General features: G+C 37.0%; 1 protein-coding gene across 3 annotated transcripts; it reads right to left on the bottom strand.

The window, feature by feature from the left end:
• Positions 1–288: 288 nt before the first annotated feature.
• On the bottom strand, positions 289–43,007 carry TMEM200A (transmembrane protein 200A). 3 transcript variants are annotated; one of them, XM_034418792.3, is made up of 4 exons: positions 41,430–43,007; positions 39,378–39,467; positions 6,625–6,744; positions 289–1,928 (listed from the first exon to the last, which is right to left on the bottom strand). In XM_034418792.3, exon 4 carries the CDS (start codon positions 1,910–1,912, stop codon positions 434–436), a length of 1,479 nt encoding a protein of 492 aa, XP_034274683.2. In that variant the 5' UTR covers positions 1,913–1,928; positions 6,625–6,744; positions 39,378–39,467; positions 41,430–43,007; the 3' UTR covers positions 289–433. The 3 variants fall into 3 exon arrangements, with proteins under 3 accessions (XP_034274683.2, XP_034274682.2, XP_034274681.2); XM_034418791.3 differs by having other exon boundaries at positions 42,255–42,718; XM_034418790.3 differs by having other exon boundaries at positions 42,242–42,707.
• Positions 43,008–60,646: the final 17,639 nt, after the last annotated feature.

The following is a 60,646-nucleotide window of genomic DNA, read 5'->3' as shown; positions in this document are numbered from 1 at the left end:
GCTACAACTGTACCTTTATCTATGAAAAACAAAGCAAATCGAAACATCCTTATGTTGAAACAAAGAAGAAATGACTAGAAAGCAATCTAGATTTAGACCACTCAAATATGCTGAACAATGATAAGTGGCATAGTAGCTGTAAATTAAGACATTCTCATTTCTTAATTCACCATACAATTACCACCTAATACAATCACTAACCAAATAACATTATGTCAGGGCCATGTTTTCATGAACAAGCCACTTAACATTAAACTTTTGGCATGGCGGTGATGAAAAAAAGTAGTATTTGCAAACACAACTGTCAATTTTAATCAGAGAGAAATATTCAATAAAAACAAGGTTGCACTGAAAAGGAATGAAAGGGAGGGTTTAAAGTGTTTATTTTATAAAATAAATACTGTCAAATATATTAACCGTAGTCATCTGACCATCAAAATCTTGTTTCTGAAGTGCCACGCTTTAAATTGTTACTCAAAAATTCATCATGCTCAAAACTCAAATTATTGTGAGATCTGGAAATCATCAACAGTTTTTCTTTATTAGTAAAGTCCTTCTTCGCTGTAGCTGGTGGTACGAGAAGCCTGTCCATAGGATCTTCCTTATTTTCTAGCTTCATATAACCTTTGCTGTTACTCCGGTCCAGTCGTGGCCAGCTTGGATGTTTTCTTTGTTCAGCTTGGACAGTGAGAGTAGAAGGACCCCTATCCAAGTCTAGGGACTTTGAATGTGAAGACAAGAGATGCAAAGAGGTGTTGGACCCAAACTGTTTTCTGGCTGCACCAGGTGATAAGAGCTGTCCAGTGCTGGCTCCGAGAGTCATTGAAGACTTGAACTGACTGAAGGAAGAGTCTCCATATAAATTGTTGCGTGGTAACAAAGCATTGGCAGATTTGTAGCTATCGCTGGTATTCATTAATGGGAGAGCTAAAGAATCCATGGACAAATTTCTAGGTCTGTCTCTACTCCTTGATGAATCCTCAGTGATGCTGTCAATACTTGGCTCATCAATAACACAGTTATTCAGTTTGATTACAGGTAATGTGAAAGCATTAATGGAAGATGACACAATTGATTTTGTTTCACACTTCAGAGAGCCACTGCTTCTTTCATCCCTGGCTTTCCCAGAGTGAGGGTAAAGGCCAAAGACTGAACCAGAGTGTTCCATCAGCAAAGGTGACATAAGATTTGGGATTGATTTCTTGGTCTCATTTCCAGCAAATTCATCTTCTTCATCATTGCTAACCATGTGGAAGTTGCTTGCAAAGCTTGAGAAAGGAGCAATTGTATTTGCAGCCAGCCGTGATGCACAAGAGCTTCCACCATGCTTGATTTCATTCTCTCCTGCTAAACCGGTAAAGGCACCGTTCAGCTGCCTTTGCTCACTGATTCTCAGAGCATGGATGTCAATTACAGTGGAATAGATGTCCCTCATGTGTATAATTTTTGTCTCCTTGTCCCGGTTTTCATGGAGCATGGCATTTGCACAAATAAAAATAAATATTCCAATCCCCATAGTGAAAGGCCCCAGCATTTTCATTTTATCGGAATGTAAATGCCGCTCAACGAAGCGCATAATAAATCCATCTCCTTTTCCTATTAACCGAGTCTCATTTAGTGACAAGCTGTCTTCAGGCTCTAGGAATGAGTCTTTTGGGGGCCAGTAACCAAGAATAGCCATAGCAATTCCCAGGAAGGAAATCATAACTCCCAGGACAAGGAAGAACCCTGATGGGGAATATAGCCGGATTTTGCCTCGGACTACAACCACATCTGTCCTTGGCCGACGCTTGACTGGCTTCTGTTCCTCAGGAGCTGGTGATGTTGCGCGATTCAGATGGTGTTGGGACCTGGAAGAATCTTGCCTTTTTAAGGCAGCCAGTCCTGTTATGACTCCCCCGGTAGCTATCATGATTTTCTATTTTGATCTGAAATTGAAAGCAAAAACAAAAGACTTCAAAAAAGTTACCACAGGCACTAAATATGAAGCATTCAGTACTTCTAACCCTTCAAAACTGTGTAACTCTAACCTGTAATTTAGTACACTCAGAACTCTTCATAATACAAAGGCTGAGTGTTTCACATAATATATGCTGAATATATATTACGAAACTGCCTTATGTAATTATAAAAAAATATTTTAGTTGTAAATCAATACAGGTAGTTCTCAATTTACCACCACAATTGAGCTCAAAATTTATGTTGCCAAGTGAGAAATTTGTTAAGTGAATTTTGCCCCATTTTACTACTTTTCTTGCCATATTTGTTAAGTGACTAACTGCAATTGTTGCATGGTTGTTAAATGAATCTGGTTTTCCCATTGACTTTGCTGGTCAAAAGGTCACAAAAAGGGATCATATGACTCTGGGACACCGCAACCATCATAAATGTGAGTCAGTTGTCAAGCATCCGAATGTAAATCATCATGTGACCATGGGGATGCTACACTGGGCATAAGTGTGAAAAATAGTCAATAGGTAACTTTTTTCAGACCCATTATAACTTTGAATCATCGCTAAATGTTGCAAGTCGAGGACTACCTGTACATAGACTTCCAGCAGAACAAAGAAGCAACAAGAATGTACTTAATAAATGAAATGCCATGTCAGTAGTAAAATATCTTATCTAGCAAAATCAGTAACAAAGAAGAATATGGACTTTAGATGCCAGTCCAGAAAAGAGTTGTAATACTATTTCTTGGTTATTTTGTAAGATCCAAGTTATTAAAATACTCAAGACATTAACTGTAGGATCATATAGTGCAGGCATTGCTTCATACAAGTTCCTGATTTACCTAACAGATGGATGAAACTGTGACTTCACCAATGCCTGAGATGGAAAAAGTGGCATCTAGATTCAAGATTGCCTTTGAGACATCAGAATAAATTTATTTTAGAACAAAATCATTTTTTTTATCTTTCAATTTGTATTTTACAATAGCATTTTCATGGTAGATTTCATGAATCTAGGCATTGTGCTATTTAAAGTTAGGAAATAGGTTTTTATGAGCATTGGAAAATCACTAGGAAGTCTCTATTTCATTCGAGATGAGACTACATAGGTATAGCAGTAGTACAAAATCAGTTGATGTTCTTTTCTCTTCAGGGATTATTTGCACAAGTAATTTAAGCCTATCCTTCTCACCCAGCAAGGAACAGAAACTTATTAAGAATTGACTTAGGACTGCCAAGCCATTCCAGTAAACAGTGGCTAATTAATCCAATTAAGAAGCAGAACCAAGAAGCAGAAGCTGCTTTAAAGAAAAAAGCAACACAATATCTCTAACTAAAGAGCTACTTGGAAAAAGTGGCATCTACATTGGAAGAAAAAGCATAATAGCATTTCAGAAATTCATGTCGGATAACTTGATATTGCATGAGGTTTAAGACCGATACAAATCAAGACTGAAGGAAGCAAAAACAACACTCCAGAATATGAAGCTATCTGGGTTCTTTGTAAAAATTTTCACCGTGATGAAAGGAGTAGGGGGAAACTAACCATTTTAAATTACACAACAGTCCAAGCCCAAACTTTATCCTTTTAAAAAGCAAAGAAGATTTAGCCACTGAAGCTATAAGCATGTCAGATGGCATGGGGCTGATATAATAGACTGAAATGAAAGCACGCTTCAATGATTTATACTGAAGTGAGTGAAAAATGAAAATAGGAACTACCCAATTTGCAAGGGAATGTAAAAATAGAAAAAGACAGTGAGCAGTTGGCATGTTTGGGAAAAGATTTCTATGCTGAAACAACTTTTCCAAAACTTGAAACTCTTATCTCTTTGCATAGACATTTATTATATGAAGTACAAAGAGCAGATGAGCTGTGAATTCATAAGATGGGCTGGGTTCTATGAAGTAAATAGCAGGTTGCGGCTCAAAGGACTTTAAAGAAAACACTAATGCTGCCTGGAGCAAGCACTGCAGATGCTTAGCAACAAGAGAACACCAACACAGAGCCTACAGGCCTCTTGGTAGGCCTGGTGGTACAGCAGGTTGCCATGACAGCAGTAGCACAAGAAGAAGAGGTAGGTATACTACTGTTGGCCAGCCTCACAGCAGGGGCACAGAATCAGAACTTGGCATATCTGCTACAGATTTACTGAGACTAAAAACAGAGCTAAGAGTGACACAAATAATCCTAGCACTGCATGGATTCAGGCCAATTCACACTTTAAGTGTGTCACTATACATCAGGACTGATTACAATCCACACACATATATATGTAAGGATGGTGATAAATGATTTGAACCTTTGAAAAGGCAAAGACTTTCCTGACAGGCCACACATTTTACACAGAGAAGACTTGGCAGCTCCAGATGACAGTGGAAAATCCTGTCTCAAAGCTGAGGGAGATGCCACCAGCCAGTGTTTATAACACTGGGTTAGATAGATCAGTAATCTGACACACTGTTCCTAAATTCTGAAGACATTTGATGGGTCCTTTCTTTGGTCAAGTCATTCCCACATCTAGTCTGCAGAACCCTCGATGGCCAATAGATGGGAGCAAAGAGTTAAGACTTTTCTATGTCTTTGCTGCCATTTCATGGTCATCTGGGATTACTTCACCCAAGATATGGCCTTGTCACGCCAAAACATAAACCCAAAAACCTAAATGTGCATCTCTGACTGAATTCTCCTATGACAAAATCTCATGCTAATCCAGTATTGAATTACTGGATGAAAGATGTCTAATTGAGTCATTCAAAGTAGATTCTTAATTTGCTCTGTCTACAACCAGCCACAATGAATAAGACCATGTGTACATACCAAACACACAGGAAGCATTGACACAGGTTAAATTTGTGTGGTATCAGTTCAATGATTACAATACAGGGAAAATCTAAATGCAAGCTATAAGTAAGTCTTGATCCCAATGTATCCAGACCAAGGGCTGCAAGGGAGGCTAAATCCTATATATATATGTTTAGTTTAAAAAAGACAAGGCTAAAGGGAGATGTGATATCAGTTTTTTAATACATGACGAGATGTCACAGGGGAAATAGTATGGATTTGTTTTACAAAGCAACTGATAAATGGAAGCTCTACAGTAAGAGATTCAAAACTTGAAATAAGAAAGAATTTCCTGTCTGTGAAAGCTGCTAAGCAATGGAACAACTTGCCTCCTAAAGTTATAGATGCTCCATTAGTTAATGTTTTCAAGGAAAGATTGGATAGCCATTTGTCCAGGATGATATGAGCATCCTGCATTGGGCAATGTAGTCAATGAAATGCAACAGAAAAAAGAAGAACGTTATGATGCCATGACCTACTGTTCTTTGTATTACGTAGTGACACCAAGGAAGGAAAGAAGGAAGAAAGGAAAGAGATGGTGAAATTATGGTTTTTAATTGGAGGACAGTAATTTGAGGAAAGCTATTACAATGATAGTCTTATTTCACATCTATGCTAATACTGGAGGGATCATACTTGGTTCATTGGAGACCAATTTTTATGGGGCAGCCTTGACCCGCAGCATGAGGGCATCCCATCTCTTTTCAGTCCAATGAGATCACATTATTTCAACTCCAATTTATCTATGCCCAATATAGAAATTCTTATTCCCATAGCTGAATAAGATGAAAAGGAAATGATTGCCAAAATTCATTAGCAGAAAGGTGTTCCTGAAAAGAAACAACTTTCTCCTCCCCTTCCCTCTTTCTTGTATCTAACTGAAAAAGATGAATCTCAGGATAAACAAATCTCAAGAAAACCATTTTCTCTGTGGGAAAACACATTTGAATTGAAAAACTGTGTAATATTATTTTACCCTCTCTTTTCTCTGCATGTTAGACTATCACACAGGGTCAGGAGAAGTTGTGGCTCTATATTTCCCTTGGGCCCAGCCAGCACAGTCAATTGCCCAGAATTATTCTAATATATTCTATATCCCATGTATATAAACATTAGCAATTTCTCCTCATTTTCTTTTATTTTGATAATTTTAATTTTAGAGTGAAAGAGGGAGACCATGAGTTGTATTCATTCTTTGAGCACAAACTACCTTGTGTGAATTGGGGCGAATCACACTTTCAGTCCTAGGAAGAAGGCAGTGTCAAATCACTTTTGAACATCTTGCCAAGAAAATTGAAGGGACTAGTCCAGGCAGTTATCTAGAGCCAATGCTGACTTGAAGGTACTCACAAAGAGCAAAAACTATAATATTCCATCAAAAATACTTTAAGAGCAGGTTAGGAAAGTAAGAAATGTGTGACTATGTGCATGCTCAGCACAAGCATTGTTATAATAAGGAATCTTAATATGAATGCCTGCCCTGAAAAAATAATCCTTCCTTGCTAGCTAAAGTATTGGATAACTAAAAGGCTTGGGCACCTGTAATTGGTTGACAGATGATACATCAGATGAGCAAACTTGAGCTGAACATTCTGCTAAGAAGTCCTTCCCTGGCTGCCACTGATGATAGCCAACTGCTGGTGACATTCTATTGTTAGGGCTGATTGAAAATATATTGAAGGAGACCAAACTATATAAGCTTGACCCATGACACCTTCTCCTTTTCAACTGTGGCATGTACAATATTACCCTTTTGAAATCATACAAGCCATTGTTGTTCATTTTCTACTTCCTAACTCCTGCCACCCTCATTCTTGATGTACTTACCAAAACACAGGAACTATTAAAAGACTGTCCTTTCAAACATCATTTCTCTTCAGAACCATCTGTGGTGGCAACTGCATCTTGTTGCCTGTAGACAGTTGCTCATCTCTATCCAGCAGTTATCTGTAAATGGAACACAAATACATATATAAAAAGGACAACCATTTGTAAGAAGCACAAGCTCTACTGTGGATTGCCCTAAGCTCCTTAAATCATGACACTTCTTTCTATTTTGAGATAAATCTCTCCCCCCCTCCTGATTTCCACATCCCAATCTAGTACATATGCTTTTACTGCAATAAAAATCACAACAATAAATTAAAAAGGGAAGTGGGGGTAGGAAATAGTACTCAAAGGCTGAGAACACATTTTCATCCATCATGCCTTTATAAACTAGTTAGATTAATCAGAACACCACATTTATCTTCCTTAAATAAGATTAGCAGAAGAATATTCCTTAAAACCCACCTGCCTTTTAATTTTCTAAGAGTATAATTACTTTTTTCTTATTCTAAAAAGCATTTCAAGTTTCAAGAGGTACAGCATTCACAGCAAATCAGCTGAGGAGAAGCAAAGAGGCAAAGAGAATAACACAATACAGTAGCTTAAAGGCAATTATAATTGCTCTTTTCCCAAGCAGGAACGCCAGTGCCAAAAGATATGAACAGTGTACAATACCAAGCTTTTTAGGAATATGGATGTGAATATTATTACAGCAGTTTAACAAAATTAAAGGTCAAATGTACTTCTAAGCATAAATTCCCTATTTGGGTGCTCTTTAACACTTCCCATCTCAAGATTCCCCCCTCCCCCTTTTCTTTCTTCTACATAACAGATTTGCTAAGACTGATGTACAATTGAAATCAGAGTCTTTCCTTTTGGGACTGATGAATAAACAGCTGAGGAAAAAAAATCATGGAACTTTGTTTTATATATATGATAACTGCAGTGAGATTATTAAATGCTCAAAAGTGGAAAGGTCCAGTACTGCCCAAAATGGAGGAATGGCTGATGAAGATGATGGGACACGCAGAGATGACTAAATTGACTTCTTTGATTAAAGAAAAGACAACTTCTTCATTTGCTGCTGACCGGAAACGCCTTAAGGACTTTTGTATGAAAGAGGGGGGGAAATGAGCTTTTGGTTTGTCGTTTGATGATTAGAAGACATAAATAATAGAAAAAGGAAGAGGTTTTTTTTGTAACCACAGAGTAAGAAATAATTTTGTAATCATACTTATAGTACATTTGCTACAAAGGAAATCAGAAAGCTTTTCTGTTTCTTTTTATCTTGTCTTTTTTGCCCTTTTTCTTTTCTCCCTTTCCCTTTAATTTCTTTACTTCGCATTAGTTTTTGTTAGTTTTTAACCTTCTTTTAAATTTTTTTAATAAAATGTGTAAAAATAAACAACACATTTGCAAAGACAAATAAATCCTTTGCCTTTGTTAGATAGGCATACCTTTAGAGCAATACAAATACTTTTAGATGGTAGGTTGAAGTCAGATCTAGCCCAAGGAAACTATGTGTTATATATGGTTATCAAAATCAAATGATGCTGTGTACCTCAGCAATCATTAACTATTCTTTTTCTAATTCTACTGTTATTCACTAAATCCCATTGAATGATTAGTCTGCATAATTAAAACTCATCATTTACATTGTTCAGGGCTTCCCCTCTCTTTTATTGTCTTCTTTCAACCTCAATTGTTAATCCCACGATAATCTATCATCTACTGTATAATAAACTTGTCATCACCGGCTCAACATTTGTATGGAGGAGACATATCTAATGCTAATACCCTAATGCATGTATCATGTTTGCTAGATAGAGACAGAAATTTCAGCCTTTCCAATGTAATATCTTACAGATGCTTTGGACAATAGCTACTTTCATTCTGAATGCGAGGACTGCCAAATTATGGATTTATAATATGACACACTTGTAAATTGGAAAAAAAATTGTGTACGTTTCCAACTATTAGGAAATACAGATGTTCAGGGAGGCAAAAAGGTAAAATGGAAAAATGTAGAAAGAGTGCCATAATTACATATAAAATTACATATATTCCTTTTTCTAAGGATTGAACATGTCACACACGATTCCTATTTTTGTTTTTATTATTCTCAGATTAATTTTAACATGTGGTTTATGTTGAAAGCTGATGATTCTTTAAGGTTAGAGTATGGGTGAATTGAGATTTGAGTGGATACTCAAGATTGCAAATATACCAGTACTTGTTCCTTTTAAATTAAACAAATAATCCATGAATTTAAATAGTAAAAGCACATTGGTCAAACTGTGCATTATTACATTCTATTGTTCATTATCTATCATGAAATGAAAAGTTTATTTAATCCAACTTTCTGTTGCCACATAAGTGACCAGTGGATGCTAGTAGAAATACACACTTCTACTAGTATTTCTATGCAAGCAGTGCTAAAGGACATTATCTAATGCCATCAAGACAACTAAATGATAGCCTTTTCCTCTGTGTTTATCTTAATCCCTATCAGTTTCAGCAAAATCTACACTCTGAGTGATATGCTGTGTGAAAGTCTTCTTTTTCTTTGTCTCTAATCATTTTTCCAATCAACTTAATTAGAAGATGGCTATGGGAATCAAGGGCATCACTGTGATTCCCCAATTACAGGTAGTCCTCAACTTACAACCACAATTGAGACTAAAATTTATGTTGCTAAGCAAGACAGTTAAGTCAATTTTGTCCCATTTTATGACTTTTCATGACACAGTTATTTAGCAAATCCCTGCAATTCTTAAATTAGTAACTCGGTTGTTAAGTGAATCTGGCTTCCCCACTGATTTTGCTTTGTTGGAAGGTTGCAAAAGGGGATCACATGACCCCGAGACACCTCAACGGTAATAAATACATGCCAGTTGCCAAGCATCCCAATTTTGATAACGTGACCATAGGGATACTGCAAAGGTCGTTAAGTGTGAAAAATGGTGATAAGTCATTTTTTTCAGTGCCGTTGTAACTTTCAATGGTTGCTAAATAAGCTCTTGTAAGACTGTCTATACTTTTTCAAGGTTCTCTTTTGCTATCCAAGATGTGAAGCATGCAAAACTTGTAGTGTAACCTTTGATACAGGCTTATGGCTTTAAAAACTCTCCAGAAAAAACTAAGAAAAAAAGAGCAATCCTGCTCCCCCACTACTCATGTGGCCCTTAAGTCTTCCAAGATGTATTACATGTAACTGTTGGAAGGTTTTACTCTTGAGTTTGAAAACTTCAGTTTGACAGTTTCATTTTCAACAGATCAAGAAGGCTCAAATGATTACAACATCAAGGAAAATCCAGGAGAAAATTTTGCTTTAATAAATCCCTCCGTAAGGATTCTGCTTTATTCCATAAGGAGAAATTATTTCAACTTTGAGGGCTGCAAATAAATGCCAAACTAGATATCAGGGAATGCTGATACTTACATAAACTATCTGGAGATTGTCAAGAGTGGTAAGGGAACAAAACACTTACTCCCAGGCTACAAAGAAGCCCTTGAAGAGCTACAGATGACTTTTGTGATACAAATTATCGATTTCTAATCTAAATTATTTTAAGTTGTTCTAGGGGTCTCTTTTGGTAGATGATGGGGCCTGGACAATGAACTAAAATTAATTTAATTTCACTTATTAAATATCATAAAAAAAGAAATAAAATTAACCTAATTACTTTCTAGTCAGGTTTGTGTGTGTGCATGTGTAATTTATTTATTTATATCCTGCCTTATTATTTTTACAAATAACTCAAGGCAGCAAGCATATCCTTCCTTCTCCTATTTTTTCCTACAACAACAACAACCTTGTGAGGTGGCTTGAGTTGAGAGAGAATGACTGGCTCATGGTCACCCAGCTGGCTTTCATGACCAAGGTGGGACTAGAACTCATGGCTTCCCACTTTCTAGCCTGCCTTAACCACTAAACAATTTATCCTCTTTCCTATTAATTACAACAAATTAAAAGCCAATATTCAAAAAGTACCAGTCCCCTAAGTTATCTAGGAGAGTATTCAAATTTTTTTGACTATTTTATGCAATCCTGGGCTTCAGGTTTTATATATCTAATCTGTCCTTTAAATTCACCACTTAAACTTTCCCTCACAGAAGAGTATGAGGCTTACAGAATCAACCCTTTCCCCCCCTACAAGCTTCAAGGCATGCAATCAGAAATAAATCAGCAGATTTGAAATCATGGTTTAAAATGGATCTAAGTGTAAATATTAAGGCCGCATGCAAGTTGAAATGAGTTGGATTTTCTTCAAGTAAAACTTTCATTGGACAGAACTGCACAACTAATTTTATTTATAAGTAAGTCCTGTTGTACATTTATTTCCATTGGTTTTCACAAACCACTAAGAAAAGCCTCAAGCCAAATTGATTTGTTCAGGGAAGAAACATTGAAACACTACTGTGAAATACCAATTGTCTCTTACCCTGCACACCATCAGGTCACAGATTCATTTTCAAATGTCCAAAACTGTAATATGCATCAAACAAACAACCCCTCAAAAAAAAATTATATTTCTGCAAAGAGCAATATGGTGCTCTGTTTCTTTTTTATTTTCAAAGCAATTTTCTGAGGCAATATTTTCAATAACGTAACTTATGTTTACAGTGGTGATTTTGACTGACTTCAAAGTCACGAATTGATTTTGGCAAGCAGTGCTCATAAGAAAAATGTTGTGGCCAAATCAGACATGCTTTTGCTGATATCATAGATGTTAAACTATATTGCCTGTGCTGTCTGAATAAGCAAGTCCTGTTTCTGGAAATGTAACCAGACAAGAGAAAAGCTTTCCTGCTGGTTGCTTTGAATACATTCCTCTACTGCTTTTTGCTCTTGAAGAAGTTCTAAGTGAGAAGCACTGAAGCAGGCATGCACTTTCACATCTCTTTAATCTTCCCTCCCTGCAAATAAGTGAAACTCTTCTCAAAAGGCAGAAAAATAGATCCTTTCAGCTCTTAAACCTTTTTCTCCATCAAGAGTTCCAAAGTAAAGCATATTGAACTGGATATTGAAAGGATTATACATAAACCCTGCACTCCCCATCTATATGTTAAATTATATCCATTTTTTAAAACGTAAAGTGTCCTCATAGAACCTACTGTCCTAGTAGCTTCAGTATTTTAGTATTATTCAGTATTATACTGTATTTTCCAAAGAAAAATAAATATACTAGAAGTAAAAGAGTGGAAAACTGTGTCAAGAAATGCAGAAATAGAATGCAACTTTCTGTTGTATTACTACTTTAAAGTTGCAGGATTGATTTAATCGAAGCCAATTGAGACATTAGAATAGTGTTTCTCGACCTTGGCAAATTTTAAGATGCATGGACTTTAACTCCCAGAATTTTGGGAGAATGCTGGTTCTGGAATTCTGGCTCTGGAAATCCACACTTCTTAAGATTTGAAAAAACATTGCATTATAAGAAACTCATTCCCCCACTCTCTCTCCCTGCCATTTCTACATCTGCATACACTGCATGTTTCTGTAGCAATATTTGAATGTGGGAGACTTTAAAATGTTGCCCATTGTGAAATTAGCAGCTTCAGAAGTGTTATCAGTTCAGAAGCTTGTAGTAAGAACAATCTGAAAATGTAAACTTATGCTATTTTATGTAAGGACAAGGTAGCCTGAGGAAAAGCAAGTATTTTGAAAAAGATTTTGCTCTGTAACTAACTGCTTTGATGATACCACTGTTAAGTCTTGAAACATGTAGTTGAATTATCACTGGGCAGCTATTTGCCTACCACAAGTCTGATACAGTACCCATTTTTAGAAGCTTTTGCAACAGCCCTTTTCCAACTTCATGCTCTAAATAAATTAATTGGCATGTGTGGTCTAGGTATCTTTTTTATAGATACATACTATGATATTCTTGTCTTTTTTGGCACACGATATAAGCAGAACTATTATGTGTGTGTGTGTGTGTGTGTGTGTGTGTGTGTGTGTGTGTGTGTGTGTATCTCTACCTTCCACCCACAAGTTCTCTAATATGTAACAAATATATCTAATGTATAAAGAATTGCCTCAAACTGCAAGAAGGGCTGCATATAAATTTAATAAATAAATAAACAAATAATAAAAAACAGTCAAATGAAGCTTTATTTTACTATTTAATGAAAATAATCTAGAGCATGGCCAGGTGACAGAAAGGTAGCTTTTTCCCCGTCTCTTCACTGCAATCTAGTGGTTGTCCGGATTTTGGAAGCTTAAAACTAGTAACCATAACTATATAAACAGGACAGAGCCTAGCTTTATTATGCACCCTTTACAAAAACAACAGCTGAGATAATATGGCAGATCTTTTAATAAGCCTTGTAACCACAGGCCCTTGCTGGATTATTATGGAACATTAATGCTTTAAAACTGTCAGCCAACTGATGCATTTTCCACCAGGCAAAGGTTAATGTTTGCCATGTATAAATTAGATCTATATGTATTATTAATTTTGATGATCTCTACATTTTCAAGAAAAGTTGTCAGCAGGGCAGGAGGGACGATGAAACATACTGTAACATGGCAGCATAGCATGTCCCCCAATCAACCTTCTGAATATTATTTATCTCTTTATTAAAATGTAATGGCATTCAAGGATGAATTTAAACTGAGCACATCTGCAAATAGTTTGGCATGAAATCCACTGCCTTGTTAAGGGCCATATCTTCTGTCTGAACATCTGCTGTGGTGGGAAGAAGAATAGCACACCAAATATGGAGCCAAATATTTTCTTATGAAACACTTGCCACAATAAAGATTTTAATAACAGATAAAAAAAAGTAATATGTGCAGCTGCACTGCTTTTCTGCAACAGTTGTCAAATAACAATTTTCATCTTGTTTACAGGGATGGCAATACCAGTTTGTGCCAAGGACCCTTTGTGTTTATTCCCTTTTGGAGTAAGCAATGATATGCAAAGCATAGAGAATAGGCCAGGGAAATTAAATACATGAGATAAGAAAAGAGCTGAAGAAGCTTCTTGGATGAGAAGCGAAAGGTCTTCAAAGAAAAACCAGAAAGTCAAGTTGCTTCTTGGAAAAGCATCTTTGATACATTTCTTTAAGTATCCTCTGCTCACTCCATTTACTTGCATATTTCTCCTGATATACCAACCACTCACTTCCATCTAATAAGGTAGGGGCAAAATTTATTTATTGCGATGGCCACTTCTCTTGACAAACATTAATTCCACACAACTGACCACTAGGACATAAGAATGTCTTAAGAATAAATGAGAACAATATTTTTAAGAACCATAACTTATTTATACTATTTGGTATTACATATTTTAAAACAGGTAGCACCTAAAAGCCATTCAGAACAAGACAAATGGGTATACATGATACCCATCTCCCACCAACACCAATCAACTAAATTGCTCAGTGACACACCTCTAAAAAGTTTGATGATTCAACGTAATGCAAACCGGCCATGTTAAGATATGGGTACATATATGGAATAAAGTGCATCCCTGGATTATTTGCATTTTATAACATTGGTCCATTGTAGTTTATAGGAAACTGAATAAATTGATAAAAACTGACAAAACAAATAAAACAAAACAGATGAATTTGAATGGTTTTATTATCGTGAATAATGAAGCTGCAAGCAGTTTTTGATCATATAAATTCTTGCAGAATAGATGGGATTCTACTGAAATAAATAGTAGAAACCTACCTGTTATAAATTATTATAAAGTAATGGGTGGAAACTTATCAAAGAGAGATCCAACCTAGAACTAAGGAGAAATTTCCTGACAGCAAGAACAATTAATCAGTGGGACTTGACTCCAGAAATTGTGTGAACTCCATCACTGGAGGTTTTTAAGAAGAGATTGAATAGATGTTTGTCCAGAATGGTATAAGGCAGTGGTGGCTAACCTTTTTGCCATTGCGTGCCAGGAGGGGGGGCAGGGGAGGTTCACATGCATGTGTGCCCACACCCATAATTCTATGCGTCCTCTCTAGGAGTCTCTGGAGGCTGGGGACAGCAAAAAATGTCACTTCCTGTTCCACCGGGAGTTGGAAAATGGGCCCTTTCAGGCCTCCGGAGGGCCTCCGAGGGAGTGGGGAAGGATGTTTTCACCCTCCGCAGATGCATAGAGAGGATCTGCCAGGTAAGAAAGACAAACGGCTCTTCCCCACCCCACCCCACCCCACCCAGGCTCTACGGAGGCAGGAAACAGCCCATTTCCCTACTTCTGGTGGGCCCAGAAGGCCCAAAAATCAGCTGGCCAGCGCACACATGTGCACCAGAGCTGAGCTGGCTTGCCCACTGATATGGCTATGTGTGCCACCTGTGGCACGCATGCCATAGGTTCGCCATTACGGGTATAAGGTCTCCTGCTTGGGCAGAAGGGTTGAACTAGAAGACTTCAAGACTTCCAAGGTCCCTTCCTGTTGTGGCCCGCCAGCGGCCTGCGCGGATCGTGGCTGATCCCGACGAAGAGGAGGCTGGTGTGGTATCGCGCCAGCAGTCTGTGCAGCCAGCGCTCGTGTCGGACAACAAGGAGGCTGAAGAGGATGTGGTGCCAGAGGCAGAGACTCAGCCAGGGCCTTCAGAACCTCCAGAGGTTCCTTCAAGTGGAGAGAGCAAAGTGGAGGAGCCTCTCCTCAATGCTCGAGCACGCAGGGCTGCCAAAAGGCAGGAGTGGCTACTCAGGAGGAGAAGGTCTACTCGAGAGTAGGGCTTGAGGATAATTGGCCACTCCCTTAGCCTATTTAATTTGCACGCAGCTAGTGCTTTCTTGCTGGAAACAACTCGTATTTATTATCAGAGTATTTTGGTTTATCGTATCTTGTTTTCTGGGCTGGTTGCCAACCTTTGCCAGTCTTGTTTATTCTTGCTACTTAATAAATTTGATAAGGACCGTTGGTGTGTGTCAATATCCTCAGAAATCCGGAGCTGGGGCAGAACACTTCCCTGTTATCCTGTATTCTGTAAACAAGGATTTTATGCAAGTTTGGTAACTTCTGAAGTTCTTATAGTCCTACATTAGAGTTTAGTTACTTTGGCTGCCTGCAGTTAAGTGTTCTAAACAGAGTGCTACATGGTTAATGAAAATATAATATTGTTCTTACTTATCTCTTAACACTTGCAACACTGTTATTTTTTTTAGCACCCATTGCGCTCTCTCCATTATGATCCCTGAGGAATCATTTTCTCCATATTCATGATTTTTTTGCCTTTTCTCTCTGCTTCTCAAGAATGTCAAGTCTTGCACAATCTTTCATTAAACAAGACAGTATCTATTTTGCTGTAGGCAGGGCTCTGAACATAGGCAGGCAATTTTTGCTCGGAGGAAGATGCACAGCAACAAAATCTAATCATTAATCTTTTCACTGGCCTTTGTGCTCTGCACCGAATACATCCCTAAAAATAAATGCTAAGTAAACCAACTGTAAAGAAGCAGTAATTCTGGTCCTTTAAATTTCAGCAAACGGGATTTTCTTCCATTTATGTTTAACATACTCTTGAGTAGAGATTATTGGGTAGTAAAAATAATAAAAGAATTAGTGTGTGCACAAAATCAAAATAAATAATTAGGTGCTCTTTCACATTAAGCATGTAGAGCCTTATGCATTTAGCTGTTTGCATTTGTGAAATGTGGTTTCCAAAATTGCCAACAACTGGGCAGCTGTGGTAGCAGGGATGGTACAGAAGGTATGTTATAGAGGCAGGCTGATTTAACATGGCAGAAGGTTTCTAATTCATGGCAGCTACCCATCCTTACATCACTACCATCATTTCATTCCTAAAGCTGCCAACCAGATGCTTCTGAAACTCTTGTGAACATATTCCTGTTTGCCCTCAATGCAGGCTTGTCATTAAGGGGTTGCCTGGTTACCACAAGTGAGTAGAAAATGCCCCTAGGGTATCCTGGTTTAAAGCTAATTGCCCAGCTGTAAAATTAACCCTTTTTATTATAAACATTAACAACATCATAATTTTAAAATTGTCAGTTCAGTGTTGTTAGATTTTCAGCAGTTACTCAACTATGAACTATGATGCTAGTATCAGCCCTCTCGGATTATTGCTGACTATTAATCTGATACCCTTTCTTTCCCTTCTGGACCAATAAATTAAGGCAATAATAACCAAAGAATGCAAGTTTTTTTCCCTTTGGGAGGAGCGATTGTACCCTTCTAGTTACCTTTTCCTTGTCCTAAGGCTGCCACAAAGAAAGTAATTAGAGTGAACACTAATAGCTATTCCCTTTGCTGCACCTATCTTAAGAGAAAATAACCTGGAAACAGCTTGGACATGTTTTCTTAGGTTTACTGAAGCCTGAATATTGTTCTTTGTTGAATTAACTGATGTACAGAGAATAAGTTTTTTCATCTGGTGAGCAGATTATGAAATCTGCCCAAGTCTAATTTAAATGAAATCTCATAGTTACATGCTGAAAAGCAACAAAACCATTAACTGAATCACAAAACAAAAGCCTGCAAGTCTAAAGGACTGACATCTGCGCTTGTATGTTTTGCAGGTTCTTTCTGAAATAAATTTTTACTCTGCCTGTGGCACATTCTGGTCTACAGTAAACAGAAACACAAACGGAACTTTTAGTCATTTTGGAAAAATAAATTACGGTTCTTGTATTTTTCCAGAATCCTTGCCAAGTCTAAGCAAATGGCCAGACCAACATTTAAGCAGACAAAAGCTTTGAGAAAGCACAAAAAGAATGGCTCCTAGAATTTTCTCTTTCACAAAAGGAAACTTAATTAAAAGGAAACTTAAAGGTTATCTAGTAGTTCAACTACTGGTTGATACAAGAAATCCGCTCTCTAAGAGATAAACCATACACGGACTCCTTGATTCTTCTACTTTATCCTAAAGAAGGTGTTTGCTGTTATAAACTGCCCACAATCACTCAGGTGAGATGGTGGTATATAAATGTAATTTAATTAATTAATCAATGCCTCCTCTCAAAATATAAAACATATAACATGCAATATATAACATTTTTGTTGATACATCTTTTTCTTACGTTTTTTGAAAATGTCTACAACAGGTTGCTCCAGACCAAATTTTGTAGAAGACCATAATTACAGTCAGAAGAAGAAAGATAGGAGAAGATAATTGGAACAGAATTGGAATGATACAGTACAGTTGGCTGATGACGAGCGGGGGCTTTCAAATGCCAAATTCCAGAAGGACGTGAATGAGTTACAAAAGACTAGGGCTGAAACATCCCCAGTGCACTCAGCCACCTGCTCCATTCACAATGCTTGTCCATCATTGGCAGAAATGTGAAGTGAATGGCTATTATCTGAAGATGTAAATAGTTCATCTCAAGGATTATTTTCCTGTTTCATTTATTAAAGCATCTTTAAAGTTCCATTAAAGTCACTCTATGTTTTCTCTCCTTTTAATGTAGTCTTTTCTTGCTCTGCTTGAGCACTGTCTGGTCTGTGGAAAGCCTACGGAAGATTAAAGAAACAATTTGGAAAACATCACCCACATGCTAATTTTTTAGTTACTGGGGAAAAACACTCAACTCTTTTTGCATAAAAACATCATCAACAAAAAGAAACCTCTGATTTATGGTTTTGATGATTAGACAAAATAGATTATAGAAAGAAGAGTACCATAATGTAACTTTAGAGAGAGAGGTCAAATATATTTGTACTTATAACTGCTGTGGAGAATATCCAAAGCCACTTCTTTGCATCTTCCTTTTCTATTTTTATCTTTTTTTATTTCCTTGCACTTTTTCCCTTTTGAGTACTTTGTTTTTCTTTTCCTTCCTTACTGTTTACTAGTTTGTGTTAGCTTTTATCTTATTTAAAAGTTTTAATAAAAATTACAACTTAAAAAAAACAGAAGCAGTTGTCCTGTTCAGGATGTAGTCATGAAGAGACTCAAAAGTTTTCACCTAACAATCTGAATGGTAAGATGGACTGCAGGGATAAAAGTAAAATGGTTACTAAAATGTCTGTAAGTTTATCTCTTTCAACAAATCTTGTAAAAGTCAACACTGTGGGAATCTTGTCTTTGACAAGTGGGCAAAAATAGCCTAACAGCTACATTCTCTGCAAGTGTCTTTATCAATACGTCATATCATGTCTTTCAATTATCTTCATTTTTCGGAGCAATTGTTCCTTTATACATATTTCTTTTCATCTACAGCCCTTTTCAACTAAACAGTCCAGCAAATGTCCGTTTTCACACTTCCTGTTGCTGTAACCCCTTATGCTTCTGTGGCACTCTTATAATTTAATTCTTTTCACTCTGGAAAGCTAAGCCATTCTGTTTGGAATCCATTGTATTCATATATATATATTATCTGAATATATATGCACACACACACACACACATGGGTATTTTACACAAAAAATTATTATAGATTGCCTTTGTTTAGCAGCTGTCTCATTTTGTGACCAGTGCATGGTGGTCACAAATGGTGGTTATGATGATGATGAAAAAGAAACTTTATAACCAATCCTTCCATTTACAACCTTCCCAGGTCTGTAAAGCAAAGGAAAGCTGACATAAGAGCATAAACACAATCTCAGTTTCACTTATCAATCACTTCACTTAATGACCGAATTGCTAATCCCAATTGTGATCACTTAATAATAACAACAACAACAACAACAACAATTTTATTTCTATACCGCCCTTCTCCCAATGGACTCAGGCGGTGTACAGCCTATTAAAAACACAAAAATATACAGAAATCAATTAAAAATAATTAAAATTATTAAATAATTTCGGCCCAAATTAAAACCCAAAAATTTAAAACACCCAATTTAAAATCATTTACATTGATAGCCCGGCCTGACGGAACAGCAGGGTCTTGAGGGCACAGCGAAATACACGGAGGCCGGAGATCTTGTGCAATTCCGGGGGCAGTTCATTCCACAGGGCAGGAGCTCCTACAGAGAAGGCCCTCCCGCTGGGTGTCGCCAGTTGACATACCTTGGCTGATGATACCCTGAGGAGCTCCTCTACTGGTGGCAGAACTAACTGTATTGCTAATTCTTCTGTATCTCCAAAAACAATATAAGACCAATGGTTAGGCCTACCAGAAAGGTAAATGACCGATCTGTGATGGGATGTAGGAAGGATTGTGTCGGACCCAATGAAGCAGGAAGCAAACCCAAGGTCGGTGGGGACACGGTGGGGTAGGATTGGGGGTTTATAGATGGAGAGGCAGTATAGCATCCCTGTGATCATAAGTACAGGTGGATTGCCAAATGCTCAGATTTTGTTCAAGTCCCTGCAGAGACTCTGCAGGGACTATAACTTTGGGCAAGTTCAGCATTGTCATAATTTCAAACAGTCGCTGAGTAAGTGGTCATTAATCAAGGACTACCTATATGTTATCTTCACCCTGTGGTTACAGTCTTTACAAATGGGTTTGCTTTTCAACTCATCAAGCTGCATTGTGGCACCTGGCAAGGATGACCTTTGTCTTCTTTAATCTTTCATTGAATTCTTGAGCCCTTGACTTCATTATTTTAATTGCATGCTGGCATTTGATACTAAATATAAATTATTGCTATATACAGAAATCATCTGTGTGAGTGAGCATGGGGTTTGTTCCCTGTGTCTATGCAGCAGCATGCCATGCCAGTTTTGATGGGGTGTTATTTGCTCCTTGGTGGTTCCTTGAATAATGCTTTCTGCCTGATGGTTTGTCTGGTGTTTGTCCCTGCTTATCTGTATATGGGCTGCTGGAGGGAATGAGATAAAGCATAATTGCACGCCATTCAAAAGAGACAATAAAAAACCTAGGAAGGAAACAAAAAGACTACAACAGGTCCTCATTCACACTGATGATGTTGCCTAGTTGAGTAATGAAATGTCTGGAAACAAACATCCAACCTCAGAGAGCACCAAACATAATCAGATGCACTTTGGGCCAGTCTTCCCCTCTTGCAAGCAAGGAGTATGTGATCCCCTTTCTGTGCTTGAATAAAGAAATTTTAAGCAATGGCAGTTTCTAAGTTCCAGCTATAAATGACTGTTTGATTCTCTCTGTATTCCCCAGATATTCCTGGGCCCTATTTACCTTTATGAATAACATACATACATACCCTTCATCAAGCCAAGTAACATTGTGAGAGCACAACCTGAAAACAGTGTTCAAAATGCTTCTGGAATATGTTAAAACTTTTGGAAGACATACTGCCCTGCTTCACAAAAACTGCACCAATTCCCCCTTAAGCATTTTAAGATAATATAACCATTGTGAACACTCTGCCAGGAAAGAGAGATGTGCTCCATTTAGAAATCTGCACAATTCGAACAAGATAGAGTGAAAAGAGATGAGACCCCAATTATTTCCCTGAAGAAAGTCTGGATGTATGCACCTCACGCTTTCATGCCCTGGAATAATGAAGGCAACGGTTATCATCGCAATACTGTAATGTATCACTTTCTTCCCATCTTTAAATGCTTCCTGCTGAGATTTTTTTTAGAAGTATTTTTTTCTGAGATTAGTCCCATCTTAATTTATCACCTTATCCTCATTTTTCCCCATTTACTTTTCTTTTGCCAAGTTTCTGAATGGTGGGGGCAGCTGAGTCGCATGAAGGCATTCTCAAGCATGTTACCTCCAGATGTGTTGAACATCAGCTCCAATAATTCCCAGTCAAAATGATTAAAACCTATGCAGGAATCATAGCATTTTAAGTTCAAAGCCAGCATGGAAAGAGTAACTTAAAACTTTTGCTTGAAGAACATCTTTTAAATGTAGGATGGGGGCGGGGGGCATAGTTTACTGGTGTCCTATTTTTTAATTTTCCTTTGTTTCAATGAAGGGCTGTAAAGCACTGTAAAGCCCTATATAAGTCTAAGTGATATTGCTATGGTGCCTTGAAATTATATAAGGGAAAAAATGCAATATACTTTTGAATTGTTCTTTCTTCTCATATATTGAATTATCATTTCTTTCTCCACCAGTTTTACCAACAGTTTGCATCTGCATATGTACAGACTTACAGAGAAATGGCTGATACGGTGAAGCCTAACACAGGTTATATCTTTCCTTCCTTCCATAGGCAGTTATTTATCCCACCATAGTACCAGGCAGCATTATGGGAATGAATGCCATTTTTTTTTCTTTTAAAGATTCTTTTTCATAAGTATCTGTAAAATAAATGAGCAGAAGCAGCGAATCGAAATCAAAATTTTGTTTTATTGATCTTTCCTACCTGAAACTCTTATGAAAGCATGAACATTTTCTACCATATTTTCTCATGTTCATCTATGTGTGCCTAACCCACCCACGATTGCCGTTATGAGGAAAATAGGAGAAGGAGGGAGTATTAAGTATATTGTTTATAAAAATAAATAATAATAATAAAGTCAGGATAAACAAACGAACAAACAAATCCAGCCCAGAATTAGTATAGCAGCTAATTCCAATGTTCCCACTAGTTTCACTGGGAATAAAATTCTGTCCTATTTTGTGAAGATCAAGTGGGCTACAGAATCTGACTCAACAGCTATATCCTGTATCCAATGAGTGGAATAATGCTGCTTTCTCCCCATTCAGTTACAATTGCTTAGAGGATTTCATTTTTTCCCCTGAACACATGAATGGTTTTGAAGGTCTTTGTCAATATAATGTGAAATTGAGTCATTTGTTTTACCTATACCATATACAAACATACAAACACATACAGGGATGAATATGCACAATCAATGAACATTATCAATAACTCAACTGTGAAAAGAAAATCACATTTATTCAGCAACAGGAGCAATCAAATAGTTATTCTACTGCTACCTGAAAATTGTACTGCTATCTGAAAATTGTTTAGCAAAAAAAAAAAAGCTATACAATCTTTCCATATCACCAAAAAGGGAGATAATGGAGTGATGTTTAGTGAGAATTGAATTTGTATCATTGTAAAGACCGTTCTATTGTAAAATGTCTTAGAAATAAATAATTCAATCAAAATAAATTTAATATTTTAATTACCTTCTATATTATTTTACTGAATTCAAAATTGATGATCTAAGATATGCTTAGCTTGAATTGGTTTAGCTCTTTTTCTCAACTTCTATATTTTCTCCAGCATTATTTAATATTGGGGAGGGGGTAAATAAAATCATTTTTGTTGGCTGGTGCATTCAAACAATTAAAATAATTATAAACAAATGCATTATTCAATCATATGTATAATCCAGCATGGTCTCCCATGAATTATGATAATTTTTAAGGTTTTTTTTAATCCACACTATTTGAAGGAAGGGGGCAAGTAGAACCTGGAGTCACCTATATATCAAGGCTACCAATTCTATATTTGCCCTCTCAAAAAAAATTTCCACTGTGTTCATCTCTAAATAACCTTAAAAAATTATGGTTAAAACCTAAAAACACAAAGGGAAAAGAGGAGGATTACAGATGATGGAGGATAAGTCTTATCCTCCATCATAATACATAATTATATTTCTTTGGATTTGAAAAGTAAGTTTCTGGCCCTAAAGAATGTTAACTAAAATCTAAGCATAGTTGCATGGCATAAATGTCTAATCTAGGGAAGGTGGAGTCTAACAAATAAAAGGACTAAAGGTGACATGATAGTCTTCCAATATTTGAGGGACTGTCACAAAGAGAAGGGGTTAATCTATTTTCCAAAGCACCTGAGACAAGACAAGTAGTGGATGGAAGCTTAACAAAGATAGATTCAATGTAGAATTGAGAAATTTCCTATCAGTGAAAACAATTAATCAGTGGAATGGCCTGCCTTCAGAAGTTGTGGATGCTCCATCACTGGAGGTTTTTAAGAAGATATTGAACAGCCATTTGTCTGGAATGGTATAGGGTAGTGATGGCTAACCTTTCTGCCATCACGTGCCAGGAAGGGGGGGCAGGGGAGGTTTGCGTGCACACAGGCTGCCCACACCCATAATTCTATTCACCCCGCGCATACGCGCGCGACCCCCCCCCCTCTTGGCATGTTTTTCTTTCTCACCTGGCTCCAGATCCTCTCTATGCATCTGGGGAGGGCGAAAACAGTCTTCCCCACCCCCTTGGAGGCCCTCCAGAGGCCCAAAACAATCCATTTCCCAACTTCCAGTTGGATAGGAAGTGATGTTTTTTGCTGTCCCCATCCTCCTCGGAGCTAAGCTGGCGTGCCAGGCGACATGGCTCCATGTGCCAACTGTGGCACGCGTGCCATAGGTTTGCCATCACGGATATAGGGTCTCCTGCTTGATCAGGGAGTTGGACTTGAAGACCTCCAAGATCCCTTCCAACTGTGTTATTCTATATTCTGTAAATGAGACCACATCTGGGAATATTTTAATGAAACTCATGCATTTGTAAAATATACCAGTAGCAGTATTCGAAAGGTGCATCAAAGAAATAAAACCACTTGGTTCTCATATAAAGTCAAGATTATGTGAACTATTCCTGGTTTAAAAGCTCAGAGCCATTGTGGGGCAGTGGTTAGAATGTAGTACTGCAGAGCTAACTCACTGCTCACTCCAGGAGTTTGATTCTGAATGGCTCAAGATTGATTCAGCCTTTCATCATTCTAAAGTCGGTAAAATGAGGACCCAGATTGTTGCGGGCTATATGTTAACTCTGTAAACCGCTTAGAGAGGGCTGTAAAGCACTACAAAGTGGTATATAAGTCAATATGCTATTGCTATTATGCCATCATGCTGACTTTTTTTTTTTTTTTACCTTCAGGTCTTCTCTACTTTTGAACAAGCTGTTCAAGTTACTAGAAAAAAGTGTCATATAAAGGTGGCTCAAGCACTTATAATTATTAACAAACCATGTTTCTGGGACAAAAGCAACCATGTTGCTTCTGTATATTACACTGAACCGATTACATTGCTGCCTGAAACAAAATTCAAATAATGCAATTACTAATAGAAAAAATGCCTTTCCATGAGAATAATAGCTACGATTAAGTGGAAGTTGAAAATTTGGATTCTACAATCTATGACTAACTAATGAATTTCCTTATTTGAATAATGGATCAACTCCCACAATTAATATAGTGAGGATTGACATTATAAGAGAACTGATCGCTTTCTCTAATTCGTTTGCGTTGACACACATGAATATAAAACTTACATTAAGTTTGCTTGTATTGAAACTTTTAAAGAACTATGATATAAACAAGCAAGGAAAATTGGTTCTTTAATTAATCTAAATCTTAACAGAGTTGTTGAGGAACTGGTAAAACTGCAATGCTTTACAGTTTGAAGGGGAATGGTTCGATTTGAAAGCAAATATATATCTGTCAAGGCCAGGAATAGTGGAAACTCTGAAGGGGAAAAAAAATTAAAAGATCCCATTCTTCTGGTAACCCTAACCAACTTCAGACGGAATGTGATTTCTCTAGGAATCATTAAATTATGATAATCTTTTTTTTTTTAGCTAACCCAATATTAATTCAAGGAATTATTTGCCACACACCATGAAATATTCTTGCAGAATATTCTGGCTCTTTGACAAACTTTCTTTTCCTTGCATTATTCAAATTAGCTCTGGATCATTAGTTTCTGGTTAGAAGTCCATGGCTCCTGGCAATTTAAACCATGAAACTTGAAAAATTACTGAATTTAAAAAGTAATAACATTTCCACCTTGTGTTTCTCAGTTATTTGGAGCTATAGTTACTGAATCTCACCAGATCTGGCCACTAAAATTTCAGGGCAAATGAATAATAGACATGAATCCTAATACCACTAGATTAAACATGAATACAACCAATGATTTCATTCTCTGTATTTTTCCCCTAATATTTTAGTTATACCAAATGCCTTAAAAATAATACAATTTAAACAATATTAGAATGTACCAAAGAATAAAATAGAATAGTCTACTGAATAAACTCACTTGCTTATTAAATATATTTCTTTTGTTCTGATCATTCATTTTGTTATTCAATACATATTCACTCAGTATCAAATTATGCTTGAAGCTATTGCTTCTTCGTTTAGTACAGTATACATAATTTTAAGTAACTTATTCACTGTGCATTCAACATTTTTACATTTCCTTGGACATACCAAGTTATCTTTTCCATATAAAAAAGAAGACAAGGATTGTTTGCTTACAACAGACTTCATACCACCAATCACTTTTCTACTAACATTTGCTTATCTTGGAATTTCTCCAATCATTTTCCGTATTTAATCAATACTCTACCAAAATACTTAAGTTGATCTATCTGCTCTTTTTTCCCCCCTACATACATAACTTACGCACCTTCCGTCGGGCCCTCAAGACTCTTTTATTCCAACAAGCCGGGCTGGCCTAATTTTTAAATTTTTTAATCATTAACTCTTAATTTTTAAATGTTCAAAACAGGTAGTTTTATTTTAATTAGATATGGGCCAAATTATTTAATATTTCTTAAATTGTTTTTTAAATTTTATATCTGTGTGTTTTATTCTGGCTGTACACCGTCCTGAGTCCTTCTGGGAGAAGGGCGGTATATAAATTAAATTAATAAATAAATAATAAATAAATAAATAACTTGCAATTCAACTCTATTTTCCAGATCCATACTCAAGGCACCATTCTGCAACTGATTCACATTCTCAGGTAACAAAGCATCATATGCAAACAACCATCCATACATTTAGATCCCCAACCAATGTACCTCTAATATCACAATTTCTGTAAATATATTTTGAAAAACCAGTGAGGCATCATACATCTATGTCTCACTTCCTGGGCAACGTTAAACCATTCATTAAACACACCACATTTTCTCAAAAATATTTTGTTCCCATTATATTCCACTTTTATTGCATTTGATAATCAAGTTCCAACTCTACAATTATGAAAATATTCCATAATACAACCTTATTCACTTTATTGTATACTTTTCTTTTAAGTTATTAAATTTTCTTTTTCATACTCAGTAATTTCTGTTACTTCTTGAAGTACAGAACGCTGGTCTATATAGCTCCGATCTGATATAAAGCTGCAAAATACTTCCTAAATTATTAATAATTGTAATTCAGGCAAATATTTCAATACAGTCCATCAAATTCATTGGGAAGTCTTTTTGCATTAGAATTGTGATGCAGAACTGCCAATGAAGTAGGACAAATATTTGGTGCATGAAAAATTAATGAGCTCTATCTACCACAGCTTCGGGAAATTCCTGGTTCTTGTGCAAGGATTTCTCCAGGTCCAAGAACTCAAGAAAAAGATCTACTCATGTACAAATAAACATGAATAGAACTCTTTCCAGATTATCCTACTCACAGTGAGGATATCAAAAATGACTAGTCAGTGTATATGTTGAAATGATATAAAAATAAGGCTACTTTATACAAATTCTGTAATTTCTTAAAATTATTGCTATTATTGATTAAGCATGCCTGTGATTCGGTTTGTTGCACAATGATCAAAGCTGCCTTTAAATATTTTATTGTTGTGGGTTCACTGGAATTAGTTCTTCTTGAAGAAAGCAGAACAAAAGCAATATCTAAGTGTGTTTTGCTGATAGTAGAAAAGACACTTATTTTAACAAGTTTAACCTCCTCATTATAAAATATTTTGTTTTCAAGTAACTGGTTCTTTGTATTATTACTGGGTAGAGAAACAGATACACTTAATAGTACTTGGCTGTAACCAATGGTGTGCTGGAGCCAGCTCATGAGAACTGACTGTTAAATTTGGGGGGATTCTATGAAAGAATTAAGAGTAGAACTGGGCTATGACATCTATTGCACTGAGCAGCTAATTCTGTGGCCACAGTGTAATACCAGCAATGGAGCTGGCAGAACTGGTTCTTACATATTTACCATCGCATGACTGACTGTAAGCTTCTAGAAACCTGTCCTCCCTTGGCTCCATCCAACAAGTTATATCATGGGCATGCAAGCAAAGGCAGAACATCTGATCAAATGGCTGCCAGATACTATTGATGATACTAGCCATTTGAGTTTCCCGCGGAATCATAAAGATCTAAGAAATCCTCACTGGCTTGTTTTCTTTGGCAGGTTTACATCCATCTGTTGCCACAAGGCAAAAGAAGTTAAATGGAGCTGCTTCTACCTAAAATGGGCATTTCTTCTCTTATGCCACACTGGAAATATAAGCTTCTGAGAACTCCAGAAACCCTTACAATAGTGAATTATGTAATGCATTTTTTAAATAAAACCTACTTTTACTTATTATAAAATTATGATTAGAGGCTTTGGATTATGCTTCTTGGTTTTATTCATGGTCTAGTTATCATCTTTTATTTTAATTAACATAGCAACCAATAGTGATACACATTTATTCTAGAGACATGTGAACTAGAACATTAGAATCTGTCCTGAAATCCATTAATAAATCATTCTAAATTAAATCATTCCAATATCAGCACTCTGAAATTATATTATGTCTGGAATACTGTTTCAGGCTGGCCTTTAACTTTGCTCCTGTAGAGCATGAAATACTCTACAGGAGCAAATACCTCTATACGCGGTATTTCATGCTTTTGCCTTGGAAACCTGACAATCTACACCACCTTTTTTGTGGCACCTAGACTCCTCTATAAAACACTGTTGCCATTTTGACAAAACAAAACACACAAACTGTAGCAAAAACCTAACATAGGTTTCATGTATTTAAACATCTCCTCTTCAAAATCACAAAACTGGTGGGGGAAAAAGTCACTCATTTTATAGTACTACCCACTACAACCATCATCATGCCACAAAATATGACATGCTGTCCCAATTACTAAAAGACAATATGAGTTATTCAAGAACCACACTATTGTACATTATTCATCAAACCATGGTTTGAAAATTCTGGCTTGCATTGAGAATGAACACCATTTCTGACTCTATAGCAGCCTTCAATTTGTGATTCATCAACCCAAATACCTCCTACTCATCATATACTGTAGTTGGCTGATTCTTGATAGATGAGATTTTTGCAGTTCTAGTCAGGCAGAAAATTAGAGGTCACTGTTCACTATACATCCAAAAATACATCTCTCCTTGAAAGGGCTACTGATAACTTCCTGTTTTGCTCAGAGTTGGAAATCGCACATGATAAGATCATAACTGGACAACTTAAACAGATTCAGATTTCTTCTTGGCTATTAATAAGACATTAATGTGGCCAAGAGTAATATCATCAGTGAAAAAGACAGATTCTCATCTTTTCTCTGTTCATTCCTAGAACCTAATCAGCATATAGAGAATTCATCAATGTAGTAGCATGTCCCAATTGATTCAACACACAAAGGATTCTCAAAGAGTCTCAGAAATAGACCAGAGCCAAAACTTGCTTAGTTTCAGTTAATATATATTAAGATAAACTAGATAAGCTGTTTTATACTTTGTGTACAACTCTTTAAAGGCTAACTGTTAAATATGCTCTAAGCAAATTTAGATGAATTCTTAAAAAATAGACTGCTTGCTAATTCAGTTCTATTACTTATAGGGCTAGTATAAGCAAAATTCTGAACAAACAGTAGATTGCAGCAAAGAATTACTTTTCTTGTATCTTTTTGTGCCTAGATTCTTGCATCCCAGATATGGTAGTTTTTAATTACAAGATCAAAGCCTAAATGAGAAAATGGAAGATCAGTATTCGGGTCCAAGAATACAGTATATATCAATGCTCTTTGGTGGCTTTCACAAATGAAGCCAAATATACGTGTCCCAGGATAATGTTGCAGGATCCAGTCTGGGACAGTCACCAGAACCAGAGGTTTAGTCTTCTGAGCTTTGCTGGAGTCCATCCTCATGGAACTTCTCTCTCACCAGAATGTGTCTTTGTTTTATCTCTAAGTGTAGTGGATGTCCAACTGCTCAACTTATTGTAAAAGTTGTTCTGGCTACGCCATCTGCTCTAAAAGATTTATTTCTCTAAAGAAATCCTTGAGAAATCGTTTGCAGTTCCCTAGCTTCAGAAAAATTATTTATTCCCTCACTTCTGTGCACAATTCCCTACTTTCCATCTTGAACAAATTCTGTGTGCTTCCTACATTTCTTTCCAATGAGGTCAAACTTTAAGAAAAAATTCTGCTGCTGTCTAGGATGACATTCCTTTGCACTTGCATAGCAGTCAAGTAATAACTGCTTTTATAAACTGACAAACAAGAAAAATACATCCTTCTTCAGTACAAGACTTAAAAAAGTAGAGTTGGAAGATAAAAGGACAGACTGCCAATAAACAAGAAAGTGCAAATCTGTTTTCAAAACAGGGAAGTTCTACTTTAACAGAAAAATACCTTGAGTTTTCACAACAACATATACAAACTAGACAAGCCCTAGTTTGTCTAGTCACCACAGAGTATCTTAAATCAGGCACTCTTAAATCATGGGATCTTACATTAAGATCAGGCTGAAAATGGTTTCTATGCAGCATCTGCATCTGTGATAATACAGATGTTTTGTTGCCTAATTAAACTGAAAAGTATATCTCTTTCTCTTCTCAAAACCAGTGGCAAGAGCAACCAGCTATCTTCAGGAATACAGTGCTTTGTCATTTGTTTTACACCCTCTAGTATACACTATTTGATATGACAGTTAATTTAGTCCAATGGCAGGAGTGACTTGGTACATACATCAAGTGTCCCAGCCTCAACCAGTCTGAAAAAAGCCAGTGTGGTATAGTGGTTAAAGTGATGGCCTAAAAACCAGGAAGATGTGACTTCAAGTCCCACCTTAGGCACAAATGCCAGCTGTGTGACTTTGGGCCAGTCACTCTCTCATTTAGCTCAACTTACCTCCCAGGGTTATTGTTGCGGGAAAAATAGGAGAAGGAAGGAGTATTATGTAAGTTTGCCACCTTGAGTTACTTAAAACAAAATAAAGGTGAAAATGAAATTTTAATAAATAAATAAACCGTAACTGTAACGCAGACTTGTTGAAAAATGGACAAGATTTGCTGAGGTATAATATGATAGCTGAATTTGATTGGTAGCTTCACCTAAATTTAACTGGACCATGCTTTTCTGAATTAAACTAATTTAGTAGTGGTGGGGGCTAGGGGAGTATGACAGGGAACTGACTACAAGAGCCAGGTCCAAACAGTACACAGGCAAAAGATGTGGTTGATGAACACTAGGTCTTAGTGTAGCACGAGAATAGAATAGAATAGAATAGAATAGAATAGAATAGAATAGAATAGAATAGAATAGAATAGAATAGAATAGAATAGAATTCTTTATAGAATAGAATAGAATAGAATAGAATAGAATAGAATAGAATTCTTTATAGAATAGAATAGAATAGAATAGAATAGAATAGAATAGAATAGAATAGAATAGAATAGAATAGAATAGAATAGAATAGAATTCTTTATTGGCCAAGTGTGATTGGATACACTTGTCCTTGGTGCATAAGCTCTCAGTGTACATAAAAATACATTCATCAAGAATCATAAGATACAACACTTTGTGATAGTCATAGGATAATAAACAAGGATCCGGGACTAGCCCTCCCAAAAGGAAGAGTGAACTTTCTGCTTTGCAGAGCGGCTCTTTTGAGACTACTCAATGGCATATTCCTTGCCTGACTGCTGCAGAGTGCAATCTGATGTGTCATATGGAAAATGAGGCAGCAGGTGGTTGATTGCTCAGCCAAGCAGGCACCCTGGAAAATTGTGGAAGCAGCTGGCATCTCTGGAGAGCTTCCCACTTTCTTATCTCCTTTAAAGCATAATCACCAGGTCCAAATACTTCGCTCTGAGGGCTCCTTCCTCAGAGTACAGTATTATTAGCAAGGTGGACACACAGGTAGTCTCACAGCGTAAGTTGTTTCCACAGACACTTGAGCTACAACTCTCTTTCCGAAAGCAGTGGGTGGGGGAGGTAAACATATGAACCAGGCACTGGAATACAATCTTTATATTTAACTTTCTCTTCTGCTTATTACTAAGCAGTTGGCACACAATGATTATTTTTAAAATAAAAGCGCCCTTCAGTACCTTGTTTCTCTTTTTAAACAGTACCTCATGTCAGTTCTCATTATTAGTTCATAGAAAAAGAGAATTTATAAACCGAAAGGAACTGAAATTATTAGTGCAAGTAGAATTTTATAAGAATAAATTTGAATAAACTTGAATTAAATTTCATATAGAAGTAAGATTTGTCACTGTATTTTACTTTTGTATGTTAATTTTCCCTCACACACAAAAGGGAAAACAGAATGTGGATTCATGTCTTTAGAGAACAACTAAGAATCTCTCATCTAATTAAAGTATGATATACATGATCAGAGCTTTTCCTGTAATTTAATCATCATGTCTCAAATGAATCAGGGATGTTCAGATGTGATGCTAAACCATGGCCTAGCTCTACATTTAGAAACTGTGCCAGTCCAGTTTGTACCCCCCTCTCCTCAATTCCACCTTCCTAAAGAAATAGATGAAGGAATAAACCAGGATTCAGTTTAAGTTTCCAGCTTGCAATGGCAAATGAACCAAGAGCTGTTGTTTAAAATAAGTGATATTTTCTGAAATAAACCTGCAAACCTGGCTTCTATAACAATTCATTGGAATTTATTTATTTATTTATTTATTTATTTATTTATTTATTTGTTTAAATTTCTATACCGCCTTTCTCCAAATAGGACTCAGGGCGGTGCACAGCCTAAGTAAAAACAAAGCATACAAAATTTAAAAAACAGTATTAAAATAATTAGATATTCTGGCCGTAAATTAAAACAACCCAATTTAAAACCAATTTAAAATTTAGCTCAAGCCAGCCCAGCTAGTTGAAATAAATAAGTTTTCAGGGCCCGACGAAAAATCCGGAGGTCTGTTATTATACGTAACTCCGGGGGAAGGTTATTCCAGAGGGTGGGCGCCGTCACAGAGAAGGCTCTCCCCCTGGGGGTCGCCAGCCGACATTGTCTGGCGGACGGCACCCTGAGGAGGCCCACTCTGTGCGAGCGTACTGGCCGGTGGGAGGCTATTGGTGGCAGTAGGCGGTCTCGTAAGTACCCCGGCCCTAAGCCATGGAGCGCTTTAAAGGTGGTCACCAACACCTTGAAGCGGACCCGGAAGACTACCAGGAGCCAGTGCAGCTCGCGCAGGAGAGGTGTCACATGGGAGCGCCTCGTCGCCCCCATAATCCCCTGCGCGGCCGCATTCTGGACCAGCTGGAGCCTCCGGGTGCACCCCAGGGGGAGCCCCATGTAGAGAGCGTTGCAGTAGTCCAGGCGGGAAGTGACTAGTGCCTGAGTGACTGTGCGTAGAGAGTCCCGATCTAGAAAGGGGCGCAACTGGCGTATCAGGCGAACCTGATAAAAAGCCCCCCTGGCCACGGCCGTCAAATGGTCTTCTAAAGACAGCCGTGCGTCCAGGAGGACGCCCAAGTTGCGAGCCCTCTCCGTGGGGGCGAGTGATTCGCCCCCAATAGCCAGCGATGGCGTCAGCTGGCTATATCGGGACGCTGGAAGCCATAGCCACTCGGTTTATTTTAAAATAAATAAATAAATAAATATTAAAAACCTGTAATAAACCAGAAAATAAGAAGAAATATAGTTTTACTAATCAAGGTTCAGACAAGCTTTAAAACAAGTTAAGAAGTAAAATTACAGTTCAAAGTTGATTTAAAATACTCTGGTTCGTTCTGTAAGTAGGGACTTAATTAATCCCTAATTAGGGATTTATGTATTGATATAAGAATTTCTAATTCTTATATCAATATACATAACAATGTATGTCTACAATACATACATCACTTAATGACCACAGATTTGCTTAAGAACCACAGTGTTTCAATTAACAATTGCCACAAAAAAAATGTCATAAAATTGGATCTGGTCACATGGATGCCTCGATTTAAGACCAAAATGACTTACAACCAAAAATCCAGTTCCAACTGCAGTCATAAATTGATCTGTATGTTTTGACAAGTGGTTATAAAATATCTCAGCTTAATAAGATGAAATATGTTCAGTTGAATATGGTCACTAAATCTTATTGAATTACACATTGAATACATGCTGAATAGGATTATAGGATTCACATTTTAAAAATGATTAGGGAGAAGTACTTTAGACTTTGCATGACACTTCAATAAAGCAACTCATCTCTTTACTAGCTTCCTCATAAGCTTGAAAAAAAGGACGAACTGATTTAATGGTAGAGAGTTGCTGTGCTTATATGTTGCCCAAAGCATTTCTTCCAAATCATTTTTTGAATTATGAACCATCTTAATATTAGGGTTCTCAAACACTGGTGTATCTACAGTAGTGACTGGACAAAAAATATCAAGTTACTTTTAACTCAAGAAACAGGATTTGCATCAAGGAAATTTTATATTTTATGCTGCAATGAAGTTTGCCTCAAGTAAAGCAAAAATAATACCATTATGAGGGGTCCTTGGTGCTCTCTGAGCTTGCTTGTTTTCTTGTAGATATTTCATTACCCAAACTATGTAATATCATCAGTTACATATGTGACTAGACATATGTAATGGGAATTTGAAAATAAAATACCTCTTTTTCCTACTGATACCCATATATCTGTGAGATACCTGTACAGGCAAGAGAGAGAGAGATGGAGGGAGGGAGGGAGAGGGAGGGAGAGAGAGAGGGAGACAGACAGAAATAGAAACAGAAATAGAGATATACATACACACAGTGTGTGTGTGTGTGTGTGTGTGTGTGTGTGTGTGTGTGTGTGTGTATCTGTTTATCCTGCTATGTCCACCTTCAGGTGCTACTATTGTGCTTCATAAAGGAAGAGTAGGGATGTCCCTGGGATGAGCAAAGAATGCAGGTACTATACATCAAGAATATTTTCCCCCCTGTATTATTTTTTTTACCTTGATTTTTTTACCCTGATTATATGTGTGTATATTTTTACTGTTACATGTCTCTTTCTTGTGTTTTTGTTAGCTGTCTAGTCTCATGAATTTGAGATGGATGATCATATACATAAAAGAAAATAATAAAAAATAAAACACTCCCTGTAGGTTTCATCTTTCCAGTTAAAGCAAATCGGCACTTATATTGGGCAGAAGCAATTCTGGAGGTGGATGTTCATTTTAATGACAACAGTATAAATAAAGAAAAACTCAACTCGGCAAAAGATAAAGTTAATCAGCTACATATGGATATCTGCAAGTTAAAATTGACTGGAATTGGACATTGCTATTCTGCTATTCAAGAACCCAAAACAAAGCAAAAAATGATGTTGCTTTCATTGTCAGACAGGATATACCAAAAATAGTACTTGGGTACAATGCAATCAATGACTGAATAATATCAATGTATAACAACTGACTTTTCAGACAATCCTTTAATCTAATGGCTACCCAAATTTATGTTCCAACTACTGATGCAGAATAAGTTGTTGAGCTTTACAATAAAATTCACTCTGAAACTAACAGAACATTAAGTGAAGACCTAAATCTTTTGAGAAGTGTAGAGCTAGGAAAGAAGTAAGGAAAGAGAAAAAGAAAACAACTATAGTTAGTCCTTGACTTATTTATACTTAACTACAGCTCAAATTAACAGTGGCTTTGGAAAGCGTGTTTTATGGCCTCTAAAGGACATCTGACCATCACAAAACATTGCACCACCTTTCACAGTTAGATTATTGTGATCTGGATGTTTGGCAAACTGTTCGCTCTTATGATCGGTTACCAAGTGTCCCATGATCATTTACAATCTTCCTTGCCAGCTACTCAAAATATTTCCATGGATAGACAATATAAAGTAATTGGCAATATAATGGTAGAGGATGGACCCCTCAGATTAGATGGAATTTAATAACATGCTATTGGGGAAGAGCTGAGCAACTTTCAGAGTGCTTATGATATGGCTAGATTGAAATGTTGTTAACGCTTTCTGCTTGGACTTCAGCAATGGAATTTTTAAGCTGCCCCTGTGGAAGTCAGAATGCTGCCCTAGAGAGGCCTTTGCTCTGCTCCAACTTGGTGCAGCCAACTTGCCATGGCCAACTCACCATGGGAAAATTCAACAATTCAATTTAAGTATTTAAAATAATTTTTAAAATATTTTAATTTTTGTCATTCAGATCTCATTATGTCCTTCTTTTTGAAATGTTTTCTTTAATGATTCTATTCCACCATTTCTTTGATATTAGTATAACTTATCCTGCAGTGAGTTTTCTATAGAGAGTTGGCCATGGCAAGCTGGCCACAGAAAGTTGGTCATGGTGATTTGGCTGCGCCAAGTTCTCCTAGACCCGCACGAGACTGCCTCCATTTTGCTGCCTTTGCACTCCCTCTGCCACTTTTTTGGACAGTTTCTGTGGTGAATTTACATGTGTCTAAGGCAGCTTTTTTAGCCACATGTCTCAGAAACGTCCGCCAGAGATGTTGGGTCCAAAAATGATGCAAAGGAGAACTGAATATCCTGCTTGGGATATCAGTGAGTGAAGAGACACTTGTGTGTGATCTCCACTCTCTAGGATTTCCCTCATCTCTCCAAATGCACCCCATGCTCCTTACCTGGGGATATCAGTTTAATGACCACAACTGGGAGTGCTAGGATTGTAGTCATTGAGCGAAGCAGTCACATGATTTCTCACTTAACTAAAGCTTTACTCAATGACCAAGATTCTGGTCCAATTGTAGTTGTAAATCAAAGACTATCTGGTAATGCAAGGTGGATGGACTTAATTACAGCAGTGTTGGGAGTCTTGAAGGACAAGGTCAGCACTAGATCATCCTTCTATTTGTCTTGAAGAGCCAACATCAACTTGATGTTACATAATGAATCAATTAATCTTACTCTGAGTCTTTACAGCCAGATGACATCAAAAACTACCGCATGTAGTCATGGATAAGCGCATCCACAGATAAGCTAACCCTCACATTTTTAACCAACACACCATGAAAAATATACCAACTAATAAGCCCGACCCTCAAAATTTTCTTATGTTTCTTCAATATATTCTGAAGGACTTTTTTTTCCCTTATTTTGTATCAATACATGTTGTTTTCCAGAACAGATTCTGATTTAAATTTGAACAATTGACTTATCTACAGGAGGCACATTTTAATGGTATTTTGGTTAAAAATTTGAGGGTTGGCTTACTGGCAAGCATATACTTTAGAAATGTATAACAGATTCACGATTCAGCCCATCTGCAGACAAGCCGAACCCAAATTTTTGGCTTTATATTAGAACCTAAAATTCTTGGTGTATCCATGATTTGAAAAGATAAAGTTGCCCATAGCACTTCACTTAAACAAGAAGTTAACAAAAGCTAAGGAGAAGGAGTCATTGAAACACTTGGCTACTGTATATGATGTTCACATTGCAACATAATTATGTTATTCTAATGATATTAGAACATGGCTGTTGCTTATGATAAGGTTCTTATGGTAAGATGCTTATGATAAGGTTCTCTATTAATATTATGCTTGTCTCTAACTATTCCATTGATTACTGTGGGAGTTGCTCCCATGAATTGCTCCCATGTAAAGATTGTACCTCTTATGCAACAATCCAACCATATAATTAGTAATGGGATTCAAGGGGAGTTATATTATTTAACGTGGATTTCTTCACCAAGCATGGTGGGGTCACCATCCTTTTTAGGAACTGATTAACTAATGCAAAGATTAATTGTCTGTCAGTTTTTATTTCCTTACTCAGATAATTTCTTAATTAATTCTTCAAAAGTTGCCACAAATTTAATTAAAAAGTTTTGATTGTAGGAAACATATTGAAAAATTATCATACTCCTCATCATATGATATTAATTGTTAAAGTTAATTGTGGTACAAAACAGAACATTGTTAAAGGAATGTGCTCAAGTTCCCATCTCTTCTGCATACATTTTAACTATGAAATAAAAGCAAAACTTTCAAAACTTTTGAGTATTAACAGAATATTCACTCAGCTATCTTTTGAATAATGCAACATATGCTTTGCAACTGTTTCTTATGAGACCTTGACCATTTTTCAGAAAATTATAATGATGTCTTTTCGTCAATTATTTCCAGGTTTTTATGGAGAAAAAAGACTTCTGACATTGATTGTGAAGCGGCACTTGGGAATGGTTCTACAATTAAGGTGTCTTTCCATCACAATTATATGATTCACTCTTTATGTAAAAGCTGAAGTACATCTTTCCTTTTACACAAGAAATGATATAAACCTTAATTATTATGCTTGCTACATATCATGGCAATATTAAAACACTGATGAATTAGAATCACATACAAAAACAACTACCTGACAAAGCTGTATTGTATTATATAAGTTATTTGGACTAGTGGGTCCCTTTTAAAGACCCTGTAGTTAAATAATACAAAAAGAAGTACAAAACCTGTTCTGTAAATAGCATGAGTCATTTTTTATTCTATGATAAGAGATACTTTTGAATTAATAGAAGTTGAACATTTTGTCTTCATAAGTATATATTTCATATTTCTTTTTGTATCTTTTAACTACAACGCTTTGAAAAAGAAACCACATTTTCAAAATGTGCTGGTTAATACAATAAAACTTCCTTCTGCTCCGTGCCTTACTACACCACACAACTTAGTGCATCCTAATCTACAAAATGTAACATTGCACATTATTTATATACAAGAAATTAAGTGTTATAAATGTATTCATGAGATAAGAGCTCTGTGAATTACATTGGGCCAAGACAGACAAGAGTGATTGGTCCAGAATCATCCAGTAGGTTTCCATATTTTAAGGTAGACAAGAACTTAGTTTTCCACAGTAATACTGTGGAAACTGTACAACTCTATCATACTGTTTATTAAATGCATTTTGTTCCAGAAAAATTTTGGATCAGATTTTGTTTCCTTTAGTCTGTCATTTAAAAGTATTTTAAATTAAAAACCAGTAATTTTATAATATACTCGAAATTGCTACTTATAATTCTATGTATTAGAGTGTTTCCTGATGAAAAATTCTAGAGGAAAATACCGAGCACATCAGTTACTTAATTCAAATGACAGAGCAGTTACACAATGTCTTAGACCATATCCGACAATCTAAAGACAGGTTAAAGGAACCAATCTGAGTTGGTAACTGGGACCAGAGGTTTAGTCTTCTAAGCTTTCAGACTCATGCTATAGGGAGACAAGTTATCTGAGGATGGGCTCCAGTACAAGTTCAAAAACTCAGAAGACTAAACCTCTGGTTCCAGTGATCAACTCAGATTGAATCCTGCAATATTATCCTGGGATTAATATGTATATTAGTGTTCATTCAATGGGTTAAAGGCTATAAGGTAACATTGTGACGTGACATAGTCTAAAAACATGCTGTGCTTCCACATTTCAGGATACAAAATTATAGCATCATCAAAAGTCAAGGTAACATGCTAAACCAAATTCAGATGGAGATGCTGGGAGTCAGCATCATAAATTTAATAAATTATTATTGCAATGTTGTTGATAATAATAAGCATGTATATTGTCATCATAACCTTCATTGGCTTAACAATCCTGGTTACAGACAAATTTTTAAGGTTGTCTTCATAAAACTCCTCACACTGAATTATGTTCTTGTATATGTATTTACTTCTATCAAGAATTTAAGATAAGGAGGATGAGACACTTTTGCCAAAGTAGACATGACATTCAGCCATATGCAGAAAAAAAGATAGTACTAATTTACTGATTTTTATGTTGCATGCAGAGTCTTATTTTAATTCCTGATGGTTTCACATTGAAACATGCAATACATATATACTACTAACTGATCTTGTATTCTTCTATGTTTCAATCCATATCTATAATGGAAAAAGTTCTTTCATAAGAATATCCTTTTTTCTCTTCCAATGCACACGTAACAAGAATCATAGATTAATATGCATATCAATGCAAGGTACTGTTCATACTTACAGAGTCCAACATTTTTCCAACAAGAGATTCATATCCACATCAGAAAAAGTCACTCATGAAGTATCCAATTCCTAATGTCAGCTCTCTCGGCTTAGTTCATACAAAGAGAAAAAGTGACAAGATGACAAAAGAGAATACATCAGTGAGGCAGTGAGTAGAATTATATAGACATCTCAGTTTTAAAATCTATAGATAAACCACTGTCTTCTGCATGGTCCAGTAGAGCTAGTGGACATCAGAACAAATAGACTAATAAAGAGTGAAAAATAGAATTGCACATACAAAGAAAAGGCTCACATAGGGGAACTGTTGATGTGAATCAGCAATATGCAAGGATGTTCTTATCCATGTAATTTAAACTGACTTTTTAAGATTTAAAACTGCATTCTTATTTCTGATACACTCCAGAAGTCAAAAACCTGTTTATGGAAATGATGAACTGTTTACGTGACCCACACTTTCCATAACTGAAAGCGTAAGTCAATTAATGCTAATTTTATCATATTTTTCCATCAGGATTGCACAAATAATCCAACCATGAGCAACAAGTAATATATATTTCAGTGTCAGATACCAAAATGTAATGATTTCTTCTCCAAATTGCTGCATATCTACATTTTATTTTCTTCTATATGAACACTGCTTTTTATTCAGAACAAAAAACTAATTGTTATTTGTGCATTAAATTACCCAAATTGCCTCTTAATTATACTTTTACAGGTATTTTGCTGGAAAAGAGTGGCAATATAGACATTAAAATGCTTCTATTTAGGAATAAAATAAAGAAGTATTGTGAAATTATTCAACTATTCATGCTTCTATTTAATTACAATGTAGCTTTTCTCTCCCTTTTTTTAAGTAGAGCTTCTTCAATTATCAAAGTGGAAACACTTCTATTATTCAATACATTTTACATGTTGTCTGCCAAAGCTGGAATATGAGAGCATGTTCCAGTTTCAATGTACAAAATAACATATCAAGTAATAAAATTTTAAGAAGCTTCAAGAAAATTCCAAGCTACTTGAAGTTTTTTTCCTTTGTTTTATACAGAACGGAATTCTACAACATTGGCTATGGCCATAAATAGTAAAATAATTGTGATTTCCATAGCCCTAAGGAGGCAATGGAAAACCACTTCTGAAAAACCTTGCCAAAAAAACTGCAGGAACTTGTTTAGGCAATCTTAAAGAATTGGACAGGATTTAACAGGGGAAAAAAACTGTGCAACACTCAAGCTATTATGACTAAAACACATGTCTTCAGTACTATATTTGAGTTGAGAATTTTTTTAAAAAAAACTAGTACTACAGACTAGCACTAAATAGTAAGGATAAGATCCTGACGTTTCCCTAATTAGGCACAGAATGTCTGAAGTCTTCAATTTATTCAGAATTTTACCATCCAAGGTTTCATATTTAGTTTTCCAGGGACTTCAATTTGCAAAGACATATGTCTCTTATCTTCTCCAACTGAGTATCGACCCCTTTGGAAACATTGGATACAACTTCCATCATCTTTAGCCATAGAGGTGCTCCTTGACTTACAACCACAATTGGGACTGAAACTTCTGGCTCTAAGCGATTTAATTTTTAAATGAGTCATCACATGGCCGTGACCAATTTTATGACTTTTCTGCCATAACTATTAAGCGAATCGCATGGTTGTTAAGTGAATCCAGCTTCTCCCATTGTCTTTCCTTATCTGAAGCTCACTGAGAAGGTTACGGATGACAATCACATGGCCCGAGGACCATTATAAATACTGGATGCCAAGTACCCAAATTTGGATCATGTGATTTGCAGGGATCCTGAGATAGCTTTAAGTGTGAGGAGCGGTCATAAGTCACTTGTGTCAGCACTCATCGTAACTCTGAATAGTTGCTGAACGAATGGTCATAAGTCAAGGACTGTCTTGGTGGATGACAGAAGTTCAGATTAACATATGTAGGAGGTACTATATTTTAGACAACTGTTTCTACAACTTCACACAAATCAGAAAATTCTGTCACCTCCCCCATATACTACACTTAAGAAACTTGTTTTATATGCTCACCTTTACTCCTACAGAACAACTGTGCTCAAATTTACGGTCCATTTAAACTCTTAGCAGGTCAACTCTTAGCAGCATGAACAATCTGGGCTGGTTGTAAAAATCCGTTGAGACCACAACCCCTAGTGCCATTTAGGACGAACTGAAACGCCAAACACCACCTCTGGCAACCAAATACAACGGCGTTCTTACTCCGATCGTCTCTGGCTGTTAAGAAAGCCGGAGCCGAACAAACTGTTGGTTGTGTGCATATGCGCACAAATCACCCCAGCGTCAAAGCTAAACGCAAAGAGCAAAAAAAGCCTTTTTAAACGCCCAGAGAGAGAGAAATGTTGAAACTACCCATAAGGAGCCATCCCAGCGCCTCTTCTCATTTCCGTGCCTTTTAAGCGGCTTGGCTAAGAATGGACGGTGAAGGGAAGAATTCGCGAACGTTGCCAGTCAAACAAAAGAGGGTGTAGCAGCTGCAGAAGACGGGCGGACCCGAAAGGAGACCAAGCGGCTCCCCCCGAAAAGGCGGGAGCGCCCTATTTTATTTTGGGAAACGCAGCCTTCGATCCTTCAAGCCCCGCCCATCCCTCTTCCGCGAACCTTTCGGCTCTTCCCCAGACACGGATCCCTGTGGAAGAACAAAGAGTTTAATTCCTCCACGCCGCGGGAATCCCTAGGACGCCGCGGCGGCGCCTGCTTTACTTCTCTTTCCCGAGGCTTGGGCATTTATTTCCTCAGCCACGCACGGGAGTAGCCAGAAAGACAGAGGACCGAAGAGAGAGAGGCGTCCTTCGTCTGCGCCCCCCTCCCCCCATTCGTCTCACCTGGCATTTTTACCTGGCGGGAGACCTCCGCTGCTTCTGCCCTTTGGGGGAGGGGGCTCTTCGAAGGCTCCTCCGCCCGCCTCGGCTTCACGCAAGCGACGGCTGCGAGGCAGCCAGACCCGCAGCGGTTCTCTTGCTTCCTCCCTTCCCCCTCCTCATCCTCGGAATTGCTCAGGCGGGAAGCGAAGGAAGGGGAAGGAAAGAAGAAGAAGAAGAAGAAAAAGCAAGAAAAAGGCGCGCGTGGCGCGACAGGGGGCCGAAACGGCCCCGTTAGGTTCGGCCAGAGGCGACGAACCGGAGCGCTTGTTCCGGACTTCCTTTTGAAAGTCCTGCCACGCCGGCCGCCCTGGCTCCTCTCTCACCTCAGCCTGGCCAGATGTGGCGGTCGCCTGCTCCTCGGTGGGAGAGGCAGAGGTGGCCTTGGTGGGAGTCTCTCTCTTTCCGAGGGGCGGGGCCAGCCGGTCCCTCCTCGGTGGCGGCGGGCGATGGGAGGCGTCATTCAAAAGGAGCGGCGAGAAAGAGCAGGGAGACCGAAGCGGTTCCGAAAGTTTTCGGCGCTCCGGTTTGACCGAGGGAAAGCGCGGGCTGACCTGCGCCGCTCCCGCACTCTGAGCGCGGGAGAACCTTTTCCTTTCCCCAGCCCAGGCTAAGCCGGCTCGTGAGGTAGTCTGGATGCCGGGAGCAGCCCAGGTGTGCAACAACCGAGTCTCGCCGTCTCCTGGCTGAAGGAGCCACACGGGTCACCTGTGCGCTTAGCCAGGTGTCTGAACTGGGATGCCGAAAAAGGAATTTGCCTCCAAATAGTAAACTTCACCTGCTGCCAACATGCACTCGTGTGTGTGTGTGAGTGTGAGTGATATGTTGTTGGCAGCAACACAGAACTTCCGATTGGTACACACGAACTTTTCCTTGTCGTGCTCATTATTGCGGATTAACGCCTACAGTCGATAGCGAATGCTTAACCCGATCCTCGCTTTTCCTCTCCAGCATTTGTGTGTGTGTGTGTGTATGAATTACCTGGTAGGGAGGAGTGTACTCGGGAGACGGACAGGCGAATGCGTGTAGGAGATGCTCGCTTGATCTCCGTTAATCGGATGGGAGATGCATCAGAGTCAAGCTTAAGCTCTGTATCTTTAACGTAGCCCCAGGGAGGGGAGAACAAAGTAGGAGAATCTAGTTAGTAATGCAAGAAGGGGCAGGATTAGGAAGAGAAAAAGCAGGTCAGCTCCTCCTCCCGGGGCAAAATATATTTACGATTGTGGCCAGCTGGTACTTCCAGAAGAACAAAATGACATCTAAGTGGAAGGAAGGAAATTCAATTTTGAAAACTTGGTTTTTACACTCTGCTTCATAGTGTGGTCTTTTTGCCCTATCCTGGGGGCTCAAACTAGAACAATTAGTGATAGCTTAATGGCTAAAAAGGGACTAAAAAGGGGAGGCTAAAAAGGGACGTGGTGGCTCAGTGGCTAAGAAACTGAGCTTGTTGATTGAAAGGTCAGCAAGTTCAGCGGTTCCAGTCTCTAGTGCCACATAATGGGGTGAGCTCCTGTTACTTGTCCCAGCTTCTGCCAACCTAGCAGTTCGAAAGCACATAAAAAATGCAAGTAGAAAAATAGGGACCACCTTTGGTGGGAAGGTAACAGCGTTCCGTGTGCCTTTGGCATTTAGTCATGCTGGCCACAGGACCACAGAGATGTCTTCGGACAGTGGTGGCTCTTCAGTTTTGAAACGGAGATAAGCACCACCCCCTAGAGTCGGGAACGACTAGCACATATGTGTGAGGGGAACCTTTTAACGGCTAACCAACTGAACACAGTAGGTCTGTGCTAGGGTGGCTTCACATTCCTTCAACAAGGCATTTGATGACACATGATGTGCAGAGTGTTTCATGACAAAGAACTTCACCTGAGCCATTCCAGTAATGGGAAAAAGCTTTACACTCACTTAAGAGTCTTCCAGCACAGTATTCTAATAGTTGGGGGGCTGCCACAAAGAGGAGGGGATCCACCTATTCGCCAGGGCGCCTGAGTGCAGGATAGAAAAACAATGGATGGAGGCTGATCGGGAGAGAGGAAATCTGGAATTAAGGAGAAATTTCCTGACAATGAGAACAATTAACTGGTGGAACAGTTTGCCTCCAGAAGTTGTGGGTGCTCCATCATTGGAGGTTTTTCAAGAAGAGGACCCAGTTTGTGGGGGCAATAAGCTGACTTTGTATAAAATATACAAAAGAATGAAGGCTATTGCTTAACGCATTGTAAGCCGCCCTGAGTCTCCGGAGAAGGGCGGCATATAAATCAAATTAAAAAAAAGAGAGAGAGAGATTGGACACCAATTTCTCTGAAATGGTATGGGTTTCTTGTTTGAGCAGGAGGTTGGACTAGGAAACCTTCAAGGTCCCTTCCAACTCTTTTATTCTGTTAGTCAGCTCTTAGGTGGACAGACAGAAACAATTTATCCAAGCTTTGGGAACTGTTGGAAGACATTCCAAATGAAGGAATGTGGCCACTTCACTTTCAAGAGACAGAAGGAGAGTATTTTCTAAACTAGCTTTGAAAGGAAGTTTAGTACAGATAGTCCTCAACTTACAACATTTCGCTTAGTGACCATTCGCCCTTACAACGGCACTGAAAAAAGTGACTTTTGACCACTTTTCATACTTACGACCTTTCCAGCATCCCCATGATCATGTATGATCAAAATTCAGAAGTTTAGCAGCTGGTTCATATTTATGACCATTGCTGTATCCCAAGGCCATGCAATCACCTTTTGCAATCTTCTGATAAGCAAAGTCAATGGGGAAGCCAGATTCACTTAACAACCGGGTTACTCACTTATCAGCTTCAGTGATTCACTTAATAACTGAGACAAGCAAGGTTGTATCACGGGGCAAAATTCACAACAGAAAATTTGGGCTCAATTGTGGGCATAAGTCGAGGACTACCTGTATATATTTTCATGGAAGTAAAACACTTTTAAAGCTCTGTGCAATCTTTTCACAAAGTCATTCCTACTGGTTGCTCTCCAAATAGTGTGAGTGTGTGTGTTGAAGATCGGAATTTGATCAGTCAGGTTAAAAAAGCATCAAAAGAATCAGATCTGCATTGCTCAGCTCTCAGCCAAAAACTTTTAATACCACAACATCTAGAATCTTCATGGAATGTGTGCGGCCGTTTACGAGGGAATAACCAATCAAAACAGCTGTTAAAACTAAGGAATCAATCCCAGTTTGGCTTGTTACGAAAGAAGAAACACTGCCTGGACAATTTCATGTCAATGGGAATCTTTCCAAACTATTTGAATCATATACATAAAATCTTCTAGAATAAGCATTGGCCAATGAAGCAAAGCAAAACAAAACAAAACAAAACAAAAGCTTCCTTGAAAAGCACTGAAGGGTAACTTGAGAAAGAGCAATCTGCCTTCCTTATTCCAAATCTGACTCTAAGATTTAGTGAATTTGGAGGAAGGAGGAATCCTAAACTAAGGAATCTCAGGGTCATAAATTCTTATTTCACATAGGCAGATCTACAGCAAATGACAGAAGATATATTTTTTAAAACTCTTCAAGTGTGGGGAATATGATTTATCTATAAATCTACTTCAGAAATGTATGCCTTTTATACTTTATGATTTGGGAAATAAGTTTGTGTTATGTCAAGTTATCTAGGATATGGAAAGAATAACAAGATTGAAATATGTCCATGTAATGTTGGATCATAGACCAAAAATGTGTAACTAACTTATCAATATATGAAGAACGTTGACTTTATTAAGCATGAAGTATAGCAATAAAGATTGAGGGGAGACAGTTTTACTCCCAAGTTACAATCATGGATTCATGTTATGTATTTGTTCTCTGCTTTTTAACTGGCTTGGTATGTAGGTAATGGAAAGTCTGGCCAAATAATACTCTGTGTGATCAAAGTTTAATGCAAAGTTAAAAACCTATCTGTTTTCTCTATGCATTGTAATATACTTCTACTTTCTTTATATTTTCCCTTTTTATTGTATTTTCTTTCCTTTATTTCTATATAACAAAACTTTTTTAAGACCACAGAAAGATCCATTCCAAGAAATTTGAAGGTATACATAAAATACTATGTAGATTTTTGAAATCCTATGGATCTATGGAGATTTTTGAATATACATTGTAATTCATGAATTTCTTAGGCTTCTGGATCTGAATCTTCCAGTGTCTGTAATCTTGGAATGGCTTAGAAAGATCTCAGTGTAGGACTGACAAGGATAATTAGTAAATGGATTCCTGGGAGCTTACTACATTCTTTTGCAAAAAAAACCCTCACAAACTACCAAAAAAAGAAAGTAAAAAGACAAAAGTACAGAAAGAATAAAGACAAAGAAATAGAAAGAACAAGCTTCCTATTCCTTTGCAGAAAATTTAAGTATAATTACAAAATTATCTCTTACTCTATGATTACAAAAGAAAGCTCATTTTCTATTATCCAGTATTTTCTAATCATAAAAACCACAATTCATAAGTGCATTTCTTTCCATTTTATGCAAAAAGTCTCTTAAGGGATTTCCGGTCAGCTACAAATGTAGATACAGGTAATCCTCGATTTATGACCACAATTGAGCCCAAAATATATGTTGTTAAGTGCGACATTAGTTAAGTGAGTTTTGCCCCATTTTACAACTTTTCTTGCCACAGTTGTTAAATGAATCACTGCAGCTGATAAGTTAGTAACCCCGTTGTTAAGTGAATCTGGCTTCCACATTGATTTTGCTTGTCAGGTTGCAAAAGGGGATCATATGATCCTGGGATGCACTAAAGGACCAAAAATATTCACCAAAAATATGAACCAGTTGCCAAGCACCTGAATTTTGATCATGGGGATGCTGCAAAGGTCATAACTATGAAAAACAGTCATAAGTCACATTTTTCAGTGCCATTGTAACTTTGAACGGTCACTAAACAAACTTGTAAGTCGAGGACTACCTGTATTTTCTTTCTAAGCAAAGAAGTTAATTTGGCCATCTCTGCAAGTTCCGTCATCTTTTCCAGCCATTGAGTGTTACTGAACCTTTCTACCTTTCCCTTTAAGTGAGCCTGGAATTACAGCTGTGCCAGTTGTTAAGTGGGTCATCATCACATGACTGACCTGAATTTACAAAAAAAAAACCAAAGTGATAATTGAGCCAATGTAATCATTAAATGAATCTGTGGTTGTTAAGCAAGTACTGGTCACAAAATGAAGCCATTGTCTGCAATGGGTCTTTTTCCACTGGAAACCAGAAGTAAATGTGAGAGATGGATGCTTGAGAAATATGAAATGTAAATAAATAAATGTCAGTTTTCAGCAAAAAAAAACACCCTTGTATATCACAGTTACATGACTGCGGGATGCTGCAATTGGACATAAATGTGGGCTGGTTTATAAACATTCCAAATATGGTCATGTGACTGTCTGGGTCTCTGGCCATTGAATCGGGGTTGTAATTACCATTTTTGGTCCATCATAACTAAACTCTTATTAAGCTACCAGTCATAAATCATGGACTACCAGTATATCTCATTCCTTTATTCTGTATATAAACTATTCTAAGGGTTAATGTGGGTGGGTGTATGTGTATATGCAGAAGGCCAATCTGTTTGTGAGAGCAACTGCATCTTTGTGTTGCTGTGCAGCACACAGGGCATATTATAAACCATTCATAGTGATCTTATTGCTACTTAACAGCTGCTCTGGGTACATAATCCTTCCCTGCTGTGGTAATAAAAGCCTAGCACATATCTTTGTTGACTCAGGAAGCAAATAACTTGTTCAAATAACAGGAAGCAAATGATCATGTTCAAATATCAAGAGCACATGTGGGCTTCTATAATAGGAGATGTTATGCACTACTTTCTTTTCAGTTATGTCTATTAGTAGGAGAAATATTTACAGTGATCCACCATCCATTGAGGTAGAATCCTAATTTTTAAAATTTTCCCCTATGAATGACATGGCAGTACAGGTCAATCTCTTCAGCAGGATGGGGAACTCATCTTAATTTCAGCCCTTCAACAAATAGTGATTTCTAAAACTTTAGTAATAATGAACAATCTTTGGCAGAGGTTGCAATAAACATACAGGAAAAAACCACTATGAGCAACTGGTAACGATTTCTCATGGGCTCATGGGTTGCTTTTTGGTTATCCATGATTTTGTCACATGTCTTCTGCAATATGAAAATTCAAATATTCAATTTTCTACTCTTCCTGAAAGACAAACTAGTTTCTATAGAGTGTTACGGGAAAACCACTGAAGATGAAATTGCAGGAGGAAACATCAGTAACCTGCATTACTCTGATAACACTATTCTAGTAGCTAAAAATAAAACTGATTTGCAATTCTAGTAATTAAAGTCAAGGGCATAATGAAAATATGGCACTAAGCTAAATTTAAAGAAATCCAAACTAATGCAACAGGTATAACATTAGCAACCAACTTTAGAACAGAATATTAATTAAAGTGGTGGATATTTCCTGCCTTTTTTAAGATCCGCCACCCACAGTAAAGGAACCCGTAGTCTTACCTGGCCTGCACCATATGGCATCTCCTTTCATTTTAAGACTCCTTCCATTTACCCAACATAAGCATGGACATTTTCCTCTGAAAGAATTGTTGATAAATTATAGGATTTATTTAGCATTTGCTTCTGCTCATTTGAAAACAAGCAAATGGGAAAATGTTCAAATAGTTATAGAGTAGACCAGGGGTGTCAAACACAAGGCCTGCATGCCACATCCAGCCCATGAGGCCATCCTGGAAAATATAAGGGGCTGGCCAGCATGGCTTCAGCCCGGTCTACCCAATGTGAAGAGGAAACATTGGGCCAGTGTGGCTTTAGCCCAGTCTACCCAGTGCAAAGAGGAAACATGCCAGCAGTTTGAGAAGTGGTGTCAAGCTAGCCACACCCACCCAGATGGCCACGCCTGCCCGCCCCCCCCCCCAAGGTCAACCCCAGCCCTGATACAGCCCTCAATGAAATTGAGTTTGACACCCCTGGAGTAGACTAACTTGGAAGATTAAGCTAAAGACTAATCTTCATTGCTTATGACGAGCTGCTTGCCAGGTGAATTTAAACCTTTTAGTAACACCTCAACAGGTCTTCCCTTTTTTCTCCCTGTTGAACTTCTTCCTTTCTCATTTCCTTCCCTGAGGCTAGGTTTCTCTTTTTTAGTGCAGCTCTATTATCTAGATCTTCCCCCATCTCTTGTCTTTCCTCCACTTATTTCTTCTGATGCAAGCTTTGTGGGTTAGTACTTGTGTTTCATTGCGTGATGGGTTAGTGTGTGAAACAATGATTGGTATATGCAGATAAGGGATAAATTAAGGTAAAAATAGACTGTTTAATCAGTGCCTAGTAATCCAATTACAATACTGTACTATCATGAACCTGCACTTTTTTTGAAATGTAGCTTCTGAGAGATACACATATATTTATCTATCAGAAGCTACATGTGTATAGAGATATCCAGTCACACAAATACATGTATTGATTTACATGTATGTCACTTCTTCACAGAATTAATTTCAGCTGGAGGTGGCCACACCAGCCAGGGCATTGGATATTTTTACCCTGTTGATGATTTAGTTCCATTCCTTTTTAGTGGGTCATCTTAAATTCAAAGTCGTCTTCCTTTCTGTCAGGCTCTTTGCCTTGAACTTGGCAGAATTGTCAGGGCACTCAAAGTAATCTGCCTAGGTAAGAAAACTACTTTCCACAGTTGATTGCCCTCTGTCAACACACAGGGAAGAGACTTCTTATAGCTCCAGTGGTTAATTATGGCATTCACATACACACCCCTGCTTTTCACAAAGTTTGATATTTAGCCCTGCATTTTCAAGGCTTAGATCTAGGCAGCTGACATTTCTGTCCCAAATGCTAACTCCTAACATAACTCCCACACTTTCAGGTGAATATAGCACTACTTGGTTAGCTATGATTGCTGTACTCTTTTTTTCACAAAAGTGAATTTCTACTTATCTGTCAAAGAGATTGGACAGAAGAATCTATATTAGGAGCTACCAGATACAGGCAACATTATTCTAGTACATTGGAAAGCTGACAGAATATTTTAATTTTACTGAGACTTTTGTCCCTCTGTGCCTCCAGTTTGCTCCATAAAGAAGAGTGTGCATAAAAACAGAGAATCCACTGTCTGAGGGCAGAATTAGAAACTAACAGCAATCTGAGTGCAATACCAAAAGAACCATTGATTTGAGCTTTCCTACTGTCAACAAAACCCCTAAGGAATAAATATAACATTTTAAAAAATACTTTATTGAACAGAGTTTTCTGTCTGTGCCTTTTTCTATAATTTAATAATTTTGATCAATGACAATGACAACAAAATGTAAAAAAGTTTGTAAATCAGATCAGAAAAAAAAATTAAATATCACTCCAATTGCTTTAAACTCCTCTTTCTTGTTCAATGGACAAACACATGCACACACACATGCATACACACAAAATTCAAGTATTAAAACCAGAATCTAGTAACCTACTGCTAACCTTAATCACATGTGCATTTGTTCTTCCAGCTTTGCTAATGATTCCTTTGGCCATTAAAGATTAATGACATGTGTACAGTTTGTGATGTTCTGATGCATTCTAAGCAGAACATATACATTCTCGACGAGCAGCAGGTTGAAAATCCTATGAATTTCAGCTCCAAATATGGCAATAGTTGAATAGTTCATTCCATAAGGGTTGACACACTGATTCATTGAGTGCATCTTCTTCAGCAATGAATGTTCAGTAAAGATTCTGAGATAGCTAATGTACACAAGATGATATGTTAAGATCAAATAGCCTTTACACTTTTAAAGCAGCCTTCCAAATGATATACAAAAAAAGGACACTTAAGTATGTCTTTCTATTTTTAAAAGATAATAATTTGGGACCCACAGTTCGCTCTTCCCAGACTGTTAACAAATTCAGGATTTCTGTGGCAGAAACAGCATCAGGACAAAAAAAAAGTCCCAAAATTTATTTCTTTTATTCACTTTAAAGGTTGCTCATATCTAAAAATTGAGCAGCTGATATGGAAGATATAAACACAACACTCCAAAGAAAAAACAACAAGCTCAACAATAAACTTACCCACAAATTTGAGAATAAAACCAAGTTTAATTTTTTTTAAAAAAACATCATCATGGTGAGGTTTCTGTCTGAACATTGTTCCAGAGAGCAGGTGCTGTGATAGACAAGGTACATTTTTAAGGTCCTGATGGTTGACATTGTTTAATTGAAGGTCCCTGACATTCCTTCACTCTGCCTGATCTTATTAGATGAGCAGAAACTACTTAAGATAGGAAGATCCTTCAATAACTAGGCTTTATATCTTGAAGCAAATGTTTCAACTGAAGCATTTTAAATGTTTAAATTGAATAGATTCCCAATATTTCTCTTAGGTGTATCAAACTCAGTTTTAAATATAAATTCCCCTTTAAAAAAAAGCTTTAGTACTTATTCGCACTTTTAAAAGAATTAAATTCTGTGTTATTGGAGAAACTGGCCTAAACAACAATTATTAATATAATTAATAAGCATGCTAAAGAGAACAATAAATAAAGATAGAAATACATAAATGCTTTTCAATCTTTTAAAAAAGAAAAAGAAAATGAGGGAAAAGACAGAAAAAGGGGGAAAATGCAAACCCAGGCTACATGGAAAACCTCCATTTACGATACTTTCAAGCATTTTGTAAATAAAAAAGAAGCTTTGTGAACAAATGTAAAACAAGCAGATGTCTAATTAAATGCTGAAGATAAAACAATATTGCATCCCACATTTCTCTCATCTATTCATCTCAACTGCTGACAGCCAAAGACTGTGTAGTTAGTTGCAGGGTTTTCACAAGCCCATTAAGGACAGAAAGGCCTTGGTGAATGTTTATTGCAAGTCAACATGACAGTATCAGGGTGGGTTCTAAATTTTTTTACTACCGGTTCTATGGGCGTGGCTTATTTTGTGGGTGTGGCTTGGAGGTCATGTGACTAGGTGGGCGTGGCTAGCTGGTCAGAGTCATTTCTGGAAGGTCCTCACACTTACGACCAGTCCTTGCACTTACGACCCGACTCATTTGTTTGCTTTTAACACTGATCAGCTGTAGGACGGCCCTTTGAAGCCTCACGGCAAGAGTTTAAACAGTTTTTTTCCCTCTAGTCATCAGCTGGGACTCAGGAGGCAGCAATAGATTGGGGGTGGGACCAAATAAAAGGTAAGAATAACGTGGGTGGCGGGGGGTGGGAGGGTGGGGGGGAGAACCGGTTCGGTGACATCATATCGTCACCGCTACTGGCTCGGCCGAACCGGACCGAACCGGGAGGAACCCACCACTGGACAGTATGCCATCAAATACAATTGGGAGAGGGTTTTATATAATTTAAGAGTTACTATTTGTTTAAGGACTTGATTATTAACAGATAACAAGTCTCAATTTAATTGTTCAAGCAATTATTCTTTTTATGAATGAAATTTATGACATCAAGTCTACAATATCCACAGGTAATTTGCTCCATTTTCTTAAGAATGATAAAAGAGTTTTCCATGGAATAAATCAAAGGCTACTGTGATTATTACCTTTATATTCAAAGAGCTTAGAAATTAAAAAATGATTGAATGTGTCATTTATGAGACAAACTTAGAAAAAAACATTATATATGCCTATTCTTGGAAAAGTCATTGTGTAAAATCTTTTTTCCTGAAATTTTCTTGTGGAATTCTTACAACTGATGTACTAATAATTATAATACAATAGTAAAGCACCTATCTTGCAAATAGAAGGTTCAGAAACTATATTCAGTTTCTGAAAGCTCCAATTAAACTCGATCAGTGATAGGAAAAAAATTTCCCCGTCTCACCTTGCAGAACCACTGTCAGTTAATAATGCAACTTCTGAATGTTTTTCATAAGGTCTGGCTAACCTATTGATTCTGTTCAGAGGAATAAATTCTACCTTCATTAGATCAGACATGTAGGTATACCAAATATTTTTTTAAAAAACAAAACAAAACAGAGGTTTACAGTTGGCAATATGAAGAGTTGAACTATGTTATAGTACCTGCCTGGAACAATTTTTGATGCAATTATCATATTTGATCTTTCATCATATACAGTACATACATATACATTACATCATATACAGTACATACGGTACTATTTCCTTTATGTGTAGTAAAATCTAATAGAATAATTTAAGTGGTGAAATGGGTGGAGTCATTTCACACTTTATGTAACTAAAGTTAACTAAATTAAACTCCCAGGCCTAAGACTGAGGCTAGCAAAGAGAAAACTAGTACCGTAGTAATACTCAGACTAGGCAGAATTGTTCTGTAAACATGAACAGAAGCTAGGAAGGGAATGGTTTTAAAAAACTGTGATTTAAATCCTGGAGCAGATACAAAAATAGGATTGGATTTATGCGAGTCTGCACAAGACGGATCTTCTTTGTGTACATAATTTCTATCTTACATCCAAGAAAGCAGTTTGCATGGTTTTATCACCTTTGTGAGCTTCTTTGTAAGCAAGTCCTTCAATATGGGATTAAATGTCTGCAGACGTGAGATTTATTGCCTTTTGTTGACATGCCGTTTGTCAGCAGCCACCCATAATTTACAAGGAAATAACCTCATATGAATGAAGCATCAAAAAGTATCAGCAGATGGTGGCCCAAAGGCTCATTCCATTTCATAAAGGTTGTCCTTTGAGGCTAGTCTGATTCAAAATCTGTGTTTAATTTGCACCTTACTCCTTTATTCTCGGCATTCTGAAAAGCAAAACGTTGTATCAACTAATTTCCTCTGTGGTGAGAAAAGCAGCTAATGGTCTAATAAAGTTCTTTCCTTTTGCATCTTGGTTATCAAGGCATACACAATGCTTAGCTATGGTTCACTTTACCATGGCTTATTTAATAAACCATATTAGTTCATACAGTATTTCTTAAATCACAGTCTGGCTTTCTTCTCTGTGACTTACTGGGAGGTAAGAACACAAACATTATAACCTGCAAACCACCATTTATTCTTAAAGCAACATGTGATGCCAAGCAATTGTGACCTATTTCACAAGTCATGGTCAAAGAATTGTGGCTTTGTGCAACATGTTACAGCACTCTTATAAGAACTATTATAGCAGTGATTGTTTGTGAAAATCCCATAGCCTAGGTTAATGTGGAAACAAATAATTGCCCCTTTTATGCATTTTTAAATGTGTAAATGCCTACTGGAACATTTTTTTAATCACATGCATTTAATGGCTCTAATCACATATCAACTTCCTACTGCAGCCCTCCACGATCAGAGACAGAAGATTGTAGGATCCATGGCCAATTTAGAATCCAGCAGAATCAATATAGCAAATATATTAATAGCAGATAAAGAACACAGGCAAGTTAACGGTTTCTCAACTTCTCCCTTCAAAGTCAATGGGGCAAATGTTGCAAATGGTGATCACGTGACCATGGGACATTGGGCACTGCAGTTGCATGGGATTCACCTAACAATGGCCACCGGATCTGCCACAATTGCCATTGTTAGTCAGTGCAATCACATGACTTTGGGCTTTAGGACTACATTACTTAACAATGGAATTCCTGGACCCAATTACCATTATTAAGTGAGAACTAACTGTATTCAAAATCTGCCTTCATTTTCCTTTCTTGCACAATTATTACATGAAACATTATCTTAATAATGCATTAAGTATTATTACTAAATCTCCTAGGTATTGTTCAGTACAATACATTCTTCTTGGTTCATTGTAGTAACTGACTAATACTAACTTTAGAGACATCCTCAACATCAAAATTATTTTCTGCTGATGCAGAAGACAAATGCCTCCAGGGGCAGTTGTTATCTAGGGAGGTTTGATGCCCCAGATGCATAGTTACTTAGCCATTTTCATCTATTAATTTTTAAGCTGGTTGTTCTGGTAATATTTCAACAATTATTTACTAATTAATTTACTTCTAATGTCATTGGAAGTGAATGTTCCCACTAAAACAATGTTAGTATTGTGTACATTTTAAATTTTTTTTCCCACTGTGAGATTGTCTCGCTGTCTATGAAAATTCTGTTTGACTCTTAAATTGGGAGGAAATAGGGAATAAAAGTCCACCTCTCACCACATATTATAATAATAATGTGCTGAAATGACTATTGATTGCATATTGCACTTTGAATGATTTTGTTTGCATTTTTTTAAAGTAAATGTGTAATCGTAGCCCTGCAACTGATTTATTATACTGATGAGGGTTGGGTCACAATATCTCGAAACAAATGGAATTGCTTTCAACAACGGTAAATGTAATTGTTCTATTTTAACCATTCAATTTTTTAAAAATTATGCAAAGAAAGCTTCAACAATGTCAGCTACATTTTAAAGAAGAATACTTGACGGGCAAAATGATGCAAATGGACACCAGAGCATTCAGAAAGCAGACTGTAGTTATGAAAGAAATAAAAGCTGAACAGGCTAAATTGGACATTTGGAAAGCCGAACAGAAAGATGAAGCAAAAACTGAAAAGAAAACAGAATGAATAAGACAAAATGAGAAAGCAAAATAAATGAGATAATGGAGGTTTACTAACAGTTTATTCTGAATCCTATTCCCTTGTTGTTTTCCCATTCTCAGGAAAACACCTGGAAGGGAAATTCTGCATGGAAACTAACAAGAAAGATTAAAGAATAATTCTTTCAGCTACTGTTGTGTGATCATTTTGCTTCTAGTGACAGTACCTTATTGTCTCCTTTCAGTAAATCACTAAAGTATTGAAGGCCTTTGAAGCCATATTTTAAATATAGTTGATTCCTTACATGTAACAGAAGTTTTAATAGATTGCAATAGGGTAGAAAGGTAGTCCTCAATTTATAGCCATTTATTTATTTATTGACTGAAGTTTATTTATTTATTTTTTTATTTTATTTCAAATTTATATACCGCACCTTCTCCCAAGGGACTCAGGGCGGTGTACAGCCAGATAAAACATACAATGCAAACATTAAGAACAATTAAAAGAATATATATTAATTTGGCCCCAGTTTAAAATGACAAACCAATTAAAAATTAAAAATTTTTAAGTTATGATGGCACTGGAAAAAGTGACTTAAAACCAGTCCTGGCACTTAAACCCATCACAGCATTCCCATGGTCACATGATCAAAATTCAGTTACTTGACAACTAGCATGTATTTATGATGGTTGCAGTGTCCTGGAGTTATGCGATCACCATTTGCAACTTTCCCAGGCAACTTTCGACAAGCAAAGTCAAGGGGAGAAGCTGGATTTTCTTAACAATCTCATGATTCATTTAACAACCATTGAAAAAAAGTTGCAAAATCAGATGTGATTTACCTAACAATCACCTTGCTTAGCAAAGGGAATTCTGGTCCCAATTACGGTTGTAAGTCAAAGACTACCTGTATATGAATTAGGACTATAAGACACACTACTAGTCAGCATGGAGGGCCTCACAAATTATTACCAACTGTTCTTTAATAAAGCCATCAAATATATAAAGAATGAACAATATAAAAACACATTAAGCTGTTTATAACTGATTAGGGGCATAAGTGCTCCGCCCTTTTTATATCTAGGCAATTTACTGGATATATTTAATCAGCAAATTTTAAAAAATAGATATGGAAACAAGTATTCACAGAAAAACTCAGTAGAATTACCTCCATAGCAGTGATGGGTTGCCCCCGGTTTGGACCGGTTTGCCAGAACCGGTAGTAAAACCGGCGGGAGGCTCTGCCCACTGCCCCGGATGTCATCATCAGTGATCTGTGCATGTGCAGAAGTGATCCCATTGCGAACCAGTAGTAAAAGTAAGTAGAACCCACCCCTGCTCCATAAGACTAAAGCTATTTTATTCTGAAACATTGGGAATCCAAAGCCATAGACTAAAAAATTTAGAGAAAACTCAGCAAAACTTATTTGATCGATCATATAGAAAAACAACCAAGCAATAGCTGAGGTAATTTAAAGAATTTTTTAATTGAAAGGTTTTACAAAAAAACCAAAAATTTTCCTCCCACCCCCATATTCCCCCCACCCTTTCCTTCCCCACATCCGACCCTCCCCCCCAGACTTCCCAGAGCAAAATACAAGGTGTTTCATTTAACAATCATAAACTAGATTAACCTACTTATCCTCGCACTACTAACTCCCCCCCTGAAACCTTAACTCCACTATAAATAACAAAATACTTCTAATACTTAACATTCATTCATAAACTATTTGATATTTTCTTGTCTGATACTTATTTTGAATATAGTCAATCCATCTTCTCCATTCCGATACATATCTTTCTTGTGTATAGTCCTTCAAGTACGCTGAGATTTTCGCCATTTCTGCTAGGTTCGTTACTTTCAATATCCACTCTTCAATAGTAGGCAAAGAGTCCTTCTTCCAATATTGTGCTACCAACAGCCTAGCTGCTGATATTAGACTCAAAATCAATTTAGTCTCTGATACTGTACAGTCCATAATTATACCCAATAGGAACAATTGAGGAGTAAATTTCAACCTTCTTTTCAAAATATTCTGCATCACCCACCAAATTTTTATCCAAAATGCCTTGATTTTCTTACAGGTCCACCATATATGATAATGGGTTGCATCATTACATTCACATCTCCAACATTTATCTTGCAAATTAGGATACATACATGATAATTTTTTAGGATCTAAGTGCCATCTATAAAACATTTTATAAAAATTCTCTCTCAAATTTTGTGCTTGTGTAAATTTAACATTTCTGACCCAAATCTTTTCCCACGTTTCCATCATCACTGGTTCCTGAAAGTTTTGTGCCCATTTTATCATACAATCCTTAACCAATTCCGTTTCTGAATCTATTTCCAATAATGCATTATACAACCTTTTAATATGCATCTGACTTTGATCTCTAATCTGTTTCACCAAATTTTCCTCATTTTGCATAACACCAAATTTTTGATCTTCCCTCTATCTAGCTTGAAGCTGACCATACTGAAACCAAGTATAAATTATCCCTTCTTCTTTTAATTCATCTAAAGATTTCAATTGCAACTTACCCCTTTCCAAAAAAAGAAGCTCTTTATAAGTAATCACCTCTGTTTTTTGCTCTATACTTATATTTTCTATTGCATGTCTGGGATTTGCCCATATGAGTATCTTATAGTTTAACTTGTATTGGTACTTTTTCCAAACCCTCAACAACGCATTTCTGAGTATATGACCCTTAAACACTTCATCCACTTTTTTTTCATATAACAAGCATGCCATCCATATAACAAATCATAACCTTCTATGTTTAACATTCTTTCTTCAGTTAAGTTAAACCAATCTCTAATTTGTGATAAAGCAGCTGCTTCATAATACAATCTTAAATTAGGCATTTTAAGACCTCCTCTGTCACGTATATCCTGTATAATTTTCAGTTTCACTCTTGGTTTCTTCCCAGCCCAGATGAACGTATTAACCCCTTTCTGCCATTCCATCAAATTTCCATCTTTCTTAAGCACTGGTATCATTTGGAACAAAAATAAGAACCTAGGTAGTACATTCATTTTTATTGCTGCTATCCTTCCCAGTATTGTTAGTTGTAACTTTTTCCAATTTTCCATTTCTTTCTGTACTTTTTGCCAAAGAATTTCGTAATTATTTTTAAACAATTTCATGTTTGAGGCTGCAATATGTATTCCTAGATATTTAACCTTTTTAACTACTTCAAACCCCGTTATTCTCCCTAAGTCTTCTGTTTGAGTTATGGACATAATTTTAGTTATCATCGTTGTCTTATGAAGATTTATTTTAAATCCAGATACTTTGCCATATTGAGCTACTATGTCCAGCATATAGGGAGCCGCTTCTATAGGTTGAGATAAAGTAAGAACCAGGTCATCTGCAAACGCTCTTAGTCTATAATCCTGCTGTCTAATTACAATTCCTTTTATTTTATTAGAGTCACGTAACTTGTCAACAAAACTTCTAAAGTTAAAATAAACAACAATGGAGACAAGGGACAACCCTGCCTAGTACCTTTCTCAATTTTAAATGCATCTGTTAAACCTCTATTAACTATTATTTGTGCTGTTTGTTCCTGATATATTGCTCTAATTGAATGTATAAAATACTCCCCAAAATGCATTTTTTCTATTATCTTAAACAGGAATTGCCAGTTCAATCGATCAAATGCTTTCTCTGCATCCAAAAATATGAACGCTGCAGGGATCTGGTTATTTTTTTCCAAATATTCCAATAGGTTTATAATTTGTCTAACATTACATTTCATCTGCGTCCCTTTTATGAAACCTGATTGGTCATTGTGAATAGTTTGTTGCATAACTAGCATTAATCTATTCACTAATATCTTAGCAAAAATTTTATAACCCATGTTCAAAAGTGAACACGATCATATAGAAAAACAACCAGGCAATAGCTGAGGTAATTTAAAGAATTAAAGTAGAATAGAGAAAGCTGCAATAGTCCACCAATGTTTTATCTATCTCGGTGTGACAGCAATTGCCTTAATCTAGCATTTCTTTAGGTATATGGGACTACAGTCCTTATCAACTGAGGTAAGGTATAAATTGTGGTACAAAGAAGCTGCTAGACTTTCAAAATTCTATTATTATACCCTCAATAATAAATAGTGCATCTGAAATCCCTGCTGTTCTTGTTTCTTGAACTTACCTAACTTGAAGGGACTTTTATCTGTAGCCTTCAGCAGCTCAAGTGACATTAGAATACCAAGAAGTCCAAAACTAACAGAAGAATTCTCATCCGAAACCATCATGTGAATAATCTCAGAAGATGGGAGAAGCCAGGAAAAGATTAGAGAAGAATGAAAATCTCCAAAGGTTAAGACAGAGCCAGCATTCTTGTTCTTGTCTTCACCAAATCAGAAGCAGCATAAATGTTCAACTCTCTGAAGGATAAAGTGTGTTTGTACTTTCAACATATGCTTTGTGTTTGCATGGAAAATGTCAGCAAGCATCTGGAGAAGGTATGTGACATCAATTTTGACATACTGAGCACTGTCAATGAAAGAAAAAGATTTATCTTGCTTTTCTAGGAAGGTAGAAAATGTATTGTGTAATTTTTTTTATAACTATCATAACAACAGAATGCGCACATATCAAAATGTCATGAGCAGTTCAAAGTTGGTCTCTGAAGAAAAGAAAATCTATCAGGAGCTTCCAGTTGGACTGGTGAATCAAGAAAGAAATGAAATATTTTCTCTCTTGGGAATAGGTATTTCTTCATGAATTTGAGAAGCATGGAAATTATTCTCTTCTCTTGGTTCTTTATACCTAAATCATGTCATCTTATGGTATTAGTTCCTATTAACTCTTTCCGAGTGCAGTGCAGCAAATTACCTACAAAATTTGCATAACTTG

The sequence above is a fragment of the Pantherophis guttatus genome, chromosome 1, assembly GCF_059756535.1.
Source record: "Pantherophis guttatus breed Tessera chromosome 1, ASM5975653v1, whole genome shotgun sequence".
NCBI classification, from domain to species: Eukaryota; Metazoa; Chordata; class Lepidosauria; order Squamata; family Colubridae; genus Pantherophis; species Pantherophis guttatus.
This window is presented reverse-complemented; position numbering and strand designations above follow the sequence as displayed.

Excerpts from the sequence above, each read along its gene's own strand:
- TMEM200A (XM_034418792.3), bottom strand. The coding sequence starts at position 1,912 with ATGATAGCTACCGGGGGAGTCATAACAGGACTGGCTGCCTTAAAAAGG.